The sequence below is a fragment of the Pelmatolapia mariae genome, linkage group LG17, assembly GCF_036321145.2.
Source record: "Pelmatolapia mariae isolate MD_Pm_ZW linkage group LG17, Pm_UMD_F_2, whole genome shotgun sequence".
NCBI lineage: Eukaryota > Metazoa > Chordata > Actinopteri > Cichliformes > Cichlidae > Pelmatolapia > Pelmatolapia mariae.
Window position 1 is genome coordinate 24,130,845 of NC_086242.1, and position 64,156 is coordinate 24,195,000.

General features: G+C 38.7%; 4 protein-coding genes across 6 annotated transcripts; 3 read left to right on the forward strand and 1 right to left on the reverse strand.

Annotated features, from left to right (window-relative positions):
• The first annotated feature begins 2,797 nt into the window (after positions 1-2,797).
• Positions 2,798-8,963, forward strand: commd2 (COMM domain containing 2). Its single transcript, XM_063501034.1, has 6 exons — positions 2,798-2,964; positions 5,376-5,453; positions 6,125-6,207; positions 6,472-6,546; positions 6,725-6,823; positions 8,423-8,963. Exons 1-6 carry the CDS (start codon positions 2,898-2,900, stop codon positions 8,627-8,629), a joined length of 609 nt encoding a protein of 202 aa, XP_063357104.1. The 5' UTR covers positions 2,798-2,897; the 3' UTR covers positions 8,630-8,963.
• Positions 8,964-9,227: 264 nt separating this feature from the next.
• Positions 9,228-40,726, forward strand: trappc8 (trafficking protein particle complex subunit 8). 3 transcript variants are annotated; one of them, XM_063460851.1, is made up of 30 exons: positions 9,228-9,526; positions 10,675-10,884; positions 11,243-11,326; positions 12,685-12,774; positions 13,032-13,206; positions 13,413-13,566; positions 13,892-13,988; positions 14,581-14,840; positions 15,138-15,253; positions 15,354-15,504; positions 17,517-17,617; positions 18,668-18,773; positions 18,908-19,039; positions 21,826-22,050; positions 23,279-23,384; positions 26,419-26,613; positions 27,016-27,173; positions 27,278-27,352; positions 28,959-29,064; positions 29,243-29,397; positions 30,551-30,975; positions 33,033-33,189; positions 33,278-33,374; positions 35,709-35,777; positions 35,868-35,926; positions 36,511-36,714; positions 37,589-37,690; positions 37,977-38,116; positions 39,289-39,378; positions 40,481-40,726. In XM_063460851.1, the coding sequence occupies exons 1-30, from the start codon at positions 9,370-9,372 to the stop codon at positions 40,713-40,715; spliced, it is 4,431 nt and encodes a 1,476-aa protein (XP_063316921.1). In that variant the 5' UTR covers positions 9,228-9,369; the 3' UTR covers positions 40,716-40,726. The 3 variants fall into 3 exon arrangements, with proteins under 3 accessions (XP_063316921.1, XP_063316922.1, XP_063316923.1); XM_063460852.1 differs by having other exon boundaries at positions 14,584-14,840; XM_063460853.1 differs by lacking the exon at positions 11,243-11,326.
• A 1,086-nt stretch (positions 40,727-41,812) lies between these two features.
• ctns (cystinosin, lysosomal cystine transporter) lies at positions 41,813-49,347 on the reverse strand. Its single transcript, XM_063460854.2, has 11 exons — positions 49,222-49,347; positions 47,245-47,340; positions 47,062-47,140; positions 46,492-46,582; positions 45,977-46,080; positions 45,383-45,520; positions 43,928-44,027; positions 43,445-43,564; positions 43,063-43,233; positions 42,292-42,409; positions 41,813-41,961 (listed from the first exon to the last, which is right to left on the reverse strand). Exons 2-11 carry the CDS (start codon positions 47,318-47,320, stop codon positions 41,813-41,815), a joined length of 1,146 nt encoding a protein of 381 aa, XP_063316924.1. The 5' UTR covers positions 47,321-47,340; positions 49,222-49,347.
• Positions 49,348-54,170: 4,823 nt separating this feature from the next.
• ndufa11 (NADH:ubiquinone oxidoreductase subunit A11) lies at positions 54,171-60,071 on the forward strand. The gene is made up of 4 exons (XM_063501243.1): positions 54,171-54,296; positions 56,549-56,641; positions 58,840-58,962; positions 59,909-60,071. Exons 1-4 carry the CDS (start codon positions 54,218-54,220, stop codon positions 60,019-60,021), a joined length of 408 nt encoding a protein of 135 aa, XP_063357313.1. The 5' UTR covers positions 54,171-54,217; the 3' UTR covers positions 60,022-60,071.
• The last annotated feature ends 4,085 nt before the right edge of the window (positions 60,072-64,156 follow it).

A 64,156-nucleotide genomic window follows, 5' to 3' on the forward strand; every position in this document is an offset into this window, starting at 1 on the left:
ACATCGGTCTTTGTCACAGCCTTGGTCTTGATAGTTCCCATATGGAAAAGAAATAGTAAAAACTTATAAAAGACTTGGATAAGATGTGGCCTACTTCATATAGTGAATCATATAAGGCTTATATGATTTACTCATGAAAGTGGCCACTTTCTCATTACTTTCATATATTGTTTTAGGAAGTATACAAAACATACAAGTTTCATTTATATGATTTTTCAAGGAATCTTATATCTGTTTTCACTCTTGTATGCTTTACATACAAGTTTCACACAAGACAGATACAAACTTTATAAGATTTATATATATCTTTTCCATATGGGTTGTTTGTTCTATATAGCATAAATCACAAAGAAATAAAGAGTCTCTCTTTTGTTTTTTGTAAAATTGTCAACACAATATGTCAAATTGGATTCATGTTAGTGAAAACAGTTCCAGTAAACAACAGTAGTGAGTTTCATATGCAAGAGGGTTAGGGCCACTGGGGAACAAAAGCGGGGACAGCACTATACCCTCCTTTTAACACTACACTGGAGGACAAGAGATGGTTACGGGAGCACTGACACCAGAAGGGTCTTCTCCAAACTGGAGATGCCCAGAAAGCTGCAGAAGAAATGTGAGCCAACATCAGACCCAAACTGTTTTGACCAAACGCCTTAGTGTCCTGTTTAGGACACATAATAAAAAACATTTACTGTCTGGATGTGGTGCCCTTTGTAAAATTGTCAACAATGTGATGTTTTCATGGAAGCAGTAAATAATAAATAGACATACTAGCGCAGAACCGAAAAGAGATATTAAGAATTTGTATTTTGAACTTATACAAAATATAATAAAAATTTTAAATTAGAGAGAAGTTATGCATCTGTGTCCAGTTTTAGCTGCAAATATTTCAGTTTCTTTTATCATTCTCACTTTTACATGACACAGTTGTGAGAACTCTTTGTCCCTCCTTCAAGGCCACCTGCAGACTCCCAGTCTGATACAGGACATATGCACACACATGCAACCATCTACACTGACAACAGACACACACGCACTCCCTACCCAACTCCAAACGCCTTCAACTGCTTATCTCCTGCCAGGGTCAGAGGGCAAATCTGCGTGTCTCGTGCTGGACTCTGGCTGCAGGACCAGATGTTGCCGCCTGCCCTCGGCCCACTCACTCCCCTCACCCACCCCCATTGCTTGTCATGTGTCCTCGATGGCATGATTGTGAAGATTTATCCGCTTTATGTGCTGAGGTGTTTTTTTTAGTGTCCTCAAACTGATCTCCTGGTTGGAGCACAGTCTGAGTACAGTCTTTTTTTCTCCTCTTGCATGTTGTGTATTTTTTCATTGTTTTTTTCCATCGCTACCTATTCTGACCTGTCTCCCCCATTGTGATGGTTTTGTAATGTATTTTTGGTTGGAATGGCTCCAATTTCACTGCAGGCAACTGCAGTGACAAATAAAAGCACATCATCATCATCATCATCATGAGTAGTGCCATCACAAAACAAAATGAACGGGTACATTGTTTACCATATCCAAAGCTGTCTTCACCAGATCCAAGCTCTCCAGCTGCATGACAGAAACCTTCAGGTGCAGCAAGAAGAATGATTACTAATCTATAATGATCTATAAAATATATTGAAACTGCTCTTTTAAGTTTTTTTTTAATGCAACACGTGTTGTGTGAAAGTTTAGCAAATACATTTCTAAGTAAGGATTAAGACTGATTCATCCAGATTTTATTTTCTTATTAGTTCTGGGCTATAACTGAACATTGTTATAATACAAACATAGACACTACACAGTTCAGTGCAGTGGTCAAGGCCTGTGATAATTCAGTCATCTTTTTGTCATGCCAAATTGTCATTCTCAGGTGTAGTTTCAATCTAACGCCTGAAAGAATTTCTTTGTTACTGACAGAAATTATGCTTTTTTATTTGTATGGTTGCATTTTTTCAACCATTAGCACTTGTTTTTATCTCTATACCATAGATGACCCTTAAGGAATTTGTGACACTGCAATAGCCATTGTTCATGATGTTTAACAGTGAGTCACTAATGTATGTCACAAGGCTGCATGAGCAATACGTTTGTTTTAAAAGTTGAGATATTCTTGTAACAGACAGCTTAAATGGCTATGAGAGAATGTTTCTTGTAAAATTTTTCTATTGTGGTTTTGAGTATGTTAATCAAACTCTTAATCCATTCGAACAGGCCTGAAATCTATAACCTAATCCTTCACCTTTACTAGTTATGGATTAGGTTATGATCAGCTAATTTAATTAACAAAACATATTATTTGACTTTACAGGATAAAACATAACCAGAAGGTAAAGAATGCATTGTAAGTGAGAATGTAAAAACCACGCAATCAGAATCCACACATGAGCTCATTAACATGGAAGAATGCCATTTATTTTTCATTTCAAAAATTTCTTTAAAGATAAACATTTAATAATTATGTGAACGGTGTCACACTTGCCGGCACTGTTCTGTTACATTAGTGCTGGGATACTACAAATAAATGTAAAAGTAGCAAAAGTTTGATGTGTGCTTCATTTTAGGAATCATATTTTGGAATCATATGATGAAGCAGCCTTGTATGGGTCAGCTCACACAGCATGAGTATGGCAATGAGAAGAGTTTAAAATAATACTGAAAACAGACCAAGTTGTTTGGGAGGATTTGGTTGTTTTTTTTTTATTTATTTATTTTTTTTTTTTTTGACAGTTCTGTCCACACTCCACACCAGTTGGTGGCGGTAATGCGCCATTTTGCTATTTGACAACCGCCAATAAATAATAAAAAAGAAGAAAAAGACACCAAAGAAGAAATAAAACTGATCGTTTTCCGGGTACATATGTCTATTAGTTGTCGGGGGTTTGAAGTGGAAACCTTTGGTCAGTATGCTGCTGGTTTTGTCTGAGGAACATAAAGAACATCTCTCGTTCCTGCCGCAGGTTGACGCCGCAGGTTAGTAACTAGCGTGAGGGAGGATAGGAGGTGCAGAGGATCAGGGCTCTATACTACTAAGCTCGTTCTGCATACCAAGGATATCCTTCTGTTATCTAGATACACTTATCCTGACATTGACGATCAGGATAAATGGTCACACGAAGTTGGTTACCAGCTCGCTGAGTTAACCCAGGCTTTTCCCTGCGCGTTTATATGAAAGGCGTGTTGTTGGCAGCATCAGGGTGGTCATATGACTCTTCTACCACAGAAAATGATCCCTACGAGTTCCACCTGGTTCAGGTTCACTGGCATCGGCAGATTCGTAATGTTCACCGAATGGTCGTCTCTGTCTGCCAGTGTCTCATCATGCAGTTTAACAACATTAAAGACCTCGGCAAAAAAAAGTGTCCATTTCCAGCTGGTGCAAATGGTAAACACTGAGCAGCAGATCAGTCAGAAGCAGGCCATAAGTTTAAGGAACCGGGCTGAAATAATCTCAGTAATAATAATCTCAGTGCCATAAACTCATTTATTGAATAAACGTATAATACAATATTACACTTACCCAGCAGTGGCTATGTTTGCATATTCTCCATAACACTGGGATTAATTATTTAAAGATGATTTGCTTTTCACAATAACCATCTACCGTCTGTGACCAATTAACCTGGGTGGGTTTCCTGAATATGTTCGCATCTTGAGAGGATGATATTCAGTCTTTTGAGCAAGAGAACTATATTACTAAGGTGCACAGCTACCTGTCCAATTGATGTGTGGTCATTAAATCTATTTCTTTCTAATGCAAATTGGCCAAATCCTCATCAAAGCAACAGGTTTGCTTATAAAGTCAAATGAAGTTATCTCAGTGTCCATCGCCCATCCTTTTAAATCCCATTTGTCATTTATCCCAGGCCAGTCACTCTAAGGGGAAAACACAAGCTCCAGCAGGTCTGCGCGGAGGAAACGAGCTACATTTGTTATTTTGTGCAGAATATTACGATGACATTATGGTATATTGCGGGTTTCCTGAATTAGCAGCAGCTGACTGCTGAACGGGATGTGTGCAGGTAAACTCGAGGCACCGTCGAGCTGGTCGTTGGTGTCGTGAGGAAAATGTGGGCTTGTTTTTTATTTTACAAAAAGACAGATGTACCTGGAACACCACCTAATCAAGAGATGATACTAAATGGTTGTGAAAATATCTAAAGAACATAAAAATATACAAGTAAAAGGCAAGGAGAGTGGAAATCTCTTTAGTTTGCTGCAGATCAAAGATCTGATCAATTTACCTGACTGATTGAACAGGTATCCGTAATATATGTTCCGTGTTTCCAGGAATGTGAGACTCAACAGGAGATTAGAATCAAGTAAAACTAAATTTATGCATTTTTCAAATCACAGAAATAATATACGAACATTCCTGTGACAATGCAAAGCACAGTTTGTACTTTAGTGGTTTTAGTAAGGTACAGCAACTTGCACTTATAACATGTATTCCCCCCAGGAGAGAAGCTGTATTGCACTTGTCTATGTGTCTATATCAACTTAATAAAATGTTATAAATTTGTTGTAAAGTGGTTTGCAAACAGAAAAATTTGAGCAACAAAAAAAATGTATATAATTTTTTTTAACATTTGCTCATCAGGGATACACAAAGACATTACACAGTGTAAAAAAACACTTTAGACCTTCCTACTGTCTGCACACAGGGGTCTGAGGGATATTCCAAGAATGGTGACGCTATTTCCTGGAGAACTGATTGATCAGTAGGCAGTGATTTTATATTTGCTGATCTCTTAACCTGCTTCAGAGCAGGTTAAGTTCACAGAATAAGTTACCATGGCGATTTACTCTTAGTATCTCTATCTGCATGGGTACTCTCCAGGTACACCAGCCAAGTCCAAAGTTTCCCTATGACAGACTGGTTGTCTGTTACTCTGTGTTAGTCTTGTGATGTGTGTGACCTGTCTCTTGCTCCCTTGTGACCCTGAGTTGGATAAGTGGAAGAGAATGGATGCATGGAATCTTAACAGAGTAATCCTCAGTGGTCGAATGGAACTAAGAACATTTAAGTTCTGTAATTAAATACAAATTCTGTCTACGTGGAGTATCTCCATTTGATTCAGTCTAACACTTTTACTTCAGTAAATCACAAACCAAATGTTGTGCTGTTTATCACACTACAGCAATCGGAGAACTTTAGGATTACACTTTTATGCCCAATGAAAGCCGGCATACAGGCTTTAAATGATCTTCTTCCTCGTTTCCTCTGGAATTTAGGGGGATTTTGCCTTTGTTAGCCTGAGTCCTGTGAGTCAATGCTATCATTCTGAATCAATTTAAATTATTGATGCTGAAACACAGTTGGTTATGAGTTATCTATATATCATTCGTGATAATGATGCATTTATGTTTTTTAAATTCCTCAGTGGTGGGAGAGTTTGGACGCATAGCGCTGGAGTTTCTAAGAAGAGGAGCTAGTCCAAAGATCTATGAGGGAGCAGCTAGTAAGACTCTTCATCTTTTAGTGCTTCTTTTCAAGCATATTAGTGCATAGTATTTGTTTATAAGGTTTGTTTTACTGCAGCAATCTCACACTGCCTTTTCTGAAATTCATATTAAATTGTTACATTATTTAGTATACCTTTTTATGTTAGTACAACAATGATGCTAATATTGTTTCAAATATTTAGTCTGCCTTTTAGTCCATTTAAGGATTAAAATCTAATGTAATGAGTTTGAGTGATGAGTTTCCATATTCTTGGTTTCATGAATAGGGAAACATTGCTGGTTTCGAGTATGGGTCCCTACTGTATTTATTCTTATTTTATTCTAATTTTTGCTTCATAACTTTTGCACTGTCCACTTCCTGCTGTGACAAAACAAATTTCCCACGTGTGGGACTAATAAAGGTTATCTTATCTTATCTTATCTTATTAGGAAATTGAAGGACAGATCATAGAGTCTTTAAAATGGTACAAGTCTGCTCTGGTGCTGGGATAATACAGTTGTAGTTTATGTGTTGTCTAACCAGTTTATTATAAGGTAATAAGAGTTCAATTTCATTACTGTGACTGCTAAATAGAACTGGACTTTGTTACAGCGTTGATACATAAAATAATTACTTGTGCACTACCTCTTTTAAGTAAGTTTATGATTCATGCCGTTATGGTTGCAGGGAAACTCTGTGTTCCTGTAGAAATGGTACAACATGGAGTGGAAGGCCTGATGTTCCTGATGACAGAGAGCTCCAAACACATGGTGAGGAATACTTACTCCTCACACATTGGATCAGTGAACATAGATGAATGTGCAGTTTAGCCCTGAACGCTGTGATTATATGCTCTTTTTTCCCCCATGACGTCCATGTCCCATATTTAGTGTGGCATTTTCTTGCTTTCTGCCCTGCATCATCATGAAATACTTAAACACTAGAAATATTTCACCAGCTAAGACAAAAACTGTAAACAAAATGTGAGCTCTTCCAAGAGTCACAGCTCTCTCTCTCTCTCTCTCTCTCTGTAGATATCTGAAGTGGATTTCCTTGATTCTGTGTTGGTTTTGGGCTTTAGCGAAGAGCTTAACCAGATGCTGTTACAGGTGGCTTTTAAACAGTTTTATTTAACTGACTTTATTTAAACAATGTGTACTTGATTTAAATACTGTATAGTCTAAGTTTTAGTTTTGTTTGTTGAAGTTTTGTTTAAGCGGTACATTGTTTATCTAAGCAGTGTGTCTGTCAGGATGTTGAATGCATCACTTTTCTCTTTTGGTACAGCTCTACTTGCAGCACCACAGTCAGATTCGCAGCATCCTGAGTCATCTGCCGTCCAGTATGCCTGCCTACCACAACCTGGAATGGAGACTTGATGTCCAGGTGTATTGTTTCTAGATCATTTTATTGTTTGACTGTTGTGGGTACATAAAGTGGGAAATACAGGATAGTACTTATGTGCAATTGTTGCACATCACACTCAACTCTGCAGTCTTTTTTATTTGTATGTGTGTTATTGATGTATCGGATGTTAAATGTTTCCTGAACTCATGGATTAAGACACTTGACTTACCTTGAAGGATAAAATTATATTGAAGGGTATACAGGGTATACAGTTTCCCCTGTTCCTCACACTAACATTGTCCACTCTGGTTGTGTGTGTGTGTGTGTGTGTGTGTGTGTGTGTGTGTGTGTGTGTGTGTGTGTGTGTGTGTGTGTGTGTGTGTGTGTGTGCGTGCACGCGCGCGCGCTAAAAGTTATAAAAATGCATATGTTAGTTTTTAAAAACTGGGAAATATTTTTTTATATAAAGAATTTTATTTGTGTATATTTTATTTAGTTAAATTAGTTTCACGCTAAACTGAGAGAAGCTGTGTTAGCAGATTATTGTAAACTGTAAATTATCGAGATAACCATGCTGAATTGCTTTCCATCATCTGACCTTGTGATGCATGGTTTTATATCAGGTGATCATTATTAGGTGACACTGGAAGCTTACAGGTGTGTAGTGATGTGCGGATCGATATTGAAATATCGATTCCTCCGATACCAGTAATTTATGTTCTAGAATCGATTCTCATATTAAAATATCGATATTTTAGTACTTTGGGGTAAATTGGTAGTTTTTCCATTAACAGGAACACAGTGGAAAGAAACTATATCATTCGGATCGTCTAAATTGGAAGGAACTACTTCCTCTTACGCCTTTCATAGTCATATGCCAAATACGGCTGTATAAATGTGTTACAGCCCCTGGCGTGCGCACTCACAACTATGGCTGAGCGTAAACGGAGTCACGTGTGAACGTATTTTACTTCCACAAACAGCCAAGACGCAGTTTGCGATACATGTGGCAAGACAGTGAGGTGTTGTGGCAACACCACTAACCTCGTCAAACACCAGAGAGTAAATAATATCACAGAATATGATGAGCATATGTTGAGGTGAACTGAAGAGGAGGAGAAGGACAGGTGCTGCTAGGGCGAGACAGACGTCTCTCGCGGAGTCCTTTAGTGCTGCAGGCAGACACCGTGTTCAATTAGCGCACAGCTTCAGGTTTTTTCACTTCTATATGATAATTCTGCATTATTAAGCAATAAGAACAAGTAGTATGATGTCCTGTAATCATTATGAAGCTCTATTATTATATTATTATTACAATTACATAATACAAGTATATATTGTATTATGAAATACAATGAAACACTAAGTTTTTGTACAGAGTATTGGTATCGGATCAGTATCGTCGATACCACACTAAATTTTACTTGGTATCGGATCGAAAGGGAAATCAGTGGTATCGCACATCACTACAGGTGTGTAATGCAGAACAGAGATTTGCACTGTAATCTGAGCTACATAGACTGGTTTATATTTCTGTCAGTAAGCAGTATTACTAATATTCACTTTTCAACTATTTTCCCTTTCTTTGTCTGGCTCTTGCTGTTATCTTATTGTGTTTTTTTCTGCTTTTTCTGTCAGTTGGCCAGACGTTCAGTCCGCCAGCAGTTCATTCCTATGCTTACAATGCGTGTCCACCTAACCAGAAGTGACGGCCACAGTGACTGCAACTCCAGGATTCTCCAGACAGATCCCAGCACCCTTCTGCACCTCATCTCCACACTGGAGGCCGCTCTGGCTGCCATGAAAACCAGTCATGCTCGTCGCATATTACGGAACATCAAATAATCCCCCTGTACAACGTGTGCCTTCTCTCACTTGCAGCCTTTATACCTGGGAAACATTAAGTAGTGTCTGTATTGTGCAGGGCAGAATGTCACCTTTCTTTGGACCTGGATGTTAAGGCTATATTTTTTACTGGCAGAGGTTTTTTTTTTTATGCCAAGTTGTGATGTATGGATTGTACAGAAAGTTACCACAGTGCTGGTGATACTGAATTAAATACAGTTGAAACTTTATTTTTGTGGTTTGTGATGGCCCTTATAAGGCAGACTGGAATATTATATGGAAGACTGTCATGACGCAAATGCAAATAGACAGCTCGCGCATTCGAAGAAAACTATGTGATGTGTTAATAAATTAATGTTTTTATACTGCAGGGTTGTAATGGTTTAATAAGTATATCGATGATTTGCCAACCGCGTGATGGTACATAAATCATAGATAAAACTCGGGAAATGGGACCGTGTTCAACGTTTTTCTCCAAGTCCGGCTACCCAGCCAGAACTTCAGGCTCTGGAAGTTCTAGAGCAGGGTCTAGACCGCTACCGAACAAATGGACCGGAAAAGGAAGTGACGTATTCCAGCATCACCTGACTGTCGGCCCTTCACAGGAAGAAGGCTGCCGTATTCAACATGGCTGCGGTCTTCTGACATAGGAGTTGTCTAAAGTAATGCTATAGCCCGGCTTTCTTGATAGTACACTTGACTCCGTTCATTGTGTTAAATAGTTTTGACTTTGCTCCGACATGGCCCAGTGTGTCCAGTCTGTACAGGAGTTCGTTCAGGACTCGTTTGTCCCGATGGTGGCCGTCTTGTGCAGTGAAGAAGCTGAGAGAGTGACTCGCAAAAACAACCTAAATTTTGCGGAGCTGCTGAGGCCTTTCTGCAGACTTACGTCTGAAGGTATGAACAACTATTCAAAACACACCCTCGGTCCCGTTTTCAGCTTCGTAGCTGGTAAAAATGAGGAAAAGGTGCTTAGGAAAATAATGAGGAAAGATGTTTTGCTGCTCGCGGGGCTACGACTGTCGTTAGCTCCTCGCTAGCAGACGCTTAGCAGTTTGGCTCGTGATTAAGCAGCTGTGCCGATCGCCCTGCTTGTTGACATGCGAGTGCAAAGTGACCCGAGCTGGACAAATTAGCATTTGGTCTTCTAGGATAGCGTTTCAGTCAGCAACTGAACAGTTCTGTTGGTGGTGGTTTATTAGACCCAGGACATAGTAAACAAGCTAACAGACTTTACTTGGAGCACGCATCAATTGTGTTAGTTGCCATGTTCAGTACAAGCAAAGCCAAGCGAAGATGCAGCTAAATGTGTTTAAGCTACATATTATAAGTTTTTTTGAAATACATTAACATTCTTGCTAATGTATAAACGAAATCTATAGGATATATACATTTTGTTTGATTTTTACACTTGGGTAACGTAAAATCCGTAAAACTATACGATAGCAGTTTAAATTGTATAGCTGAGTAAATATTAAAGATATGCCTCATAGAGTTTTTCACAGTCAACAATCAGTTACGTGCCATTACCAGGTTTGCTGTGTCTCTCAGCACAGTCTCAAGGGCAGGAGGAGATTCCAGGAGACAGGCAATTATCAGGGGAAGTTTTCTGCAGCAAAACAGTGGAAGGGAGATTCATGGAAACGTATAAGGCTGTGTCTTTGATATACCTTAGTAATCATTGCTGTAGTAATAATTTTTGATAAATTTTCACATTGCACTACTCTGAAATTAGTGCTTCCAAATTAATACATGTCACATATAAATATAAGGCAACACTTTTTAATCTAAATTATAGGATCAGTTCAGGTAATCTTGTGGGATATCGATCTTGTCAGTTAAGCAGCAGACGAACTATTGATTTCAATTCAGTATTTATTTAGTGCTATTGCTTTTTACCTGTTTGCTACGGTTGAGAGATTTTGCGCTGCATTCCATTTATGCATATTTCTTATAAAGGGGACACTTCTCTGTCAGTGACATTTTTTGTCTATTTTCTGATACTGTTTGAGTGCCATGCTGTGACTTACTCTTTTTTCTTCTAGGTCACATCCGAGATCCCAACAATCAACTGCAGGTTGTGAAAAACCTGCGTATCTGTGTCAACAATTTAGTGACAAGTCCAACAACAACATGTACATCTCCGAGCCCTGCTCAGCGTCAGCTACTCAGTGATGTGGTGTTATCCTGCCAGCCCCAAGAAAGTGCTGTGACTAATGTGGTTATGGCAGGAGATTATGAGCTCAATTTCAGTGGTAAGGACTAGTGCTTGATTGAAAGGTGCTGATAAAATGTTAACAATACAAAAATATATTTAATTATTATTGTAATCCACTATATTTGGCTGGATAGTCAGTTACGGACAATAAGTGAGCAATTTCAAATTTTTCAATTTTTGATATTTCTTATGAGCTTAGATGCAGCGTTGTGTGTGTAGCTGTCCAGGTTATGGTAGTTGACGTCTATGATTAGAAATAACTGTACACCACAGATGTGTCTCAGAGCTCACGTCTCTTAGGTGTCGTTCATATGTCGACTTCACAGCTCAGTAATTAAAAAAGTACATCAAAGCATAACTGTACTCTATGCTTACTCTGTGCTTCAACCTACTAGATGACTGTGTTAAAGCTAGCACCCCCTGGTACAGTGTCTGGAGAGAAACACTGTTGGAAATCAAAACCTCCAAGTACTGCTCAGGTATCACTATCTGCTAGCCCATGTGTGGATTGCTATAGATCTATAAGATGTGTCACACCTGTTTTGGTCCTTACCTTCCAGTTCCCTGCAGTGTTAATTTTGACAGAACATTTTTACTTAGTTTTAGTCATAGTCTTTTAACTAAAATGTAATTTAGTTTTAGTTGTAATTTAGGCATCTACATTTTTGTAGTTTTAGTCTAGTTTTAGTTGACAAAAAATTGATTAAGTTAAACAAAATTTAAAGTATAAAATTTTCTTGTTTTTTTTACTAGTGAGAGTCGCTCTAAATGATTTACAAAGATTATTATTTCCTTTGGCAACAAATGTGTGTTCATGTATGTACTGTTTTTTTTCTCCCAAGCATTCACAATTGTTCACAAGAAATGGGAGGTATGGGAGGTAGCTGAAGTAGAAGAGTTGCGGAGCACCGCCTCGTACCGTTTGTCCAGGGCAGATTAAACTCGAGAATGAAAACTGATAACATGGGTACAAAAAATCTCAGATGAGCTTTAATCTCAGTTACCTCGACCTCAGGGCCATCTGAGAAAGAAGTCACAGAGGATTTTTGAAATAACATAGGTGTGTCTGCTAGGAGACTGAGGGGTACCACTGGATGCAGCCAGTTATGTTATATATAAATTAAGAATGCCAGGATTCTAAAACTGTATCAATGACTAGTTATTTTAGACATTATGCCAGATGAAAAAAACAATACAGCAAAAAACTTACATGTACTACTTAATCACACTCATCACATAAGTGTAAAAGTAGAGTTTGTGGTTAGTTACATTTTCAGATGAGGAGGTGTAGACCTTTTTTCTAGATCAAACAGTGAGGGGAATTAATGATATTTTGGTCAAACGTATATTTCATGGCCTAATTTGAGTGAATTTGTAACCGTTTCTGAGTAAGTATAATTATTGTTATTTACATTTGAGCCCTGTGTAAATGATCTTTTAGTGTATGTCTTAATGTATGTAGCTATGAAGGTCTAATAATTATGACTGAAATATCACCTCACATGATGGGTTTTACTGGTACATGTGGTAAAGGAATGGCATGTTCCACATTGGAGTTGTGTGATTAATCCACTGTTAATCCGGTGCTCTCTATGTGCATCATCAAAACACCAGATGAAGGAATAAATTGTTCCAGCGATTCTTAAGTCTTAAGACCAAGACTCATTGAAGCTGCTGTGTTGACAAGACATTTTATCTTTAGTTTATCGTCCATATTTTTTTAAACAAAAACATTCAAAAGTGGTTATCTTATAATCTACATGTAGTATTAGAAACTACCTTATTTTTCTGGCTTTTTTTTAGTCTTTTGTCTATTTTGTCTTTTTTCTATTTCAAGTAACCACGCCCTGGTTTGAAGCCTACAGGGAGAACTTCCTGCAGTCAATGCCTGCCTCTGACCACGAGTTCCTCAATCATTACCTTGCTTGTATCCTTTTAACAGCACACAGATCTGACCAGTGGTCAACATTCTGTCGTCAGCTTTTTTTGTTTTGTTTTGTTTTGGTTTTGGTTTTTTTTTTTTTTTAATAGAAGAGCTGACAAACTGGAATTTAGGATCTTTAAAAGTTTTAAGACAGTTTTTTTTCTCCTTTGTATGCTTGTGCTTTCTTTTATTGTAGTATTAATAGTAGTATCCTTATATGTAGTCTATTTATTGTTGTATCCTTCACATGGTTCTGGCAGGCCTGCTAGTGGTATCATCCACTGAGGCACTCCCTGTGGAGCAGTTCCTCAAGCTTTCTCAGGAGCAGCACAGAATTCAGCACAGTGGAGAATACACTAATCCCAAGTGGTTTATTCCTAACACACTCAAGTACTATGTCTTGCTACATGACATGTGTGAAGGGGATGAACAAAGGTACTAAAAGAAACGCACAGTTCCTTTAAAATTCATCCACCACATTTTGATAATCTTTCATAGTGAAACTACTCCAGAACTTACAATGTCAAATGTTTAAAAATAAATCAACTATATGTAATAACTTTAAATAACTGTTGAATTCATTATGCTCTAGTAAGTGTAAGCTGTTTTGTTCTCAAGTAGTATTCTCCCTTTATCTCCAGGGCAGATTTGGTTTATGAGGATATGAAACAGAGGTATGGTTCTCAGGGCTGCTATCTGTTGAAAATGAACTCCCGTACCTTCTCAGCTAATGTGGATGAACAGATTCCAGATCCCTGGAGTCAATACTTGCACAAAAATAATCTTCATAACCAGGTAAACATTGCAAACTGCTCCACATGCACTGGCTGTTTAAATATTCCTGCAACAAGTAGTGCCAGTGGACATGATTCTGCAGAATGAAAAGTTTGTCGATGGCAGGGGAAAGTTTGTTGGGTAGACTACAAACCAAAGGAATACAGTAAAAGCACAGGTTTTATGTGTGTGTTTCTCAGTTCATCTTGAGGGGTAGTTGTGACTGAATTGTGGACAGCCCAATCATTAATAGTACTTTGAACTGTTGCAGTTGCCTGATTGTTCAGTTTTGTTCTCTTTTGCCAAAGAGTTTACTTTAGTTTACATAGTGAACCTGTTTTTGCAGGATGTGTTTGATGATCCAGCTCCAACTGTGAGCAGTGCTGCTGTAGAGACCATTATTAGCAGACCTGAAGTAGATGGCAATTACTCAGCTGAGAAAGGTGAGTTAATTTAATGCTTCTTTTGTAAACGGACTTGGGGAGATCTTTGCTTCTCTGCTTTTCAGTTACAAATAATCTAAAGGTCACCTTTTTTTTTCATTCAACTTGCTTGGCTATATTGCACTCACAGTAAATTTTATAAATATGTCTTCCTTTTTGCAGCTCCATTTTACCGCTTTCCATGTTTTTTTAGTTAGCACTATGTATTCGCTGTGTTGGTCCTGACCAGGTTCTTTGCCAGTCATGCTAGTCTCAATGAGAATTAAACCCTTTTATTTATTTATTTATTTATTTTTGGTGTAATGTTATCAAAGACCATCCTGCCAGTATTCATCAGGCTTATTGTTGTCATTTTTGGTGGTTGAATCTTTGTGATTTGGCACCAACAGCAAGATTGAGCAGAAGTGAGCAGAAGGGCACCAAATCTGTTTGTCGATGTTGACTATGTCGTATGTTTTATACTGCTTGAAACACCAATTTCCACATAATCCTTGCACCAGCAGTAGTTACTTTTCTGGGTGCATAAATGGTGTTACTATTTTATATTATGTAAGGTTATTGTTATGAGTTTATATTTTACACTATTTCCTAGCAGATGAGATGTCCAGTAGCTTGGAAAGGCATCCTCTCCAGCTGGACAGCAGCATGGCAAACCTGCACAACCTCAGTGCTGTACATATGGACCTAAAGAAAGGTGCTAAAGATTCAAACAGCCCAGCCTGCGCTGCAGGTAGCCATGGGGCTTGTCTGACCCTGAATGACCATGATTACATAAGACAGTTTATCCAAGAATTCACCTTCAGAGGTCTACTGCCACACATAGAGAAAACCATCAGACAGCTGAATGATCAGGTACGACTCATTTCTTGACCCTCAACATATTGTTGTTTGTGATTGTGATGTGCTTCAGGCAATGTAAAATTATGCTAACTATATTAACTGTTTTAGAGAATGTAGTTTGTTGAGCATTATGCTGAAACAATGTTTATACTTGTTTTTTCATATTTCTGCCTTGTAACTGTAAAATTAATCATAATGGCATAATTTGAGTTTATGGCTTGTGAGAGTACACTAGCCATTTCAGTCAATTCTATTGTTTCCCTGACTTCTCCCAGCACTTGGAAACATGATTTGCTTCCCTGTCCACAGCTAGTATCCAGGAAGGGCCTGAGTCGGTCTCTGTTCACTGCAACAAAGAAGTGGTTTGGTGGAGGAAAAGCTCCAGAGAAGAGCATCAGTGAACCAAAGAGCACATGTGGCCTTCTGTAAGCTCCATTGCAATGCACTTTGTTCCCATAAATAAAGCCCATGCAACACCCTGTATTTGTATGCAGTGCCCTTGACCCTTTCCTTCTGTCATACCAGATATCCCCCAGAAGCCCCAGAACTGCAGATCAGGAAGATGGCTGACCTGTGCCTCCTGGTTCAGCACTATGACTTGGCTTACAGCTGTTATCATACTGCCAAGAAGGACTTCCTGTCAGACCAGGCCATGCTGTATGCTGCTGGGGCACTGGTGAGAGCACACATGCTGGTATACACCATGATCTGTCTGCAGACCATGATGATATCAGAACAACTTCTTCTGCCTTTTATTGTAAAATCTCAGTTCAATTAGAACTTTACAGTGATGGAATATTCTGTTTTGTTAAGTGTCCTAGAGAGCAAAAAGAGTTGTACATGTGACCCACAATAAACTTTTGAGGGAATAAATCAGAGTTTAGAATAGAGGAAGCTAGTACAAAGTAATACAAGTTCATAACATTTAGCATTATCTAAAGTCAGCCGTCAGACAAGAGAATTAACTCATAATAGACTCTGGAAATGTAACATTATCAGTCTTTTAAAGTGACTACTAGCATTCAGTCACTCAAATTCAGACACTTTTACCTAATATATCCTATGTATCACAAACAAAAACACAATAATGATAGAGAGTGTTACAATACACTTAAATACAGGATTTTCCATACAGAGGTCTAAACTGCTCCTGCTTTTAGTCTCTGTAAAGTAATTAGAACATTCACATACTGTTAAGATTATTAGGTCTACATATCTGACATATTTGCACATTCTTCTTTCTCAAGAATACACTCACTACAGTGAGCTGACAGTAGTGTTGTATTACTTATAGTAAATGGTAAATAGAGTCCCAGGAATTAAACCGTGGTGGGTGTTGTCTCTCGCGTTGTTGACCCACTATTGATCATGTGCCTCATCACATGAGTCAAGGTGTGAAAAAAGGCATGCGGGTCATTATCAGCAGAGATTTCCGGGACGTTGTTCAGGCTGTCATGTGACCTGTTGAGATCACCTGACACAAAGTATGAGTGAGGGTTGAGGCGCCTGGGAAGGGATCTCTCTGTAGATAGCAGACTCTCGGTGTTGTAAGCCATACCCTCTATTCAAAGATGGTCGTTTACAGTGGACGTGTTCACTCATTTCAAATCATCTTCAAGAGGAATACACACATATAAAGAAAGCTCATAAATCAAGTGCTTATCCCAACTGGGCCTTCATCAAATCAGCGTGGATGAACAGGAAAGAAGCTCAGAAACCAACTAGGGAGAAACAGAATAACAAACGGAGCACCGTTGTCATCCATTATCTAGCAGGTTTATCAGAGAAACTCAGGAGAACTTTCTCCAAGCATTACGTCAAAGTACACTTCAGCCCCCACAACACCCTCAGACAAAAATTGGTTCATCCCAAGGACAGAACTCCCAAACACAAACTTAACAACATAGTGTATGCTGTGCAGTGCAGAGTGCTCAGACTTCGACAGGACAAGAATCAGCTGTACATCTAAAGAATTTCACTCTTTTGAGTAGCTTACAATACCAGCTGTTTGCCACCTAGACTGAGATCCTTTCCCAGGCACCTCAACCCCACTCACATCTTGTGTCAGATGATATCAATGGGTCACATGATAGGGTAAGGCAAGATGTCTCAATGGTTTCACCCAAAACCTCTGCTGATAATGATCATGTCTTTTTTCACACCTTGGCTCATGTGCCTCCAAAAAGTTGATTCTGTTCATCTGAATGTAGCATTTTCAGTGGGAGTTTCGTCACTTGGAGCAGCTTATCATCAAGCATGTCTCTGTACATTTCTTCAGTCTGAGATTGAAGAAGTCACTTGGATGAGTGACTCCCACTCTCCCACTGAATATGCTACGTCCAGATGAACAGAATCAACTTTTTGGGATTTACTTACTGGATGGATGTGTATGCATCAAGACCTTGGCTCATGTGATGAGGAACATGATAAATAGTGGGTCAACGACCCTCATGAGTGACAGCTCCAAGTAGGGTTTATTTAGATGGCACCATTTGGTTTGTAGAGCTGAAGAAGCGTCTTGGATGAGAGGTGAACGTCTTCAAGAAATAAGTCCACTTGCTATTTTTCCAAGCTCCTTAGGATATGGTTCTGAATAATGATATTTATTTTCCTCACTTTTATTTTCTATTCTGTTCCTTGATACTATCGCTCTTTATCCTTGATCTATTCATTCTGATTATTTTGTAGGAAATGGCTGCGGTGTCGGCATTTCTGCAGGGTGGAGCCTCGAGACCTTATCCAGCACACTACATGGACACCGCAATACAGACGTACAGAGATGTCTGCAAGTATGACTGATGACTAACTAATTACATCATCTATTTATTTCTAGTGTTTTAATTTGTGTTTTAAAACTGCTACTACTATGTAGAATTGTAAAATTTCTCCAGTCAAATTGCAGAAATATCTGACAGATCAGTGGAAACTTTTTGAGGTGAAAAGTGAATTTAATCAGTTTTGGAATGAGGCCATAACATATCAAAATGTGGAAGAAGAAAATGGTTGTGAATACTCCGTAGAGACTGCATATTATTGTTTTGTTTTTGTGTGTTTGTGTTTTTTTTTTTGTTTGTTTGTTTTTTAAAGACTCCATTAATGAGAAACTTGTAAAATTACACTTTTTCACTTGTTTTTCTTGTAAACAAGAGGATTGTGCATTTACTGAAGAGATTTTTTTTGGGGGGGGTTTCATCACTCCAAGTGACTTCTTCAGTCTCAGCTGGCTGCAGGTTTCCCCAATCTTATAAACAGTACATTTGCACAATGACTGAAACTAGCACCACTGAATGAACAATGGGCTGTGAGGTCAGTTTCATGATCATTTAATATGCAAGTTGTCATGACCAGCGATCAATGATCATTGATCAATGGCGTTGGGTACCATTCACAGACAGTTGGGGAATGGCTGCAATCACAGCATTGTAAGATGGTGAAAGATGTACCCTTAGGCCCCCTCCTCGATTCAGAGATGGTCTTTCCCTTTTCATGTAAATGGCCTCCTTGACTCCGTGCTCACACCAGCATTCCTGGTGTCTTCCAGAGACCTGTAACATAATATAAGAACATTGTTTCATCTGCCTCCATAATGACATCTCTCGCCTTCTCAAAATCCAATGTGTTCTGGATGTTGTGTTTATAGCCAGAAACTCAAAACACTACAAGCCAGAAACTTTGAGATGTTGTAGGTGATCGAGTTGATCATACAGACAATTGGTCTTTTTAGGATTTTGTGTACATAATGTACAGAGATGGTGTACAAACAGAGAGGTACCAGCATCTGAACTGGAACTGTTAGCATCTCTTCTCCTGATGGTATATTTTCCCACACCTCTTTACAGGAACATGGTGCTGGCTGAGCGCTGTGCTCTACTCAGTGCTGAAATACTCAAGAGTCAGGGAAAATACTCAGAAGCTGCCACTCTTCTCATTAAAATGACCAGTGAGGTAAGGAAACTATTATTTTGAAATCAGCTTGGGGAACAGTTATTAAGAAGACTGTATTAAATTAGACTGCATTAGAATTCTGCTTGAAACTTAATTGAGGTTTTTAATTATTTTTTGTTTTATTTTTCTTGCAGGACTCGGATTTACGGAGTGCTTTGCTGCTGGAGCAGGCTGCCCACTGCTTCATTAATATGCGAAACCCTATGGTGCGCAAATTTGCCTTCCATATGATTCTGTCTGGTCATCGTTTCAGCAAAGCAGGACAGGTGAGTCTTTTCTGCCATTTTTGATCTATCCTTCCATTTTACACCTGCATTGTATTGTGATGTAAAAATGTTCCCTTTTACACCTTTTATTTAATAGACTTTATTGACTTATGGGCAGGACTGAACTTAATAAACAAAAACAAACAAGCTTTATTCGTCACATACACAATCAGAGTACAACATGCAGTGAAATGTTTTGTTTCTGAGCTGCGGACAGGCTGCAGACGTAGCCGTGCCATTCCAGGGCTTGTTTTTTTTTGGGGGGGGGGTTCTAGCCAGGACCCTTACTGGATACTGGGTGGGAATCAAACTTGCGACTCCCGCTCCAAAGGTGTGTAGTCTTACCACTACACTGTCCAGCAGCCAAAAATACTCTGAGTTTGTGTCTATTTAGTTTTAGTCAAAAAGCATTTTTTTGATGATGTAAAACCCAGATAAGAGTTGATTAGTTTATTTGTATATTAATCTTAAGTTCTTGCCAACTTTTACTTGACATCTTGTCATTGAGAGTAAATATTGCATATAAGTTGTACATTGGGTGTATTGCATAGAACTGAATTACAGGATGCAGCTGTAATAAAAAAAAACATATTGCACTTCATTTGTGATCCTTAGAATCAATCATGTGCCTGTGAAGTTCTTTTCTAGTGTTGCATATATACATAAACATATAAATACAAGCACATGCATACAGTTCACTATACATTTATGATCAGAACCAGGCATCATTTCACTTTTGTTAAAAAAAACAAAACAAAATGTAAATGTACCCACACTACTCCGGGTCTGGGACGAGTTCCTGCCCCAGGTGGAGAAGTTTAAGTATCTTGAAGTCTTGTTCATGAGTGAGGGGAGCAGGAAATCAACAAACGGATTGGTGCTGTGGCTGCAGTTATGCAGACACTGTACCGGTCTTTTGTGGTAAAAAGAAAGCCGAGCATAAAAGCAAAGCTCTCTGTTTGCTGCTCAATCCATGTCCCCACCCTCACCAATGGTCACGAGCTTTGGGTAGTGACCGAAAGGATAAGATCGTGGATACAAGTGGCGAAAATGAGCTGTGACTGGCCTCTCCCTTAGAAATGGGTGAGGAGTTCGGCCATTCAAGAGGGGCTCAGAGTAGAGCCGCTGCTCCTCAACATTGAATGAAGCCAGTTGATGTAGTTCAGGCATCTGATAAGGATGCCTCCTGTGTGCCTTCTGGATGAGGCGTTCTGGGCATGTCCCACTGGGAGGAGGCCCTGGGGCAGACCCAGAACACGCTGGAGAGAAAATATATCTCTCGACTGGCCTGGGAATGCCTTTGTGTTCCCCCAGACAAGCTGGAGGAGGTGGCTGTGGAGTAATAAGTCTGGGCTTATCTGCTTATGCTGCTGCCCCTATATTTAATGGTTTTTATACACCGTTATCGCGATAACATGTATACTCCTGCAGTAGATAATAAATGGCCTCATGTATCGCTGGGCGATAGAACGATAACGATATGTATTGCGAAATAACTTTTTCTCGATAGAAAAATTAAACTATTGCGATAGACCTCATCTCTCTCTTGCTCTCTTAAAAAAAAGAAAAGAAGAACAGCCAATCCAAATTAAGTAGCGCAGAGCCGAACCAATCACAGCCGCAGCGTCACGTCACGTGACTTGTTACGTACAGCACAAGTGCCAAGCCGCACATGTGTAGTTGTTTGGGAAGCAGCCAGCCGCCGTGCCGCCCCGGTAATGGAGGAAATGAGTGTGCCGACTAGAGAAAAATCAACCGAGAGCGTGGGTGACCAGGTTACCGAAGAGAAAACAGATGATGGTTCCAATGCTGGAGAGATTGTCGAACGGAAGGGCCATAGAAGTTCCGTAGTGCGAAGGTATTTCGTAGTGATGTGTCGGTCGCGAACGAAATGGCTCTTAGAGCCGGATTTTTGACGTGAACGACGCGAGCCGGCTCCTTATCGCGAGCCGTGGGTTTTTTTCTTTCTTTCTCTCACCCTCTCTCTCTCTCTCGCCCTTTTTTCCGCTTCACTCCGCACGCGAGCCTTGTGCTTTACGCTGGGAAGAGGGGGGAGGGGCGGTAGTTACACTCGCAGTAGCACAGGAACAGAGCAGGAGGGAGAGACAGAGAAAGAGAGCCAGGGATAACTACGTGACATTAGAAAGGTATAGTAATCATCCACAACTATTTTCAGTTGCGGATGATAAATGATTCAGAAAGTTCAGAAAGCTATACAACAAGGAGAGATTGAAAATTTCCTTTTAGTTCTCAGTTTATTTGATATTGACAAAAGTTAGTCAATTTTGTCTGTTCTTCTGTAAAACAAACTAAGATTTATTTTTAGAATTAAAATTTTGTTTCTAAGTGGAATTGACAATTTAGTAGTCTGTTTTGTTTGTTCTATTTTGAAACTTAAACGCTTTAGCGGCTGCCTTTTGTGTAGTTTGCAATATTTGCCTTTATTTATCTGAAAAAGTCTCATGTTCCTTAAGTACATCTACCCTGTTGAACTTATTATGGGAAATAAATATTAAAATCAAGACAAGCTGCTGATTATTTCACATTTTACTTGTGAGCAACGGCACATTTAAATCTTACAAATATAGTTATTTGGCTTATATCGTGATATATATCGTTATCGCCTGAAATGAAAAAAACATATCGTGATATGAAAAAATCTTATATCGCCCAGCTCTAGCCTCATGCTAACCATCTCATCTCCTCTTGTGTTTGTTGTCTTCTATATATTTATATCCTCATGTTGTCCTTCTGTCTCCCATCCTTTTTGCTGTTTCATAATGTAGAGGAGGCACGCACTACGGTGTTACTGCCAAGCCATGCAGGTGTATAAGGAGAGAGGGTGGTCTTTGGCAGAAGATCACATCAACTTTACAATTGGGCGTCAGTCCTTCACACTTCGCCAACCAGACGATGCTGTAACAGCTTTCAGACAGATCCTGATCAATGACAGCAGACAGACGGCTAAACAGCAGGGCGCCTTTCTGAGAGAGTACCTCTATGTTTACAAGGTAATGTAAAAAAAAAAAAAAAAGTTTCTATGATTTTTGTCCCGTTTTATTTTCAAAATGCATACTTTATCAATGCCCACTTTTTGCTGTGATACCACAATATTGTGTCCAGCCTTATTTTTCCTTCCTAAAGCTTTATATGGGAGGTGGATAATGCAAAACAAGGTCCATAGGAGCACAATGGCTATATTTAAGTGAATAGACACTATATTTCATTTCAGCAATTCAGTTGATGGGCAAGAAAGATTGCTGCTGACACTTCACAACATAAACTGTTTATGATATTTCCCTGTGGCAGGTGGCTACCGGCCATCAGAACCAAAACCTGACAGTACAAGAACATTTTCTTTCTCCAGGCTGTCAGACTACTTAACAATGCCCTCTCACCCTGCTCACTAGTTAGTTAATGTGTCACGATAACACACTTACTTACTCAGGCTACCAAAACTTTCCACAGTGGACTTGGTACAAGCACTTTGCACACTGTGTTCTATCTACATTTTATAGAATTTAATATTAAAATTAAATATTGTGTTTAGGTAGAGTAGAAAAGCACTATATAAGAACCAGTCCATTTTACTATTTGCCATTCAGTTCATTCAATTTTATTTGGTACCAATTCACAGTGACAGATATTATTATATATTATAAGCTGTCTGCTGTGAATGGTTGGGGTTTGAGGAGAAAAAGGAAACATGGAGCCATAGACCAATGAAAAAACAGAAATTATTTAGGGAACAATAGACAAAAGTTCATTAAAAGCAGTAGTGGCATATAAGCAGCATTACTATGAGATCGTGACCTGATTGCACCCTAGTTTAATAGCTTTATCACAAAGGAACTATAGTTTCTTTTTGTCAAAGTTGCACACCAACATTAATTATGGTGATATTACCGAGTGTTATTGCCTCTGACGTCAATTACAAGCATACCAAATCTGTTTATCCTTATCCGACAGTTTTAAATTGGATTCTTTGTCACATGGTTTGCATTTAGCTTTGGTCCCAGGAGCATGTAGCTTCACAAAGTCTAAGAATGTCATTAATAAAAACTATTATATATATTCCTTTATCTGTATATGATGGTGAAAATTTAAACTGAAGATTTTGTATGTAGCACCTGGTGTAATCAGTAACATTTCTGCATTTTGACCTGGTTCAGAAAAAAAACAACTTTCAAAAACTCTTATGTTTGCGTATTATTTTTTGTTTTGTTTTGGTTATTATAGAGCGTGTTGGGAGGAAATGAAGTCAGCCTTCCCCAGCTTCCTCTGCCCTGCATCCACAGCTCAGCAACAAGAGTCTACTTTGGACACGAACGCCGCCTTGCAGAAGGTAATGCGTTGATATTTATAACTATAATAACAATAAGTCTTTGAGCCTACTCCTTTATCAGTAAGCAGCAAAGTGTACAAAACACTTTGGGAAGTGGTGTAGGGTACACCTATCGATATACCGGCAGCTGAAAGATATTATTTGCCTGGTGACTCTGTGCAGTGCGGCATAAATGACAACATTACTGTAACACACATGACTCCTATACTGCCTCTATAAACTTTACAGGAGTCGAGGCACATGCTTATGTGTGGCTTTTAATCCACAAGACAATAACTATCATTATTGCTTTGGAGACTGCTGGGGTTCAGGTTGTAAAACGAGTTTATCTTTTTCACTGATCCATGTCGTTCATGGATGAACTGAACCCCAAATGTCTCCCAGTGTGTGTGTGTGTGTGTGTGTGTGTGTGTGTGTAATTGACATTTATTTTACTGTGCAGTCTCATAGGAGCACAATTAAACATATCATGTACTAAGGAAGTGGTGGTGTGAAGACTGTTTAATGTCCAGTATAATTCCCTCGAAGCACAGGCAGACGCAAGTGGTTTTCTGTCACTGGTTTATTTGAAGACTTCTCTCCAAAGCCGCCGTGAAAACTATACAGTATTAACAAAACAAAACTCAGCGTAAGACACAGCACTAAAAATAACACTGTACAACAAACACGATAAATCAATAAATACCTCGTTGGCTGCATGCTGCAAAAAGGGAATTAGCCACCGTTCTTCTGAGGTTTCCTTTAACCGTTTAACTGTGTGTAGTTAAAGTCCACTTAACATGTCTTTGAATAAAACCCATCCTTTCTGCGCGCTTACAGGTGTTTTCTTCTTTCTACCCAAAGAGGAAACTAGCGCAACTTGTAAGAGAACTTGACTTTCAAAATAAAAGCACCTAAATGTTGACTACAAAAAACAAACATAAAGTAATGTACAGCTTAAACAATTTACAATCATGACATGGATCTTGACAAGATAAAGAAATAATCCAAATTATATACAATGTCATCATGCCAACAGCTACATCCAGTGTAACCATGTCTGACATTTAAGTTGTCACACATAATGTGCAATGCCCAGGACTGTGTGAATTTTAAGGTTCGCATCTGTAAGTGTCAAGCCTGATTTTGTATACAGATCAGCATCATTCCTGAAAAACCTTCAGTTAATCCAAAATGCTGCAGCATGAGTACTGACAGGCACTAGAAAGAGAGAGCATATTTCGCCCATATTGGCTACTTTTCATTGGCTCCCTGTTCATTCCAGAATCAAATTTAAAATCCTGCTCCTCATGTACAATGTCTTGAATAATCAGGCCCCATCTTATCTTATTGACCTTATAGTACCGCACCTCCCACTAGAGCACTTCACTCTCAGGCTGTGGGCTTACTTGTGGTATTTAAAAGTAGAATGGGAGGCAGAGCCTTCAGGTTCCAGGCCCCTCTTCTGTGGAACTAACTGTTAGTTTGATTTCAGGAGATGGACACCCTCTCTTTTTTTTTTTTTCTTTTTCTTTTTTTTAAAGATTGGGCTTACGGCTTTTTGTTAAAGCCTATTGTTAGGACTGGATCAGGTGACCCTGATTTGTCTCCCCTAGGCTGCTGGGGGCTTCTAATGATCCACTGAGTGTTTCTTCTTCACTCACCTTTTTAGATGTTTTTTCCCCTCACTAATGTGTTTATATACCACTCTGCATTTAATCATTAGGCTTTATCAGTTTTTTGTTCTCTTCAATAGTGCGTCTTTTTTCAGTCTTCCTCCCCTCACTCTGAACTGGTCGCGGTAGATGGCCTCACCCCTAAACCTGATTCTGCCAGAGGTTTCTTACTGTTAAGAAACCTGTTGCTAGTTACTCTAGGAGAGCGGGACAGGCTAGTACAAGGCAGCAGGACCAGTATCTGCTTCTTTGTACAAGAAGGAACAGGATCACCACTACCAGAGCCAAATTGACCCCCCAGCTGGCCACCAGTGTGATGTCTGTTTCTGATTGCTTGGTCAAACTTGAAGAGTTCATGAGAGTGGCCTGACAGCCCGATGTCTTCTGGTGGGCCCTGTGTTTACCTGCCTGGCACTGTGGAGCCTGAATACCAGATTTACCAGGTCTGCCACTGGCACCCTGTTTGTCTTTTTTTTTTCTTTTTCTTTTTTTTGATGAGATGAGAGCAGGTTCACCCTGAGCACATGTGAGAAGTCATGGAGAACATTTTGCTACCTATTACATCTTTGAGTGTGACCAGTTTGATGGATCAGTAATAGTCTAAGGAGACATATCCATGGAGAGATGCACAGACCTCTACAGACAAGGCAATGGCACCCTAACTACCATTAGATATTGGGATGAAATTCTTGGACCTATTGTCAGGGGTGCAGTGGGTCCTGGGTTCCTCCCAGTGCATGACTAGTCTCATGTGGCTAGGATATAAAACAGTTCCAGGAGGGTGAAGGAAATGATAGGCCTGCCCTCCAGGTTAACCTGACCAAAATACAATAGAACACTTCTAGGACATCTGATGCTCCCAGGTTGCAGCGTCAGATGGGCCAGTGATGGGTCACCACTAGGTCAGTGATGACTGGTCCAAATCTTGGAGATCTCCCAGGACACTATCTGTCGTCTCATTGTCATCTCATGCCCTAATGTTGTCAGGCATGCATACAAGCACATGGGAAGCATACAGGCTGCTGCAGCACAAAAACAAACATAAATTCAGTGCTTCTTAGATTTTTCGTTTTGTGTGAATCATAATCTGTTATTAACCAAGAAAATAAAAGTAGAAAACCTTGTGAAGGAGTCCGTTTAAAGTTAAGATATCCAGAATTCTTGTGACACTAGCGTTCAGTTTGCAAATATTTTTATATGTTATGACCATTATGGACCCTGTCTAAACCCTGTTTTCAATGCAAAGCGTAACATGAAAATGTAGAGTGTGCATATGATGCTGACATACCCGAGCAGAGGTTTACTGTCAGACTTTTTACAGCAAAATTAAGTGGTTTGCGTTTTTTGTTTGTATTTAATCTGATATTTGGTCTGTTCAGGAGAAAAGCAGGCAGCCACTCACGTGTCACTGGACCAGGAGTTTGACCAGGATTTGTCAGCCATGTGGTGCCATCTAGAAGAGCAGCTTGTAGCTTCTGCAAATGGGGGTGTTGTCCCAGTAAATTTTCAGCCCACTCAGTGCTGCCTCAACAGTCAGACAGACAACCTCCGTCATCCCCTGGCTGTAGTTGAAGGTAAGATTTGTTCAGCACAAACACAGGAACTTTAAAATGTTATAAGTGCTTTTCTGGTTCCTGACAACTCAAAGCACTTAATACTACAAGCCACATTTAACCATACATTCATATAGTATTTTATTCTCTTCACTTTACCAATGTCACTGCCGTGGCCAAGCTAAAATTACCAGTTACCAACACACATGTATGGATTGAGCTGTAGTACCCAGAGAAAACCTATGAAGGCGCAATAAAAATATGCAAACTCAACACAGAAAGGCCCCAGTCTGGGTTCAACCAGGAAACTTCTCACAGTGCATGACAGTGCTCACCTGTACCATTACTGAAATGTAAAGTTTGAGCCATCCCATCACTAATAAATTGTGCCCACACGGTATGCAATCTTCTTTGTCTTTACAGAGCCAATCATAGTGGAGGTGACATTCAGGAATCCTTTGAAGGTTTCTCTGGCCCTGTCAAGCCTCTCGCTCCTGTGGAGGTTTACTGTTGACGGTTCATCTTCATCAAAGGAGATGACAGAAGAGACCATTACCAATGAGGAGACCTCAACTGTAGGGGTGGGCAACATGAACAAATATGCTCTGTGATTTATTTTCACCTTGTTTTTAGGTCTAATCTTATTTTTTTCTCTAATCTGTTCATTATATGCTTCCTCTTGCAGATGACACAGAAAGATGATATTGTCACCTCTGAGACTATCCAGGAGTTTCAGTTGGGTCCAGAGGAGACCAAAATGGTAAGCTGGTCTCTAAATGTAAATTCATGGATCTTTTTTCAGAATCTTTTCTGTTTCATAATGCTGCTACATTTTTTGACAGTTCTGACCTAGTGTTGGGAAATACAAAGAAAGTCACAACATGTTTTTGCATTCACATGAGGAAGGAGGTTACACATAGTGATAATCTTTCATGTGAAATTGTACAATAAGATATGCTTAATGCCAGTAAGCATTAAGCATATCTTAAGTACAGCTTAGTTTAATCTTTTTTAGTTTTAGTGTTGTGCGTTCTGTTTTGGCGAATAAAAGTGACAGCACAAACTGAATGCACTTTGGTGAAATAGGCCTTTGATGCTCAAAAAGTATTCACATTGGCCTCAGAAAATCGTAGAGAGTATTAAAATACTTTTACAAGTATTTAAAATATCTGCCAGATATTAATTAGGTCTGTACTCTCTTCATCCAAAAAAGTTGATTCTGTTCATCTGGACGTAGCGTTTTCAGTGAGAGAAACATTTCGTCACTCATCCAAGTGACGTCTTCAGTCTTCAGTGCAGATTTCCCCAACCTTATAAATAGTACATTTTTATAATGACTGAAACTAGCACCACTGACAAACAGTGGGCTGTGAGTTCAGTTTCTTGATCATTAATATGCAAGTTGTCATGACCATTGATCAGTTCTATAGAAGAGGGGCCTGAAAACTGAAGGCTCTGCCTCCCATTCTACTTTTAAATACTCTAGGAACCACAAGTAGGCCTGCAGTCTGAGAGCAAAGTGCTCTAATGGGGTGATATGGTACTATAAGGTCATTAAGATAAGATGGGGCCTGATTATTCAAGACCTTGTATGTGAGGAGCAGGACTTTAAATTCAATTCTGGATTTAACAGGAAGCCAATATAGGAGAAATATGCTCTCTCTTTCTCGCCCCTGTCAGTACTCTTGTTACAGTATTTTGGATTAACTGAAGGCTTTTCAGGGAGTTTTTAGGACATCCTGATAATAATGAATTACAGTTGTCCAGCCTGGAAGTAATAAATTGACTAGTTTTTCCAGTGTCGCTTTGAGACAGGATGTTTCTAATTTTAGAGATATTGTGCAAATGGAAGAAAGTAGTCCTACATATTTGTTTAATATGTGCATTGAAGGACATATCCTGGTCAAAAATGACTCCAAGGTTCCTTACAGTGTTACTGGAGGCCAAGGTAACGCTATCCAGAGTAAGAATCTGGTTAGATACCATATTTCTAAGATTTTATATTTGATCAGTGGTTGTTGATAAATGGTTGTGATAATTTGCATATTAATGATCAAGAAACTGACCTCGCAACCCATTGTTCACCAGTGGTGCTAGTTTCAGTCATTGCCCATATGTGCTCTTTACAAGGTTGGGGAAACGTGCAGTCAGCAGAGACTGAAGAAGTCACTTGGATGAGTGACAAAATGTAATGCATAATGCAAACACCACTGAAAACACAACATCCAGATGAACAGAATCAACATTTTGGGATTTCCTTACCTGGGTGATTGAGCATGCATCATGACATACACTCTCTTTAAGCCATCAAATACCTAATGCTAAACAGAAATCCAGTTATTTTGTGCTGATCACTTTGATCTCAGGCCCGACTCAAGCTGCTGCCACACAGAACTGGTCAGCTGAACATTGTGGGTGTAGTGTACAACCTGGCTGCAGGCTCCTCTGGCGAAATGGCTTCTAGCACTGAAGGTAAATTCGACCTCATGTCAACTCATATGCTTTATTATCATTTGATGTAGACAGAATGTTTTTCCATTTGCATTATGCATTACATGGCATTTAAAAAAATTAAATAAAATTCCAATATGTTGTACATTTTTTGTCTTGCTGCCAGTTAGAAACCATATGGATTTTCTCTTGTTTACAGACCAGCAGACTCTAGATTTGATGGTTCGTGGGAAACAGGACTTGAACATCCTTGGCCCACGTCTTAATATGACCAAAGAGGACAAGATGTCAGTTCGGCACGGTCCTGATCGACGCCTGAATCCCATCATAACACCACCTATGCCCCTGATGGAGGTAGGACTTATTCTAAAAACCTTCATGGATGTAGTCATCATGATATCAGTTTACTGGGTTTTAGATTCTGCATGTTGAAAACATTTTTTTCTATGTTAGTTCTATGGAGTCAGATGTGGGAAAACTTAGATGGGAGGGTAAAGTGTGAAGTTAAAATAATGCTGAAGTTAAAATAATGCTAGCAAGCTTTGCTAGAAAACAGAAACTATAAACACGTAAACACGTACACACATACACATGGATCTAACAGACAAACATATTAATTCGACAGTAACATGCAATGTTAGTTTTTTGACAGGCTGTATCATATATATTATGAATATCTGTCACAGAATTCAGTTCAAATCCGAAAAATGACATCTACACTACAGACACAGTCGAGAGTTCTAGTTCCAAATAAGGCTCAGCAGACACATACTGGCTACTGTTGGAACTTGTAACACAGTACTGGTCAGTCAACGCTCCTGTCCAGATGGATGAACTATTAAAAAACAATTATGAAAAAAAATATTTATTTTTTTTTTCATTTTGTTTTTTTGATTTGTGGATAATGACTCCATTATGATTGGCTGGAGCCTTAGAAATGTCTTTTTAAGTCTTTCCAGGTGGATAGATATCTTCTCATCTGTTCTTGAGTTTCTTGACATCATGGCATGATGTGTTGCATGATGATGTTTTAGCCTACTTAAGTTTGTTAGACATGTTCTGTTGAAGTGATTTATTGATTCAACAGGTCTGGTTTCTTACTGTTAATGAATGATTTAAGCAGTGGGACATTCATTTTTTTCACATAGGGCCATGTGGGTTTGGACAGCTTTCTGTCCTTATAAATTACATCTTCTACCAGAAACTGCATTTTCGTTTTATTGTTTACTGTTTGTCTAATATTTAAATTTGATGATCTGAAACATGTGTAACAAATTAGCATAATTAGAAATTAGGAAGGGGAAAAATACTTTTTTTCCCCTCACCTAGTAGCACCTGGGCTTTAAAACAGGCTTCCAATGAACCTCTACTTGAATATCTATGCTTTCAAGTGTAGTTTCACTTATGTGTGGTGTAGTATTGCTTTCTGTTTATTACTCTGTGTGTGTGTGTGTGTGTGTGTGTGTGTGTGTGTGTGTGTGTGTGTGTGTTTGTATTTGTATGTCAGGTTTTTTTCCTGCAGTTTCCCACTGCTCTGCTGTGTGGCGAAATCCGAAAAGCATATGTTGAGTTCTGTAATGTCAGCGGTGTTGCTTTGTGTGGCCTGCGAGTGGTGTCCACACACGCCGCTTTCTTCACCTTTGGCAGCCAGGCCACAACACCCCTCAGCCCAACGTCAGCTGAAAATTGTTCAGCTTATAAAACCTTGGCCACACCTCTCCAGCGGGTCTCAGAAGCCACTGAGAGTCTGGTTTCAGCTGATGATTTCAGACAGCCATCTGGTGTGATAGAAATTCCAATAGATGGCAGCATCCTGCAACCAGGGCAGTCCACTCAGCTGCCTCTCTGGCTGAGAGGACCAGACCAGGAGGGAGTCCATGAAATCAACTTTCTGTTCTATTATGAGAGCGCAGAGAAAGGACTCAAGATCAGGTAAAAATTGAAAATTAAGCATTTTTGTGAACTGACCTGTAGGCATACATATCATTTCTTGGGACATATTAGTATTTTTCAAAGAAACATGATCAGCCTAAAATGCAACTTACATAAATTAAGGATTGAAAAATACTTCTATGTATGTATTTTTTGATTATATTGACAAAAAGTAGATTATTTCAGTGCAGGGGCGCCAGTGAAGAAAAGGGTCACGTAGCCGTGGGAAAATAATTATTTGATCTCCTGCTGAATTTGTAAAGAGAAAACTTACAAAGAAATAAACAGTCTATATGTGAAATGATAGTTTTAATCGAGAGAGATAAAATATCAACAAAACAATCTAGAAATAAACACGTTACATAAACTTTATAATTTTATTTGCATGTCAAGTATTTGGTCCCCAAGCAAAACATGATTTAGTATTTTTTTGGAGAAGCCCTTGCTTGCAAACAGTGCTTTGTCAGCAAGACGGTGCTTTTGACCCACTCCTCTTTACAGAAACTCTAAATCCTTCGAGTTGTCAGGCAGCAGCCAAGAAACTTGAAGCTAAGCTCCCTCTACAGATTTTCTATAGGACGGAGGAAGAAGATTGGCTTGGCTACTCATAAACTTTAAGCCTTTTTTCATTAGTACCTACTCAGATCGGCTCGCCACAATTCAACTTAAATCAACTGGTTTTCCATCACAATCAAGTATCACCTAATGTGCGTGGTCATTGATATAGCAACGCGTCCGAGCGTCCTGTGATGTAATTAGTATGCGACACAAACGCTATAACAAAGGTGGACGTCAAGGCAACAATATACCTGCTGCTCGGTCTGTGGCTTTTGATCAGAGTCGAGGGGCTCATGGAGTTGTTTTTGTTTGTTTGTTTTGGATTTTGTATGTTCGGGCCCTTTTCCTTGTTGCCGGGTTTCAAAAAAATGGCGGTTTTGAATTTTGTGAACGAAACACTCTCATGACTCATCGAGCGACGCCACTGACCAGCCAATCGGTGGCATGCAGTCTGATGACGTCACATTTTAGTACCATTCTGATCGCTTGGAGCCACAGCCGTGCAGGTGCTATGACCTTGCCCCTTAGTGTATTGAAGTCATCCACGTTTGGGTCATACTCAGCGTTTCTCTTCCTCCAAATAAGGTGGTTCAAGTTGCTCAAGAGCTCGATTTTAGTCTCATCTGATTATAATGCTTTCTCTTAATCATTTAGACGTTCACTGGCAAACTTGCGATGGGCCTGTACTTGTGCCATTCTTGAGCAGGGCAAATTCACGGGTGCTGTAAGATTTAAATTCATAGTGGAGTAGTGTGTTACCAATGGTGTTCTTGGTGATTCTCCTCCCAACTGCCTTTAAGTCATCAACAAACCTCTCCCATGTATTCTTGGGATGATCGATCACCTTTCTCATGATCATCCTCATCCTGTTATTGCAAGAACTTGTATAAAGCTTCAGATGAGAACAATCGATAGGTGTTTTATATTTCTTATTAATCACACCAGCACTTGCCAAGCTTCTTGCTTCTTCCAGTCTTGTGGATGTGTACAATCTTGTCCCCGACATCCTTTGACAGCTCTGTGGTCTTGCCGATTGTGGTGGAGAGCTTGGAGTGGGAACGAATTGATTTGGTGGACAAGGGCGCAACAAGTTAATCTGTAATTGTTTGAAATCTGTTTTCCACATGGGCACGCAGCTGATCTTTGCGAGCCAGAACTCTGCCTAGGTTGTAGGGGATCAAATACTTTGATCATTCAATGTCACCAGTTTGTATACATTACATAAAAGTTATAAAGTTCTTTACATGTTCTGTGTGACAAAGTCTATAAATCATATTCTTATCTGGGTTAAACATGGCTATTTTGGGTACGCATGTACTGCACTGTGACCTTAACAAAGAAATGTATTTTTTTTTAGTTTGCTGTGTGTGGGGTCACATAATGGCACAAGCCATAGTTCAGGTTTGTGTATGGGTATGTTTGTGCTGAAAGTTCTCATAATCCTTGAGAAAAAACAAAAAAAACAAGGCTTTCCCTTTTCCCTCTCTCTGCATGTAAAGTCACCGGGTGCTGCGCCACACAGTATTTATCTGTGCTAGTCGGTCTTTGAGTATACAGGCATCAGCCTGTCGCAGCAGTGTTCCTCCACATCACTGTCTGGATGAAAAAGGCAGCAGTGGAACCCTTGTCTTTATTGATGTGGAGAACATCAATACGGTGAGATGCTCAGCATATAGCACACACCGTTACATACTTAAATCATGCCTGCTGCACAAATAATGATTGGACATTACTCTTTTCACAGAATGAAGGTGGTGTGCGAGAGTTCCACATCGTTCAGGTCTCGAGTAGCAGCCAACATTGGCGCCTTCACAAGTACATCAACCCAAACAAGGATAAAGGTGAGGTCTGGTACACCGGGAGATTTGTGCTTCATTCCATTTAATGGGCTAGTTCAGTTTCTCCATGCAGTGTTAGCATGATTGATGAATACAATTTTCTATGGTGAAGTTCAAAGATTCAACCCATTAAAAAAAAAAAATTGCTTCTAGAGCAGCAGCTGACCGGTTCTGTGCCCATGAATTTTAATTATTTGTGATGAAGCTAGATCTCCTTCAGAGGTTCAAAATCATGCCTCTTTCACTTTCATTTTGGGAAAGTGGATCATGTTCCAGATTCCACACTGCCTACAATGACGCAAGATCTTGCATCAAGCTCCAATCAAGAGCAATTGAATGGCTATGCAAACCCCAGTGAAAAGGGTTACGTGAAGAGGATGTGGGACCTAAAGATTCTTTGTCACTGAACATCTACACTAATAGCGAAATGACTAATAGCTTAATGTTCCAACATTCGGAAGAAGGAACTGCTATTGTAACCAGAGATTGATGAGGTATGAAAGGGAAGCCAGGATGTCAGGTCAGGGGGCGAAATTATTATTCAGTCGTTATTCCCACCCTCTGAGATTGGATACCCAAGAACTGGCGCATTGAAGACATGGATTGTGAGAGCAGCTGATTTAAAAGAAAGGATCTTTCGGGCCACCCTTCAGTACCTTCTGAAGGACTGCTAGAAGATATGAATGAATTGCAGATAATTCTTGTTGTGACCATCACTGAAACCAACCAGATAATCTACACCACAGCAGCAGTGATCACTGAGATCCTTGGCTACTAGATGAACAGTGACATGGAGCAGACCTCTCCATGGAGAAGGAGATTGAAGGCCAATATCAAGGAAGCACTAAGAGAAGTTAGCCAACTATGAGAGCTGCAGAAAGGTGTGATTAAGAAAGGAATGTCTGAGAAGTACAGCAAGCTGCCCATACAGGAGGCCAGACATTCAAGACAAAGTCTGAATCATAAACAGTTGGACAGCACCAGTCACCTACATGATTCACGCCTACTTACTGAAGAAGCTAACAGCATTCATGAGCGCCTGGCAGTATAAGATGAGATAAGATAAACCTTTATTATTCCCACACGTGGGAAACTTGTTGTGTCGCAGCAGAAAGTGGACAGTGCAAAGTTACAGTAGCAAAAAAAACAACAACAATGGAATAAGATAATAAGAATAACATACTATATACAACAGAATAAAATACTACGTTGTCAGAAAAAAAAATTACACTTAGACTTACACTTATAAATGAACCAGCTGCTAATGGATGAGTTGCACCTGGAAAGAATCCCCCAGAAGGGACCAGTCAGTATATCAGCAATACATCGAAGCTCCTGTCAGGTATCATAGCTGCTAACATGAACAGGCACGTAGCTCAATACATGAGTGAAATGGCAGAAATACCAGTTACTAGTAGATAAAGCAGCCAATTAAGACTGTAAGGTCAGACTGACCAGTCTGTGCACCACCTGGACTGATTACAAGAAATCCTACGACTCAATATCTCACACATGGATCCTGATGAGCAACACTAGAGGCCAACTTTAAGGAAATTGCTTAAGTTGCCAGCAAGTACCACTGACTACCATTTGACTAGATCAATGGATATAGTCTGTAGAACAGAGTAATCAGTAAGCACTTCTTTTATATGGATGACATCAAGAGAAACCTAATGTTATTTCCTTTAACTAGTGAGGGACAGTAACATGCAGGACTTTTTTATGAACAACAAACTTTTTCCAGGCTAAATGAAGATCTTTTGAATTAGTGATATGTCATTTTCTCTCCACCATACAAGTAATCGCCTTTAATGTTCGTGTTTGACAGTTATACCAGGAAGTCAAGTACTTCTGATTTGGGGGTTTCTTTTTCAAATGATCCACAGTCTCAACAGTCATGCACAGCGACGATGTAAATGTATTAACAAGATAATCCGACCTCTGTACAACTAGATCAGGTAGCTGCTCCACACTGTTGGCACATGGCATTAAAGAAGAAAACATTGGAGCAATTATATCATTAAACTTAGTTACAGCACTTTGAGAATACTGTTTCATTTTCAGTGTCTCTGGCATATGTCAGAACAAGATCTAGAGTGTGATTGAAGTGGTGGGTGAGTTCTTTTATATTTGTGAGAGAAGTGAGTTGAGTCTAATAATGGATTAAATGCCATGTTGAGCCTGTCATTTTCAGTATGTACATAGATGTTAAAATTATCCACAATAATTATTTTATCAGCACTGAGCACTAAATCAGATAGAAAGTCTGAGAAATCAGACAGAAACTGGATATTGATATGGATCGTAACTTTTCTTTTTTTCCCCTTTCTCCTTCAGAATGTAAACTTGGCAGCAGAGAAAGAGCCAAGCTGTGTTTTAGGGCCACACGTTGCAAACCCAGTGAAGGTACTTTTAGTGAAAAAACAAACTCCATCAGTTAGGTCATTTTCAGTGAGCACGAATTTCACAGTTATTATAACTGTCTGTTATTTCTAGCTACCTCTAAGGCTGTAGAGAAGTACACTTTTTCAGACCTGAGTATGGGAAATGAACAGGTGAGTAGAACACACACTTCACAATATGCAATTTTCTGTTATGGTTGTATGTTCTCATGCTTTGTCATAGTTGTTTTTTGGGGATGTTTTTTGTTTGGTCCCAAAAGGTTGATTATTTTCATCTGGACGAAGCGTTTCCAGTGGGAGAGACTGAAGAAGTCACTTGGGTGACTGACGAAGCGTTTCTCCCACTGAAAACTCTACGTCCAGATGAACAGAATCAACCTTTTGGGATTTACTTATCTGGATGATTGAGCATGCATCAAGACATTTTTGCCTCTATGGTGTTTGTTGTAAAACAAATTTAAAGCTAGAAGGAACCATTTAGAAATGTTTGTCCACTTCTATGTAAGCTTTTTAACAAACAGTTGTGGAATTGAAAATGTATTGTCAAGAAAACAGTGATGTAGCAGCATTATTTAATTCAATATGCTGTCTAACAGTCATCTATTAATGTATCATTGAGTTAAGGGGGAACGTTGGCGAAGTTCAGTTGTGCCAATGTTTAAATTTCCTTTAACTGACTGGCCTGCATGGAGAGAGGGTCAAAGTGATAGAGAGTGAATGGTGCTGTCTTTGTCTAGATCATCAGTTCTACCACACCATGTGGGGATTTCTTCTTCCGCTGCCTGACGTTAGAAACTCAGGAAGCATATGGAGCATCATCCAGGATATCATCAGTCAGCAAGAGTCAAGGCTCTGTACCCACTGAGAACAGAAGTTCAGACCTGACAGATATTGCCAAGGAGTGCAGTGAGCTGGACCTCAACATAATTGTCATTTGGAAGGTAACAGAGTTTAGTGATACATGGATGGATAGATATGTGTAGCACTGTAGATATTTACAGATAGCGAGCACCAGAGTCTCGGTTTGCAAGAGCAGTTTATAACTGGAGATCCTAAAATACAGACTACTGTAAATGTTTAAATGCTGGCTTTTTTATGGGATATAAAACACACAAAAATATATATATAGAATTTCTAATGTACATTAATCTATTCATCCAAATTGCAGCATAAAAATAAATAAGGGAAGAAAACAAAAATACAGTTAAGTCCTCTGTGCGTAGCAGTGACAGAAATGATGGTGTGTTCTCACCACAGTTTAGAACTGTGAAGTGTTCTTATCTCTTGAATATAAGTTGATCCAGCAGGAATAGTTATCTTAGGGGTGGCTCGCTATCACGGTTTCACAATCTCAGTTTTACAGGTTCACAGAGCAAAGATGTCCACTCGGCTAAAACAAACAAAAATCAGGTCAAAACCTCATTCATAAGTAATCAGAATAGATTTTAACCATAAAGGCCGAAGTTGAACACAAGATTTATAATAAAAATGCATCTGTTCTCAACTTGCTTGGCTGTTTAATGTCTTTCCGCCACGCTGGTTTCTGCTATCCACACTACAGTCTCTTTCTCACACTTAGTGTTTTTTCCTTCCACCAGTGAGTGGCGCTGTGGTTACAATGATTGATTGCCAGAAAATAAGATAAAAGAACAATACACCAAAAACAAAAATACAAGTCTCCACCACCAATGAAATCATACATGCTCATACTCATTAAGGGATCATTCTTAAATGTGCAATATACATTAGATCATATTAACCCTGGATGGATATTTTGAAGGACAATAAGCATTTTGTGAGTGTCTGTCTAACTAGGCTTATGTGGTTGAGGACAACAAACAGCTTATCCTGGAGGGCCAACTCCATGTTGCACTGCAGACCATCGGCAAAGAAGCCAGTTCTTTGACTGCTAAAGAGGTACAGCAAGCACACAGCAAGCTCTTTGTTTTTTTAATCTGTAGTTTGTTTTTAATCTAGTTTCCAAAATATTGAACAATTTTTCTAAAATAAAACCAGCATAAGAAACCTAAACTTAATCCCACTATTGATGATTCTTAGAAATAATGCAGAACTTTAAGCCCAAAAGTTAGTATAATGTTTTATTTCAGGAGGGTTTTACCTTAAATATTTTATATAATGCTGGTATGATTACTTTTATTTGTTAGAGCAAGTCTTCTACAATAGTGTGTGTGCTCATCTTCAGGAAGCTCAGGAGATGGTGCTCCTCAAGTTTAAATCAGACCTGCCTCCTCCAGTCATTCTTCCCTCTGCAGAGTTTTGTCAGCTCATCAAAACCAATCTACACTACCCTGAAACCTGCACACACCCATTTGTGCAGGAAAGGTGAGGCACCTGGCACAGTCTTGTTTTTCCTAACACAATGTTTGGTCCAAGTGATTACAAAAGGTTATTAAACAGATGCATCTCTCTGAAATGTTCCATCAGATTTAGAAACATATTCTTAAGATAGGAGATGGGGCAGAGTACGGGCAAAGGTTAATGTATAGCTCTCATTTTAAAAAAGGCTTTCACACTAGGAAAGCCCCCTGGGATCCATAGAGTTAAGTTAAACTCAAGAAGTTACTCCAGACTGAACTAAATTATTTCATCAATTCTGTTTGGCACTGTGTTGGAAATTAATTCTTTTGAAGGTCTGCACAAGACCCTTATGCACATAGACCAACACAGATTTCCTTTTTCAAGTCTTTATTGTAACAATAACCGTTAAGAACCACCAAATGTGGAAAAACATTCAATTTTTAGGTGATCTCGTTATTTTCTCAAGTTTAGGATTATTTTGTCATCTTTACTGCTGGAAAATAGAAAGAAGACTGTGCAAAGTAATTAGTAAAGCAAAAGGCTGCTAGCTGGTTAGAGTGAGGTAGAAAGAAGAGAGAGGACAAATAACAATATAGGAGAAAGACGATTTAAAGGTTAATGGCATTCAGTGATGGTTACACAATTAAACATATGGAGAGTCAAAAGAGGTCGGTGTACATATTCAGTGGAAGCTCCTTAAACAGCCTTTGTCTATAGCAACATAAGAGAAGGTTCACGGTGTTTTGATATAGCTATAAGCACATGAAGCATTACCACAAAGGAACATTAAGCCTTACCTATAATACAGCTGGGGTTTTATTCTGTCTCACATATCCAAACTCGGGATCAAATATATGATACTATGGGTTTTTAAGATATGATGGTGGCCGATTATTTGGGACTGTTTGGCTTTGTTTGGATTTTTAAAAATAAACTGATAAGAGAAGCTCTTTAGAAATAATGACTTGCAGTTTAAAAATTAGTTGTACGGCTTATAATAACCACATGCACAGAGCAGTTTTTCAGTGCCATCCTAACACAGGATAATAAGGTGTTACCATGTTTGGCAGTATTTAGCATTATTACATTTATCCATTCCATCCTCTGTTTGTAGACCTTTATTGTTTGTTAAGAATTTTTCCTATTAGCAAATATTTTTTCTGTTAATAAAAAGCTGCTTTTCTCTTTGTGCCTAGTCTCTGTTTGGTACCAGTTACTCTGACTCTGTCCAACTGCTCCTTGGCTCAGGTAGATGTCATCATTGACTTAAGACACAAAAGCACCAGGTAAGTTTCTTAAAACAAGATGTGTTCCTTCCTCACATGATTACTTTGTAAGGAAAATGGAGACAAAAGTGTTGTGGACAGCGGATTTCACTTAAATAAGACTGACGTTGCATGTCTGTACAGGAGGAATGCTTAGAGATGTATGCATACAATACATGTCTAAACTGTTAAATGTACAAAGTGGCTTCTAGATGTTGAAGCCACTAAGTGTGGGCGCATGTAGTGTATGTAGCAGCAACCAAGACAGACTGAGGGAGTTGTAAAAACTCACGTTTTCACACCCACACCTCCTTTTTTTGCAGTCTGTTATCTGTAAATGCAATAAATGACCACAATAATGACAAAATCAATGTGATTTCTTTTTTAATATAAAAGTCCCTTAAAGTTACAGAATACTGTAGAGCGATTATGTCTTTGTTGCCCAGTTAATTACTGTCTTTGGTCATTTTGCTCTTTTTCAGTATAAAATGCAGTTGATACATACAGTGGCTTGAGAAAGTATTCATTTTTCATATTACTTCAAGATATTTTTTTTTTATAATTGAAATTTAGCTCAAGTTTAGATTGAACTTGGAATGACCATAGGAAAAATGGTAGAAAATCTGAGTCACAGAAGTATTCAAACCCTTTGTTGTAGCTCCTAATTATTCTGTGATGCATCCTGTTTGAGTATCCACTAGTAGACAACTGAAAGAAGTCAACTCTCTATAGAGCATCTCAATTAAATTGCAGTGATACATACATTAGGACCAGGATATAACACATTTCTAAAGCTTATAGTGTTCCCAACAGTACACAGGCCTCAATAACTGAAAAAGTAGACCATCAAGACTCTATTGAACTGTGTGAACAAATTGAGTCAAAGACCAAGCATTTCTTTGGTTAGTTGATCCAACAATAACCACAGATGACTTGCCATCATCATTACATGTTGATGGCAAAATGCAAATTTCAGTTTTGTGTGAAGATGTTTTCTAACATGAGGTCAAAATAACACATTTTTCTAATATCAGGTGATAAGATGTGACCTCTTAAATATAGCATTCTTTTTCAAAAGTACTGAACTTATTTTTTACATTAAACTTCTATTTGTCTCTTCCAGCCCAGAGTCCCTGGAGGTCCACAGCTCATTTGCTTGGGTGGGTCAGTCCCAGTACAAGCTGCAGCTAAAGCCCAAGGAGGTACTGTGTCTAACACTGCAGGCCTGTTTCCTTCAGGCGGGAGTCTACAATCTCAACACTCCCAGAGTGTTTGCCAAGCCATCTGAGCAGAGCATCATGTGTGAGACAAGTCAGCAGACGGCTACTCCTGCTCTTATAGTCATCAGCGATGCCTGAAACGAGCCCGATGGTCTTCAGGCACTTCTAGACCGTGCTATGTGTTTTAACTCCATTCAAGGACCATTGACATTTAATTCCTGGATAGACTGAGCATTTGTTCCGTCAGTTTTTTGCAATACTGTAAGAAGAGCTGTTTACATCCTGAATTGTACATCTTTTTATTCAGTCTGCAGTCCTTTCAAAGGCAAAATGGGCACTGACGACTGAACCGCATTTGCTGCCCATTCTCTAACAGTCTACAATTTCATTATGCACACGTTGTATTTTGTTTCTGGACCAGTGAGTCAAACTGTGTTTAACCTCAACATATTGTCATTTAGCTCTTGTATGCACTTGAATTGAAATCTTTTCTGGAAATTATGTAATTTATTTATATATAACAAATTGGTTGTAAATAGAAAATAAAAGTCTAATGATACTGTAAAAGGAATATCAAGGTCATTGCATCTTTTTTTTCCTGGCAATTTTGGACTGCAGCACTGCATTATAGAATCAAATATTCACATTTGGTTATTTGCATAACTATTTTTAAAATTGGCATGTTTAAATAATGATTTATTGAAGAGTTTGTAGCACATAAGCTGGAGTACACTGAAACAACACAAGACTTTCATGGCAGCTTACAAGACAGAGTACAATGAAATAGCACTTTTATTTTTTAATCCTCGTTGGTAAATTATCACACCTGAAGATCTCTTGTCTCTGTGTTACAGCAAATTGCTTAGTTATCACAGTTTAATTTGCAGTAAAGTCTTGATTCAAGACAGTAGTTGTTAGAAAATTATTAGAAGAAATGAAAGTTGAAGAGAAACTGACTCGCTATGGTAACCTGGTTTATAATAGGTTTACCACCTTAATTACGAATAACATGGATAATAACAATTTTGTCAAACAGTTAGTGTTACAGTTGCTTTTTCAATTAATTTGTCTTCCCTTTTCTTAATATTCATACGCGAGTTGGTGTTAATGAGACATGTATATCCCTGCTTTGAAGAAACTGGCCAGATTATTTTCACAATGAAAGTCAAACAACAACGTTAAGTTCTCTTTAAAGCTGTGCATAAATGTGCTTCTTTGGGTCACTCCACCGAGTATCAGTCTCCTTGTTGGTTCACGAGTGGTTCATACTGTGACGATCGTCTGTAGAGAACATAGTGCTGAGTGATGAAAAGGATGTCAAACACAATGGAGAACAGACCCAGACCGAACTTTGTAGGATCACCAAACACCAGCTTCCACTCATCTGAGGATCAAAAGAAATACCGATACACAGTCAAAATGCTCCAGTGTCCAGATCAACAGTACAGGTAGTAAAGTAAGTAGATGCACCTATTTTATCCATATAAAAATCCTAATTCTTCTCAAGTTATCACTTCTCCATGCCGCCCACAGGGCGAGGTGACGACAGTACCCCATCAGCCTCTTATAGCTGAGGGGTAAAATAAGCACAGTAAACACAGTTGTACTTTTCATGTCAACATTTCCTTTCTTTCCATCACTGCAGAAATCCTGCTTAGTCCATATGTTTCATTAAATATTTTTGTATGTACAGTAAGCAAACTACTGTAATTACCATTGTTATAAGACTGTAAAATCATCTGGAGAATGCTGAAGAATCCACCAGTGAAGTCCAGTAACACATTGCCAATGCTCCATCCTTCAGTACTCTGTCTTTTGTAGTTCATGTATGCCTGGAAACACAGCAGGAAAGCCATCAACTGTATTCACTGCTGATAAAAATGATAATGGGATAATGTGTTGGGCTAGCTGTGAAACATCTGTAGGTTCCAGTAGAGTGAACTAATGGCAGTACTCTGTCCATGTAAGGAGGAACAGGATGAACACAGCCAGAGCCCTAAAAATTGACCTCCAGCAGGCCACTAGTGTGAGTGTCTTTGCTATAGAATAGCAGATTTGGCAAGTCCAATCTGTACTTCCACAGGTGAAGAGAGGAGGTGCCCCTCTAGTGCACCTGTTGTTAATTTCATTAACATCAAAGCAGCTAAAACTGTTTAATAACCCCCTGCTAATTAACCCACCAGATCAATATCCCAATTTGATGATACACTCCAATTAAAAAGTGTTCTTTTTTTAGCAGTGTATTAATCAGGTTAGATGTGAACATTGTATTTCTAAAATGTGTTTACTGTAATAAATCTCTGTAACATATGGCACTGTTACTGAAAAAGAAATGTAGATAGATGCACCACTACCAGTGATGGTGGGCATCAAAACACATCATTAAAATTGATGGAACATCTAACAAAGCAAGATTTTTTTTTTTAATGTTTCAGTCTAGTATTCATTATTTAATGTGCAAGTACAGTTTGTTTCTGAGTCTTACCTGTGGTACATATTTGATAAGAGTCACTGCTAGTTTAATGTAAGAGAAATAGTAAAGGTAGTCCAGCCAGGTGATTGTTTTGGCTACAGCAACAAATAAGCTGATCAAAGCAAACATCCAGCCAATCAGCAATAAAACCAAGGCCGTCCGAGAGACTCTCTGTCCACCCCTCTGTAAGAAAAAGAGCACACAGCATTATACACCCGTCCTGAGTCCGAGACATCCTGCCAAACAAACTGACTCTGTGATAAAATTGATTTTGAGAGTCATGTCATATTCACCAGTCTTAACAATAAAGTCATTACATTAAATTATTCTGCTCCTCTGCTTTAAGTATCTTAAAGCAGAAAGTCTTTAAGTATATGAAGTGACATACACATACCTCATACACAGTAGCCTGGCTGATGTAGACCAAACACAGCAGGACAGCATGGAGACTGAAGAAAACATCATTAGCATTGACAGGGTTGATTCCATTAGGGTTCCTCTTCAGAAACTCCTCCTACAGGAGGAGCAACAGTAGCTTAACAAAAGGTATTATGTATGTATTATGCAAAACCTAATGTTATTCTATACAAAGGCAACAGCCACTAGGTGGATGGTCCAGTGTAGTCATGAAAAACATCAACTGATCATCAAGAAATGCCACAAATGGATGGAATGTCTTCAAATTCACAGACAGTTGAGTGAAAAGATTGTAGAGTTGTTCTCAAGGAGACATGGTGTCTGGCAGTATGTTAAATACAGTTATAAATCTAATTAAGCATTTAATTTTCAAAGGTTTCTCTAGACTCACTGGTACTGGCTGGTATCTTATTCTTCATGTGTATAAGCAATGGAGTGTCCATTCAGTGGATGGGGTTACCTTTATATACGGTATCCAGAACAGTCCTATATTGAAGACGCTGTAAGCAATGAAACCGGTCAGGTTGAGAGCCAGGAAGTCAAAGTTGAGACCTACAACACTGAAGACAAACATGTTAGTTTTCATTTTGAGTAACTTTCATTTTCTATCATTCTATGAATTTCACACCACATTAAACCCAACACACGAGAGAAACTGGAGAGAAAGAGTCAGGGCAATCAATGTCATTCATTTTCTAGACTCTCCCTCCCCTCCGCCCTCTGTCAGATCTTTTCTTGATCTTGCCTGGTGTTGTAGGCCTTTGCCTCTACTGATATTGTGCCTAGACCTTGCTCCTGTGCTGCCATGATTAGTGCCTCTGTGCTGTCTCAGTTCAGCTTTGTCCAGCCACTGGTAGGATTTTTAGATTTTTAGACTTCTTCTGCCTGCCAACAGTACATGCTGTGCAGTGCCCTGTCCTCCCATGATTATTCCTCTTCTTGGTTCCTCTTCTTGCTTGGGTCCTTTTTCAGGTTTCTGCTGCCTGAGGTATTTAACAAGCACACGATCACTTGTGACCATCTTTCTGATGCACTCATGGCCCTTTGCTGTTTTATCCTGAATAGAGGTTTTGACACTCACTAGTCCTCTTTCCTTCCTTCTGCTTAGCGTACAGTCTCAGGGTGCTGGACTTTGGGTGAAACCCTTCATGCATGGTAAAAAGCTTTCCTGTCTTGAAGTCAGTGACTTCTATTTCTTCCTTTGGCCAGCTCTGACAACTAGTTTGGGTGTAGGTGTCGATTGCCTGGCTCTTGTTCTTTCCATTCAGTTTACTCCTCTGGTCGTGACTTATTCTCTGCAGGTAGTTGCAGCTTTTCTATAGTGGCCTCTTCCTGGTTCTCATTTGCCTTCCAAGGTACTTACAGCTATCCTCAATTTCTGTAATGTTGTCTTCTAGTAGTACAATCCACTCATACCTAACTACCTTCACTCTTTTTGGGCTTGAATTGAGCTTGATATCTATGTAAAGAAGCTGGCTAATATTTGCTCCATTCTGTAGTCTGTATCCGTAGCCAGTCTTGTTAGGTCATGTCAAGGCCTGGTTCTGTCTAACTTTTCAAATTTGAAACCCTTTCTTGGGTGTTTGCCACTGCGATGATTACTGGATCATGTTCAGGGAGGTTGCTGTGGTCCAGTAACTGCTTGTCTCTTTAAATCTCTATGCTCTTGAAACTGTACTGGGAGACACAACAAACCTTCTGGCAATGGCACTGATTTATGTATTGATGTATCGCCTCATGCTACCAGTAGTGATTTACTTTGGACGAATGCAAAACTATTAAAAACAAAAAAGATGACGGAAGGAAAAAAAATCACACGTAAAACCATTTAGACAGGCGTCAGTCTAACTACAAAATAATAACAATAATAAGAAATAAATCTATAAGGACAGATAAAAAATGTTTAAAAACCTACCTTTTTCTCCTCCAGTTTTCGAAGGCTTGTGGATAAAAAGACACTGACCAGGCCAGAAAGTAAATCCAACCAATGACTTCACTAATTACGGACAGGACATTGCTATGGACAACTATGAAGCGGATCCTGACAGGCACACTGGAGAAAATAAGATATAGCTTATGGACACAAAGAAACTGGACAGTTAATCAGTTAAAAAAAATAAACTGGCAGCAGACATCAGCCAGCCTCTGGTGGATCCCTCCATCCATCTCATCATGAGCATCAATAGCTCTGAGTAGTGCAGAATTAACAACTTTCTATCATTTCAACCATTAGCTTATAACCACTTTGAGATCCAGACGTTTTGCGTGACAAAAAGGGACAAAGAAACCACATTTCAATGTGTTTGTGCTCTGCTGCTTCAATCAATGTTTTGTAATAGCTTGTACAGTCTGGAGAGAATTAAAAACTAAAAAAAGAGATTCACTGGCATCAAGACTCAGGTTCTAAGATTTGGACACCAAATTTGAAGAAGAAAGTGATCACTTTAAGAGATTCAATTATTGCATTCAGTGACGGAAATTATTTTCTTCGTGCTGGACTGATACCCACCTGTTGAGCTCTGTGCTGTTGGTAACCAGATATGTGGTCACCTGACCAACATCATGGGCTGTCACATTAAAACTGACAGCGGTAGCTTGTGCTGGCATCATGACCTAAACAAAAAACTCACATAGATTTTGGTCTCTGCCTACTGTCACAAATACATTTTGAAAAAAAAAATCTAGTTTCATCAAACTTAGATAACTCAGGCCTGATTTTGTCTTATAAATTCAAAAAACAGCAGCAAAAGAGTAGCTGGAAATGCACAGGACGAACTGGAACTGGCCTATCATAATAGTTATGGACTGCATCAACCTCTGAGAGGCTCTTTTTATACCCAATCATTCTTTAACCTTTCTGTAATCAGAGGTGTTGTTGTGTTCATATTATGATTTTACAAAGTTATTAAAAAAACCAAACATCCATCCTGACTTCCTCAAAAGTATCCTAGTTTGAAATGTTTTGGTAAGCCCATGTTTTGTTGCCTCATATGCGGCATCATTTTTTCACGTTTGGTTTCTTACCTCCTCAGGCACTGTGATTATAGATGAGTAGTTTATCTTGGAGCTGTATGTTACATTTAGGTGAATCACAGCCGACTGATTGAGAGGGGAACTACACAAAGACACAAAATGCCAAAGGGAACAATACAAATGTTAACGCTTGCGCTAACAAAGCCTATAATAAATGGCAGTAGTAACACATTTTATTTCATATGGGTATAATATCGCTTTTCTTTGGTTCTACCTGCTATATAATGTAGATAACAATGGATTTAGAAAAGAAAAAACAGAAAGGTTGCTGATGACTGTGAGATGAAGTTGTGTATCCTTTAAAACTATGATGTAGCTATACAAGTCTTGCAAATAATTCAATGTGTAGTACAAATGATAACTACAATTATTTCAATTAACCCAGAATCCAAAAAGGTTTCACAGTATATAATTGTACATATATTACATGCTGAAAATACTGCTACTGTATACAGAATCGGTTTTTTGCAATTTTAACAGGCTTTCTATTATTAAACACAAAAAGTATACTTATATATCTACACTGGTAATATGGCTTATCTAAAATAATATAAGTATTACCTGGAAGTAATAACGACGGCATCTTTAGAGTATTCCTCAAGGGTAACAGCCTGAGGAGCAAACAAACTCAATCTGGATTCTGAAGCACAAGCAGAGTGTTGGAGGGCAGCGTTAGTGTTAATTTCACATTTTATGTATTCTTCTGCATTGAAATTGATTCATTTAATCATAACAGTTCATCACCAGACATGTTGGTCAACATCCAGAACACCAGCAGCTGAGCAGGTAGGCATCTCTTTCCCAAACCTTGGCCTGTCATCTCTGTAAAATTATGAAAACCTAAAGAAAAGAAAGCAGCCAGAAGGCATTGGAAATCAGAGCTATCCAATGCAATCATGATTATAGTGTAAGACAAGATGATTAAACAGATACTTCAGGTAAAAATTAGGGGTGGGCTTTATATTGCATGTACGCGATCTATCGCAATTTTTTGCGTGTATGATGGTTAAATAAACCATCTTAATTTCTGTTGTTTTATTTTGTCTCATGAATTCTTGTTTGATGTCCTTTTTTGTTGCCATGATCTTTTGTTTGTTAAAGGTCTAGTGTTGACCACAGAAAGAAACTTAATGTGACAGTATTGTCATTTGTGGAAAAACCTCTGTGTGCAACTGATGGTTAACAAATGGTTAAAATAAAAAATTTAAATTCATTCAGGTTTTTTGTACTCAGAGTAGAAAAAAATGGTCAATTTGAATGAGTATACCAGGGCAATTTTAGGCACTATAGGGTTGAAAATAACATTTTGTTGGAGGTTATTTAAACATATCATGATATATATCGTGTATCGCCACATATTCTCATATCGCCCAGCCCTAGTAAAAACTATTACTGAAAACACAATATAGGCTGTAGATCATTTAATGTCTGTAATTCAAAGCCAAACCCTCTTCCAAAAGTCACAGGTAGAAGTAAAAAGGTCCTGTTTGTTGTTTCATGTTTTGGTAACATTAATCAGATAAATATCTGTGTTCCAGGATACCTCGATTTCATGTTAACTAATTAGATTTGTTTACATATTCCACTCTCCGTGTTCCAGATGTTGCATCTGCAGATTCGTCAATTTCTGTGAGCAGGCTATATCACAGTTTATTTGACCTCACAAAAAAGAAGACTGCTATTCCCACTTCATGACAATGTATATAGGTGTCAAAATTATCTTCAGAGAACAATCCAAATTAAGCTAATTGCAAATAATTATAATACAGCTGCATTACCTCATTATATTGTATAAAATAAATAAATGTGCCTCATCATTCATCACACCTTCATCACATCAGACAGCTGGGCTGTTTGTTTGTGTTTGTGTTTACCCTAAGAGTGACTTATTTGATTTAAAATCGATAGGCATGATTTAAAAAGAAGACACGGAGCAGTGGATCACTCACGATGGAAACGAAAGTTTATCAATGAATCAGTTTGGAATAATTCCTTTCCAGTTGGCAGGTAAGTAAATGTTGTGTATTTCAGCACGACATGTGCCATAGAAAGTTTAGAAATGGAGCTGTAGTGCCTACCACTGATTTCATTGCTTCACCAACAAAAGTGATAACCAGCAGGTCATCCTAAATGCATGTCCAAGTCAATACATTCTACGTATAACATTACGAAACAGTGTTTTGGTCAAATATGCTGTATTAAATTAAACTTGTTGAGCTGATTCATACCAGTATAGCTTAGTAAAATAATTCACAGTTGTCTTCCTTCTGCCAACCTGCTTGAAAAACTACATTCTTCTCTTTTGGCTATATAGTGTTACTGTCATCCTTAAGGCTGCATGATTTAGTATACCTGCCCTTGATAAGTGGTGATAGCCACAGTCCACAGTCAAAAACGTTTCCTCTGTCCTAAAACTACTCACTCCGTCTTCATATGGAGTGTTTGAGGTGAGCCACACTTAGCTCTGCTTCTCAATAGTTGGATTTTACTGATGTGCAGCAGAAATAAACTGAACTGACGGAACCTCCCCCACATTTCAGAAAAATCTAGGGGATGTACCACAAGGAAGTTTAATACAACTATCACTGTTAGTATAGAGCACCAAAGCCAAGTTTATATAGAGCAGACGGGACAAACTCATCTTCCAAGGAATCAAATGCATCAAATGAAGTCTAAGAAAATAACAAAGTTGTCTGAGATAAAGCGATGTCTTTATCTTACCTGTTTGGTCTGGAAGAACACGTACACACAAATAATAAAGCAATAGGCTTGCGTTAAGTAATGAACGAATAAATCTTTACTCGAACATATGAAAACTACTCGACAAAACACCTCCTCAGCTGTACTTCCCTAACAGATCACGGGATATCTTCTTCGTCCTATAACAGACGCTTCTAGGTGTACTACTGCCCTCCGCAGGGTAACTCAGCTAAAGATGAGTAAAGATGAGTTAGTGCTGCTGCTGTTACATATGTAAAACTGGATTGAATTGTTTAATGACGTTCAGTAAAAAGATATATTTTATGTTATTCAATCCCCACTGCAGCCAAGTCAACATACATTGTCAGATCGGCATGTATGCAGCACAAACTGACTGCTATATTTGTTAGACAAAAATACGCTGCGAAGGCAGCAGTAACCCTAACCGTATGTCCTTACGTTAAATAAACATGATTCATTTATCGTTTGTCATCACTATTCTGAATTGACAGCTCCACACAAGGCAGAATTATTCTAGAGTGCGAATTATTAAATGCGTACATTTAATAATTATTAATTAAATATACGCTAATGTGATTGGTACGCTAAGATGACTGAACACCTCGGCGATTTAAGGAGCCAACCCACCACCACCAGGTTTGACTTTAATGTCATTTTAGTTACGTCAATAAGTATAAAATACTCATTTGGGAAGCATGAGTAACATCGTACCAAATCGTAACAGAAAACGAAAATCAGAATCCCCTCGCCCCGGAACGTTTCTGGGCCATATACTGTTTCACTGGGACCTTTATTATATCAACTCCTGTGTCCGACCTTCTATTGAAGAGTTTCCTGTTACAGTTTAGCAACCTTTCCAATGCTCGACATGTTTATAACCAAACTTTGTGCTTCACGTGGTTCGTTATCAAGGTTAGACTGCTGTATTAATGTTTACATTGGTTTTGTTTTTTAAACACTTTCTTAGTTCAGACGAAGAGTCATTTTCAAATTCCGTTCAATCAAGGAGGCTAATGTTAACGTTATACTTGGAAAAGAGAAAAGTGTTGCTTAGATTGGATTTGTCTGTGGCATGCTTTTTATGTGTCTGTACTGATTTTGTTGTGTTCGTCTTTCAGTATAGGCAGCTGTCTTTGGCCTTTGTTCACCCGTTCACATCGGCACGGCCAGGCTAAGCTACTCCACACTCAGATTCCTCAGCTTAGCTCTAACAGAGCGTCAGTTGCCTGCTGTGGTCGGCAGAGATACGAGAGGCTGTATCCTGTGATGTTAGTCCGTCCTGATGGGTCAACAGTCAGCATCAGATACAAAGAACCCAGACGCATCATAATGGTTAGTTTACCATATCTAAAGCCAGTAATCCAAACCATCAGTCAGTAGCAATTGTATGCAAATATTCGGACGTCTAGCTAAGTAAATCTTTAGGAAGTCCGCTTTGACAGACCTTACAGACTGGAGCCAGATAAGTCTTTCTGTTCTTGATTTAGCCAGTGTCATGCTTGCCTACCACAGTGGGTTCCTACATATTTCTAGGCTGTTTCTCTCACATGGCATGCTTAACATCTGCCACATCCTGTGGAGAGCATGTGTACCTAGATGAATGTTTGATAATGAGTTATAATGAAAATGTCCAAAAAAATGTTGCTTTTAAACATGACAAAGCTTCACAATATTTTTTAAGCTTGTGTTGTTGTCAATATCAGACAAGAATCAAAATAATAACTCTCATAAAACATTGGCCACACTGCAGAAGCTGAGATCCCCTGGCTTGCTGTTTGTCATGAGTCGTATAGATGTGCAGCCTCAAAGCAAAAAAGAAGAGATTATGTAAATTACGTCATCACTGTTATTTTCTAAGACCTGTCATTTTTCAGTTAGATGACTTAATGAACATATATGAATAGTGTATGTATTTTTTTTAATTTACAGTTAAAGTTTTTCCAACAATCTACTCTTTACAACCCAAACCCAGCCCTCCACATACTAATAAGAGGAAAGCAGACTCAGTAGATTAAAAAAAGAATAACAAATTGCTCAGGTCCTGTAACAGAAGCTAGTGAGCATGTCGCTTAATATTTTGCTTATGTGAGCTGATGTGTTGTTTTTAATTTTATTTTATTCATCTGTTTTGAAAGATGCCGGTAAATCTGTCTACTCTGTCAGAAGAGGAACGTCGAGTACGGCAGAAGAAAAGAGAAGTGAAGAAGCCTCAAAAACAAACAGGAGTCCAGTATGAAGATGATTTCAAAGTGGACAAATATAGCCACTTGTGGAAGAAGAAATAAGAGTTTTATATGCAAATGAAAAGCATACTCATACTGTATCCATAAAAAATAAGTTATCTGTCTGTGTTTTGTTTTTTGTTTGTTCTTAAGTGATACTGCAAAATGTCAGGGATCACCAACTGAATTGCGATTGAGTTGTACTTGGGTAATGTCCACACCAGTTCAGTTTTTAATCCCCCTTGAAACAGAGACTTCTGGAAATACTGCTGAACTTGACAGTATTTTAGTCTGTAAGGCAGAAACAGACATTTCAAAACAGCAGACATTGATTGGCTTCTTGGATCTTAGTGAGTCCTTTCATGATTTGGCATACCCATCATATAAAAGAAAATGGCCTTGACTATGGCTACTGATGAATTTTATATATTAGTTGCTGAGCATGCTAGGGGCATTTTTGCAGTGAAAGGCAGAATTTTGTTATGCTACCACTGCATGAAAGAGGCATAGAAGGTATGTGTCCGTGTATGTTTTCAGACATGTTGCTATGAGCAGTAAAAAATATATAAGTTGTTGTTTTATGTTGCTGTTTCCTTGTTTATTTTCAATAAAGTAAATTGAAAAGTCATGTAGACTCATACCCTTTGGTTAAAAATAGAAGGGTAGGGGTTTTCATTAGGAACAACTTGAGTTTCAGTGAGCTTGTGTTCTTCCTACTTTTCCTTCCTATTATACTGTATGTTATATTCTCTGTTTGTGGTAGTTTGCAGAGTAGTTGTCAGGTGAAGGCAGTGTTAAAAAAAAACTTGTCTTTGGGCTACTCTTGGTTGTGCTGTTGTTAGTTTGTCAGTCAGCTGCAGAGAGAAGCAAAGGTATGTTGTATAAAGAGCTTAAGAGAAAGTGTTAAGAACAAAAAAGAGAGTCTCCACTCAAACCATTGTCTGTACTTTAATGGTATATAGTACACAGTATTTGACGTACAGGTCATGCACAGGCCAGCGACATACACTTGGGATTTTAGAAAAATGTACACCAGTACGTAGGTGAAACCCCCGGTCCATTTGTCTTAATAGAAACATGTATGGAGACGGACACATTTGTGGGGCTGACTTTTAAGCAGATGTGCAACCCACTATATAGCAACTGTCCCTGGGGTTGAGTTTACGATTACTATTGCAGAACATTTAGGGAGCATTCCTTGAAGATCCAAATTTGGAGAATGTTCTAGTAATGTTCCCTGAAGGCTAAGATATCCTCCAGGGAATGTACCTTGGAATTCTTCTGATTACTTTTGTAGAACATTCTCCAAAAACTGACCAGCAGGGAACATTACCTGGAAGTCCCATGAAGGTTCTACAAAACTATACTTGTTGAAACATTCAAGCAACGAAGAACTAAAAGTTTTCTGAAGGTTACATTTATAGAACGCTCCTAGAACGTTCTCTGAAATGTGACCTTTAGGAGACTTCCAGGAAAGGTTCCCTCTGAGGTTTTCACATAACCTGAGAAAGTTAAACAGGTTAAACAAAGTTTAACGTTGAGTTTTAATTTCATGTGTGTTGTACAGATATATTAGATAAATTTAATGATACAATGAAATTATTTATATGCGATTGAGAATAACTCTTTGGAAGGAGGGGATTTTTTTTTAGTCTTGGTTTGAAAGTACCAATTAACATTAATATTTAGATCTGCATTCTGTACCAGTTGGTGGCGCTAGTGAGATAATTTGTTGTTTTGCAACCCAAAAGATTTAAAAGACGAGTAAGAGTTGTAGTCGAAACAACCAAAGGTAGACTTCGGTAAATAAGGCTCACACTGTAACAATAACACTGAATGAATAAATATAATGAACTGTAAAATTACAAATAAAACAAAAACCAAACAAAAAGAGAAGCTACATTTTTTTTTTTGCAGAGTTAACGACAATATTCAAAGTTATTAAGTAATGACGATAATTTATAGGCCCATTCATATTTGTAACTAACTTTAGAGACTTACTAAATAACTTTATGTCTTTCTTCTACTAATTCGGATCATATTTCATTGCTTTTTTTGTCTGTTGGAAAATAGTACAAATAGTCTTTTATTTTGGGAGACATTCTGACTTTTGGCTCAGGTGCTTTAAGTATCTCATAATAATACACCAACATTCTTATCTACTGTGCTCAATAGAGCTTCCCAAATCCCCTTGGGAAATTATACAGTTATAAAAATGATTAAAATATATATTATTTTTGTCAACAGTAATTCTTTGACTTGAACAACACTGTCATAGCCACACTGTTACAAAATGACCGCGATGTCATGTCATATCTATTGCAGGCTGACAAGTCATTTAATGAGTGATGGTGTTGGTTTGCTCTAAATTGCTGATAATTATTGGTCAGTTACTCTAGTTAACTGTGATTTCATTGTTTTTGATAAAATGTTTTCAGATGTAACATATCTTTTCTGCAGTCTCAGTCTTTGCAGAGCATCTAAAACACAGCCACCTGATATACTGAGTATATGAAGCGTTGAGTAAATTAATCATGTATTTCATATGCGCATCCTGTGTATTTTTTTAAAGATTTTTTTTAATCTAAATTTAAGTGTAAAATAAACTTCAGTAAACATTATAACTATTCATTGCAATCTAATTATATGCTAGTGCTAGGTACTTACTTCACTCTCCAACAGGGGTCGACATTGCACCAGTGGGTTCGCCAGACGCCAAAAACCACACGAGCAATTCTCGCGAGAATTCGATTTGTGTCCTTGATAAGTCCGAAATGGGGTACTGGGACCTACCGGAAGGTACAGACTGTGTGGAAAAAACATGGATTACTACGAAACTTGGCACGGCTTTAGGTAACTATCGTTGGTGACATAATTACTTGCACGTCATGTTGTGCAGGGTCGTGAAAGCAGGTCATCTGTTTGGTGGGTTAGTTAACGCTTTTGAACTTGCAGATTAAGATTGCCTAGCAAGCTACATACGGCTAGGTTTGCTTTAGCTAAAGGATGGACCTGGGTTTCCTAAAATACAAACGTTCAGTGAATTACTTAGCGGTGCGTTTGCTTCAGCTCAGCAGATAATCACGTAAACCAGTACTGTAAGACTATTAAATTACAACCTAGAATACCTTGAGATAGTAATGGGCGATGAAACAATACAGATAAACATGGCGCAATAGCGTTTCCTCGATACAAAAATCAGACTCGGTCAATATAAAGTCTGTACGTGACTGTTTTGTTAGACTACACGAACAACCAACGACCGTGACAATAGCGCCATGCTCAACTAATAGGTTGACGCACACATGCTTGGTGGAATAACCAGGTCGTAACCTCCCAAAAAATGATTGCCGATGTTTCTGTGTTTTGTATTTGTAATATTTTTGCTTATATTGGTAAATAGGCTTTCGACGGCATGACTTACGAAGGGGCTATATATAAAATATAGAAATGACCTGTTTCGCAACCATCTTAATCACAGGTCTCAAACTTAAGTGAGTTGGCGGCCACTGCTGGCACTGTCCTCTCATTGGAAGCCCTCTGGAGTGTTTGAGTAGTAACAAGATGGGCATCTGTAAGCCTTGACCTGTACTTGCTTTTATTAGAGTTCATTGTCAAGACCAGTTTCTCACACAGTTCCAAAAAGGGGCATTACACGACTGAAAACTCTGGACAGCTCTTGCAAGGATGAAGGCAGCTGTTAGAAACTTTGCAGTCTGGGGTGCTTTTCCCTGTGCCTCTCGTTCACTGTTGCACCACAAGTCAATAAGTTCATTTTGCAGCATGGTTTGGTTGGGCCATACATGGGACACAAACTCAGCATTTCTTCTGTCACCTCAAACTTGTCATCAACACCTCTGATGAAAATTGCTGAGCATTGTCAGTTTTGTCAGTACTTTCATCAAGCGCCACAGAGCATGCAGTGAAACTTCGACCTTTGTTCATAGATGTTACTTGATAATGTATTATTCCGCTCTGCCACATTGTTTGCCAACAGCAACGTTGTTGAACAAACTTTTTTTTTCTCTCTCTCTCTCTTCATTGAATGGCTTCCCTACTTTAGCGATTAATTGACTAATCACATAACCTGCTTTGAAGGCAGCATCAGTGTCCTTACTGGCTTTGTGGAAAAGTTCTTGCTGGGATAGTAGTCCTCTTTGTAGCTGTTTGGCTCATTTTCTCCTCTCCCTTGTTCTTTCCATAATGCTCTCCACGTTTAGTCGCATAATGACGCTTGAGGTTATATTCCTTCAGAATAGCAAGTTTCTCCTTACCTAAAAGGCAGATCACCTTGCCACCAAACTCAACAAAAAAATACAGCAGTGTCCATCTTTCTGATGTCGGCGTTCGTCATCCACTTTTCTTTTCCTTTTCAGTTCAAACATCTTCTGCTAATATAATACTGCTAATTCCTTGAGAGCTATGATCTTAATGACCGTGTTCTATATTCTAATAAATCTTTTTTAGCCACTTAAAATATCTTTATAAAACATGTTATTTGTTGCAATTTAACAACAGGTAGAAATACAAGGGACTGAGACGAAGTTGCGGCCATGAGCGAGGCGACCGCTCTATAGCCTTGGCACAGCTTGATGAGTGAACCAGTGCACTGGCCACGTCTGCATCTTGGGCAGTGGCGTGCTGCTGCACCTCCAACCAGAATTTCAGTTAGGTCGTCAGGGTCGATGAAAACCGGGGAAAATACCCAGAGGAACGTCCAATCTCTAAGAGTTCCTCTATGGTGAAAGTGACGGAGAGGATAACGGCAAAACACGGAGTACAACAGGGTGGAAAGATGAGTGTCAGGGGTCATTTGTCACAGAAGGATTTCACAAAAGTGAAAGGAAAGGTTTACAAGACTTTAGTGAGACCTGCTATGATGTATGGTTTGGAGATTGCAGCACTAAGAAAAAGACGGGAGCTGAAGATTTTCACTGGGAGTGATCAGAATGAACAGGATTATAAATAAAAACAAGTTGCTGTCAATTAAAAACTCCTTCATACCAGCTGGTCTAAAGTGATTGTGATTGTCAGCCCTACAGCAAAACTGTGACTTTGTTTCTTCTTCTAAAGTTTCTTAATTTGTTTATGTTTGTGTGTTTCAGGTCTGGTTGGTTCAGCTTATCACATAGTGGCGTTCCAACCTGACTCTGCAGTGGCAGCGTTACAGAGGGCTACCAACTCAACAGTTACCATGGGTAAATTTATTGTCATTCAAAACTCCACAAGAACTTCAGTATATGTGGCTTATGTTAAATCTATCTGCATGTCTGAAAACCCACTCCTTAAGGTCAGAAGCACTGAGATTTTTCCAGTTTCTTTAGTATTGGGAAGATTAGGAATTGCAGTCACTTCTGTAATGATTCACAGGTAGTGATAATGATAATAGTAATAATTATAATGATGATAATAATAATATTATCATCAACAATTACCGAGTAAGGTTCTTTATCTATACACAGTGATTTTCTATGATTCCATACTTTAAATAATTGTGTGAAGCGCTGCCCTGATGGCAATAAAATTCTAAGTGCAAAAAACCCTCTGAACACAACTTTTGTGTTTTTGTTTTTTAATTCTTTGAACACCACTGCACTCAATATCGTCACTTCTTTGACTAATTGAATTTACAACAGTAAATTCTTTTTCTAGTGCAGAAATGCCATCTGAAAACAGCCTTAAAAGGTTATTTTATAAACAATTCCACAACACATTCATTTTCTTACAGGTCTGTAAATCATAAAAGTTTTGGCCAAAGTAAAAATGCACTATATTGCCCAAAGTATTCACCCACCCAAATAGTTGAATTCAGGTGTTTCAATAACTTCCATGGTCAACGGTGTGTAAAATCAATCACCCTGGCATTCCGAGTGCTTCTGCAAACATTTTTGAAAGAATGGGTCACTCTCAGGAGCTCGGTGAATTCCAGCGTGGTACCGTGATAGGATGCCGGTCACTGATAAATAGTCGACAGTCAACTGTTGGTGGTATTAGGGCTGCAACGATTCATTGACTAATTCGAGTAATTCAATTATAAAAACATCCGTAAGACAAATTCTTTGCTTCGATGCTTCATTTAATACACGGCTCTGTAGCGTGCCGACGTGTTAAACGATGTAAACGCGACTGTTTGACCCACATTTTCGACTGAAAACAGACCTGCATACAAACGTATTTAGGAACACCATATAAATATTAAAAAGTTTGACATTGAGCACATACACACAGCCCAGATTTTCAGCAAAAAGACTGTTAAACAGCAGCAGCAGTGATGATGATGGTCTCATAGTTTAACATGGAGCTGGAGTGTGTTTACACCCACACCACGGGGAGCAAAGAGGAGTCATCGTTAGAGAGGTGGTGAGCTCAGGTGAAGTGAAAGAAACAGTGTTTCTAGTGCAGTTAAACTTTAAAACAATGCAATGTAAAAGAATTTCTAAAATAGAAACCAAAGAGCAGTTAATTCTGAAAAAGATGTTTTATTTTTCTTCTTTTTGAATATTCATTAATGCTCATTAATAACACCAGTGTTTCTTATCCAGTTAACTGATAGAATAATCATTAGATTCAAAGGAGCTTGTAAAGAAAAGCGTCTGGACGTCTTTAAGTTGCTTGAAGACGTTTCACCTCTCATCCGAGAAGATGAAGAGGTGAAACGTTTTCAAGCAACTTAAAGACGTCCAGACGCTTTTCTTTACAAGCTCCTTTGACTACGATGACCTGGATGACTGAGAACCTTAACAGACAAATCATTAGATTCATTCATTCAGTCATTAGATTCATTCATTCAGTCATTAGAGCTCGGCTTGGCGCCTTAGTTCCAGTGAAAGGAACTCTTAATGCTTCAACATACAAGAATTTTGGGCATTTTCATGCTCCCAACTTTGTAGGAATAGTTTGGGGATGGCCCCTTCCTGTTCCAGTTGTGCACCAGTGCGCAAAGCAAAGTTTTATAAATACACGGATGAGTGACTTTAGCATGGAAGCACCTGGACAAAGTCCTCAACTCAACCTGAAAACCTGTGGGATGAATTAGAGCAGAAACTGCGAGCCAGGTCTTGTCATCCAGCAGGTGGTGTCTGACCTTATAAATGCGCTTCTGGAGGAATGGTCAAAAATTCCCACGTAGGTGCACTGTAATGGGCGAGCCACCATCGTCTTAAACCCTTTGGATTAAGAATGAAATCTCAAGTTCATATGCGTGTGAAGGCAAACGAGCAAATACTTGTGAAAGTATAATGTATTTGTGAAGGTATTTCAATTTAGAAAATGTTTCATCTCTTGTTTGATGATGTACCAAAACATTTCCTGTATAATCCTGTTCCACCTGATGGTGGTTAAGTTTAACTTTTTAAGATGACTGAAATAATGAGGGAAATTGTCTCCCTGTTTTCAGCTGCCATGGGAGCCATCTTTGGAATGACCACATGTCTCAGTGCTCAGGCCCGTGAAGCTCCAGACGACCCACTGAATTATTTTATCGGCGGCTGTGCCTCAGGGATTTTTTTGGGAGCACGAAGTAAGTATCAGTCCTGACAGATGTGGCTAGACAAGAAATCTTTTTTTTTTTTTTTTTTTCAGTAACGCAATAAAAGGTTAGTCCTTTTTAAATAAAAAGTGTGATGTGCAATTAACACACCACACTCTTTAGAGCATATTTGTGCAAATGTGCCACAATAATAATCAGCTGTATAACTAAAATGAACGTGGACTGGACTGGAGTGTAATTCTAAATGACATTTTACTTGATCATACTTACTACATCTGCATAAGTTTCAAGCAGTCCTTTTTTGTGTTACTTATTGCTGAGAATCATGGCTGTGGATCTTCTGCACTATTTCTTATAGCACAATGGTTTGTGGCCAAAAGAAAAACTCCTTATTGGCCAGTATGAAGAATATATAAATATAAAATAAATAAAATTCACAAGAATTTAAAAATATGTTTTCTGTATAATTTCTTTAAATCTTAGAGTAAGTCCCAGTTCTTGGTGTAAACCCCGTTCTGCTGCTTAATGAGAAGTTTAGGAATTGCAGTGACTCTTATAATCACTAACAGGTGATGATGGTAGACGGCTTGTTATGCCTGATTAAATCTGTTCTGAACATTTTTCATTTAAAGTCATTGCACAGTAGGAATGGGAACTGATAAGAATTTAGCGATTCCGATTCTAATATCGATATCTCTTATTGATTCCCTTCATGATGCTCATTGGCTCCACTTTGAGTCACCACCATCTCTAAGCAGCTTTTCAAAGACATTATTAATGCAAATTAATAATGTGCTGTGTGGTCAAATGTTTGTGCATGTGGGACAACCAATTTCCTTCAGGGGAAAACGACAAGATCATACATACTGTTAGATTCTGTTCAGTAACAGAGAAAATGTCTCTGCAGTTCTACAGTAGCATTTGGTTTGCCTAATTAAAATCATATTGTGTGCTGTGTCTGTGTGTGTATCTCCAGCCCACAGTGCTACAACTGGTACATCTGCGTGCCTGGGTCTTGGAACACTGGCTTTCTTTACAAAAGTGGGCAAGATGGAGGGATGGAAACTTGCTGGACCACCTAAACTATAAGAGGAAGATGCCTGGAAGATTGTTATATTGTAAAAAAAAAAAAAACCTAATGTAATAAAGTTTTTTGAAAAGGCCAAAAGAATGTTGGTTCATTTTATTTGATTTCATTTTACATTTGAAAACACTTTTAATTTAACTAGCTGTTGATCTAGAAACTGGAAAAAATGTTCGGCTATAGCTGTGTCATATGGTTCTTATGTTTACAAGGGTTTGTGTCCTTTTTAAAAAAAGCCTGGAAGTAGCCTAGCTCCTAATAATATTGTCATTTATTTACACATGCCACAAAATGTGCAAAAACATTGTATTTCTGTGTAATTTAGTGTTAAATATTATTGTTAATGACACTAACAAGTATTTTTGTTAGACAGCAGGAAAGTAGGATGGTTGCCAGAATTGATCTCTTGAAAATTTGCCAACAGCACAACGAAAAGGCAATTCACAGCAACACTGAGTGAAATGCTGAGTACAAATGCATCATCACCTAATTTTCTACTTTTCATGTTTGTGGATGTTGACAGGAATTTTAACTTTTTCTCAAGTTCGAGACTCATTTCCAGTTTTTGGAAAACAAACAAAAACAAAACTGATGTAGTGCAGAGCACACTTCAGAAGATGGCACTGGTCACTGCAAACTCATAAAACGGGTTCTTCCGGTAGAAAGCTGCAATTTTGCTGTATAAGTAGCTATTGTGTCTTTTTTTTCTTTCTTTCTTTTTTTTTTTTAAATGAAGAAAAAAAGAACTTCAATAAAAGTTATGAAATCCAGCACCAACTCCCCACTTTACTGATGCGTAGTTGCAGGTGCTTCAAATCACATCAGAATTGCTAAGACTAGCATTACCAAGCAGGAAGAGCCATTCCTGAGTAGCTTATGCTCAAAGAATACATCAAAGTACAAGATGCTTCCAGGCTCCCTACATCTTTATTCAGTTAAACATCAGTAGGATGCAAAGGAATAACAATTTACCATGCAGCGTACAGGTTCAAAATATGGGAAGTGGACTAGTTCTTATATGGTGCTTTTCTACTCGAGCACTCAAACTGCTCAGGAAAACCACCAGTTTTCTTGTGTCATAGAGACCATAGGTAATCCCAACTGACCTGTGATAGATCTGTATGTCTATTGTCAAGATATAATAGCTAACCAGTGGAGTTTGACAGTCTCATTAACAAATTTATTAATCATTGACCAGCTGAGTGCACAGATGCACATACCTTTGTCAGGTTCAGAGGAAGGAAAAACAAATGCTGTTTCAGGCAGAGGATTCATACATATGAAAAACTGTAAAATAAACGTTGTGTGATCATTATCTGGGAGAGTGGAATCAACATGTCTACCAGTTTTACAACAGGTAAAAGCTTTTTTGTTTTAATTAAATTTGATCTTCTATATACAGAATGCTTTATTTAATTGGACAACAAAAATAATTTTGTGTGCAGCTTTGCAGAGCATGAAATGGTCAACGAAAATCAGAGAAGCAGCTTATAACACTAAAAGTCCAGGAGTTTTCTATACAGTTAATTTAGCTACTTTCAACCTCTACAGTCTGTCACCACAATAGTTTAATCTTTTCTTTAAAGACCTTTGACCAAGGGTTATTATAAGGACAATGAAACCAAAGAAAGCTGGAAGCAAAGTGGAATAGATTCAAAACGATTACTTTTACCATTTACACTGTCTAAAGCAGCGGTCCCCAACCTTTTTTGGGGACCACTGGTCTAAAGTACTGAGATTTTTTCAATAATATCTACCAACATTTTTACACACTGGTTACAGTCAAAGCATAGATTCATACAGTTCATCCACTTAATGGACTGCACTATATCATTTTCCTCAAAAAAGCATATTAATTCACTTTTTAAATCCAGGTCTTTTACGTCTGTTTATTTATGTATTTATTCTTTTATTAGGGCTCACAAGCTTTCAAGCACCACAGTGTATCTATTTGTGTAGGAGTGAAAGCTGTCAGATTGGGTTTTTTAAGGATTTGTAAACTGAAAAAAAAAGCCTTTTTTTTATAGCATAATTTAATACTGCAATACTTTATTCTGTGTACTTATAGGACTTTATCTACAAGCACAACATGGCCAGTTTGCAATTACCAATTAAAAATTGACTTTTACTTTTGATCGGAGGAAGTCAGAGTAGAGGAAACACACACACACAGGCACCAGACGACAGCTTTGCTTTTGTGCTCAGCTCTCTCTTCAATATGACAGGTACAGCGTCCACACCACTGCAGACGCCACCCCAATCCATCTGTCAATATCTTGCATTCCCCTCACTTTTGAACAAGACTGCAAGATACTCAAGTGAGTATTCCCCTCTTTTCTGGCTGAGGACCATGGCCTCAGATTTGGAGGCGCTAATTGTCATTCCAAGGCTTCACACTTGGCTGCAAACCACTCCGTTGTGAACCAGAGGCCACCACTTGATGCAGCTAACAGAACCACATCATCTGCAAAAAGCAGAGATGCAATTCTTAGCCAACCAAATTGTAAGCCTTCCACCACCTGGCTCCGTCAAGAAATTCTGTCCATAAAAATTATGAACCAAATCAGTGACAAAGGGCAGCCTTGGTGGAGTCCAACACCAGCTGGGAATGATCGTGGGGAGGCTGAGAGCTACCACATGGGCCTCCCTAGAGAGCAAAGTGAGCATCCTTGGCAGCCATCCCTTGACACCACACCACTGCCCCCGTAGCTGAACCACAAACCACACCACAGACTGAAAAAAGGAAAGAATCAAGGTATTGCAATGGCCCAGGTAACGTCCAGACCCCAACTCGAAATGCTATGATAAGACCTTAAGAAAGCTGTGCATAAATGAATGCCCACAAACTTCAATGAACTGAAGCACAACACTGTAAAGAACATTGGACTAAAATTCCTCCGATGTGAGAAGGTGACATAATTCAGGGGGCCTGAAAAATATATTAAAGCCCATATAGGTAAATAACGTAATTTAACCAAAAGAAACAAATGTTGTACTGAAATTACATTTTGCAGACATGTATGCATTTTACTTTGATAAGGAATAATTTTCCCAGGGATAAAATGTTTACATTGGCACAGCTTTGTGGTGACCTTTGGGTTGGCGTTAGATCTTTTTAGCCTTAATTAAAACACAGTTGTATTTTAACCATATATTTAAGTAAAGAAGAAAAGTGTGTGTGTGTGTGTGTGTGTGTGTGTGTGTGTGTGTGTGTGTGTGTGTGTGTGTGTGTGTGTGTGAGAGAGAGAGAGAGAGAGAGAGAGAGCGGGGGGGATTTCTTTCTTTCTTTTTAGACAAAGAATTTAACTTTATCTAATCCATTCTGGTTATAGTGGTTATGATCTAAGATAAGATAAGATAACCTTTATTAGTCCCACACGTGGGAAATTTGTTTTGTCACAGCAGGAAGTGGACAGTGCAAAAGTTATGAAGGACAATTAGAATAAAATAAAATAAGAATAAATACAGTACACAACTGTACAGAATAGAATAAAAATAGAATACTATATACAGTAGAATAAAATAGAATAAAATATACAATAGGATAAAAATAGAATACAAATGCTATATACAACAGAGTGAAAAATACTGTCTATCTAAAAGAAAAATATGCTACCTAGGTTGCTGTCTCCTTTAAGCCCCAAGATGTTTCCAAGCTACAGATTTTGCATAGGTGCATAGACTCCATTAGAGGTTGGATGGCTGATAACTTTCTTCAACTTAATGAGGAGAAAGCTGAAGTCCTTGTTTGTGCTCCTGATAAATGTGTGCCCAAGGTTATGGAAAGATGAGGTCCTCTTGCAACATTTGCCAAATCTTCTATTAGGAATCTTGGTGTTACTTTTGATTCAGCTCGTGTTAAATCCCTGGTTCACACCTGTTTTTATCATTTAAGAAACATTACTAAGCTGAGTCCCATTGTGTCACACTCGGAACTTGAAATTGTCATTCATGCATTTGTTTCATCTCGTTTGGACTATTGTAATTCTTCGTTCACTTGTTTATGTAAGGCCTCCTTGGAATGAATGCAGGGTGTTCAGAATGTTGCTGCAAGGCTTCTGACCAAGTCCTTCAAGTACTCCCATGTCACACCCCAGCCGCACTGGCTCCCCATTAAATTCAGAATTTAAGATTATGACT

What these genes read in the sequence shown, in the direction of transcription:
- commd2 (XM_063501034.1), top strand. Translation starts at nt 2,898, where the DNA reads ATGCTGCTGGTTTTGTCTGAGGAACATAAAGAACATCTCTCGTTCCTG. An exon ending in GCCGCAGGTTGACGCCGCAG is followed by an intron (nt 2,965 to 5,375) that starts GTTAGTAACTAG and finishes TAAATTCCTCAG; the next exon opens with TGGTGGGAGAGTTTGGACGC. An exon ending in GATCTATGAGGGAGCAGCTA is followed by an intron (nt 5,454 to 6,124) that starts GTAAGACTCTTC and finishes TTATGGTTGCAG; the next exon opens with GGAAACTCTGTGTTCCTGTA.
- trappc8 (XM_063460851.1), top strand. Translation starts at nt 9,370, where the DNA reads ATGGCCCAGTGTGTCCAGTCTGTACAGGAGTTCGTTCAGGACTCGTTT. An exon ending in TGTGAAGGGGATGAACAAAG is followed by an intron (nt 13,207 to 13,412) that starts GTACTAAAAGAA and finishes CTTTATCTCCAG; the next exon opens with GGCAGATTTGGTTTATGAGG. An exon ending in AAGAGCACATGTGGCCTTCT is followed by an intron (nt 15,254 to 15,353) that starts GTAAGCTCCATT and finishes CTGTCATACCAG; the next exon opens with ATATCCCCCAGAAGCCCCAG.
- ctns (XM_063460854.2), bottom strand. Translation starts at nt 47,320, where the DNA reads ATGACAGGCCAAGGTTTGGGAAAGAGATGCCTACCTGCTCAGCTGCTG. An exon ending in TAATCACAGTGCCTGAGGAG is followed by an intron (nt 46,081 to 46,491) that starts GTAAGAAACCAA and finishes TTTTTTGTTTAG; the next exon opens with GTCATGATGCCAGCACAAGC. An exon ending in GAAAACTGGAGGAGAAAAAG is followed by an intron (nt 44,028 to 45,382) that starts GTAGGTTTTTAA and finishes GTTTGTCTTCAG; the next exon opens with TGTTGTAGGTCTCAACTTTG.
- ndufa11 (XM_063501243.1), top strand. Translation starts at nt 54,218, where the DNA reads ATGGGGTACTGGGACCTACCGGAAGGTACAGACTGTGTGGAAAAAACA. An exon ending in GAAACTTGGCACGGCTTTAG is followed by an intron (nt 54,297 to 56,548) that starts GTAACTATCGTT and finishes TGTGTGTTTCAG; the next exon opens with GTCTGGTTGGTTCAGCTTAT. An exon ending in CAACTCAACAGTTACCATGG is followed by an intron (nt 56,642 to 58,839) that starts GTAAATTTATTG and finishes CCCTGTTTTCAG; the next exon opens with CTGCCATGGGAGCCATCTTT.